At 42.6% G+C, this 60,948-nt stretch overlaps 2 protein-coding genes and 1 long non-coding RNA gene across 6 annotated transcripts in view; 1 reads left to right on the top strand and 2 right to left on the bottom strand.

Annotated features, from left to right (window-relative positions):
- Positions 1-6,588: 6,588 nt before the first annotated feature.
- On the bottom strand, positions 6,589-33,380 carry LOC118525836 (uncharacterized). Its single transcript, XR_004912337.2, has 3 exons — positions 33,056-33,380; positions 32,313-32,410; positions 6,589-6,776 (listed from the first exon to the last, which is right to left on the bottom strand). It is a non-coding gene; the product is annotated as an uncharacterized LOC118525836 (long non-coding RNA).
- A 78-nt stretch (positions 33,381-33,458) lies between these two features.
- Positions 33,459-50,393, top strand: TADA1 (transcriptional adaptor 1). 3 transcript variants are annotated; one of them, XM_036076725.2, is made up of 8 exons: positions 33,459-33,644; positions 38,392-38,483; positions 38,751-38,816; positions 43,177-43,274; positions 44,939-45,148; positions 46,416-46,567; positions 48,548-48,710; positions 49,160-50,393. In XM_036076725.2, exons 1-8 carry the CDS (start codon positions 33,571-33,573, stop codon positions 49,310-49,312), a joined length of 1,008 nt encoding a protein of 335 aa, XP_035932618.1. In that variant the 5' UTR covers positions 33,459-33,570; the 3' UTR covers positions 49,313-50,393. The 3 variants fall into 3 exon arrangements, with proteins under 3 accessions (XP_035932618.1, XP_035932619.1, XP_035932620.1); XM_036076726.2 differs by having other exon boundaries at positions 33,597-33,644; positions 44,944-45,148; XM_036076727.2 differs by lacking the exon at positions 33,459-33,644 and adding an exon at positions 33,873-34,272 and having other exon boundaries at positions 44,944-45,148.
- Positions 50,394-52,601: 2,208 nt separating this feature from the next.
- POGK (pogo transposable element derived with KRAB domain) overlaps positions 52,602-60,948 on the bottom strand; it is a 15,226-nt gene continuing 6,879 nt past the window's right edge. For both annotated transcript variants that reach the window (XM_036076721.2, XM_078077912.1), the window contains exons 3-6: positions 60,157-60,283; positions 59,060-59,158; positions 56,240-57,731; positions 52,602-54,432 (exon numbers count right to left, since the gene is read on the bottom strand). In XM_036076721.2, coding sequence (XP_035932614.1) covers positions 56,260-57,731; positions 59,060-59,158; positions 60,157-60,283 — 1,698 coding nt within the window. In that variant the 3' untranslated portion in view covers positions 52,602-54,432; positions 56,240-56,259. The remainder of the gene's footprint in view (positions 54,433-56,239; positions 57,732-59,059; positions 59,159-60,156; positions 60,284-60,948) is intronic.

The raw sequence follows: 60,948 nt of genomic DNA, 5'->3' as shown, positions 1-60,948 counted from the left end.
CCCAGTGCTCATTACATCAAGTGTCCTCCTTAATGCCCATCACCAAATATCCCTTCCCCCAAACCACCTCCCCTCCAGCAACCCTCAGTTTGTTTTCTAGAGTTCAGTGTCTCTTATGGTTTGCCTCCTTATTTTCATCTTATTTTATTTTTCAGAGTAATTACTGAAAGATATGAATTTAGTGCCATGTATTACTTGTAAAGTCGCTGCTCCTATAGATTCTCTATGTTCCTTTCTAGTCTTTGTTTTTAGTTTCTCTTTTGGCTCAAAGGGTCCCCTTAATATTTCTTGCAGGGCTGGTTTAGTGTTCACAAATTCTTTTAGTTTTTGATTGTCTTGGAAACTCTTTATTCCCCCTTCTATTCTGAATGACAGCCTTACTGGATAAAGTATTCTTGGCTGCATATTTTTCCCATTTAGCACATTGAATATATCATGCCAGTCCTTTCTGACCTGCCAGGTCTCTGTGGACAGTTCTGTACCAGCCTATGTGTCTACCCTTGTAGGTTAAGGACCTCTTGTCCTGAGCTGCTTTCAGGTTTTTCTCTTTCTCTTTGTAATTTGTAAGTTTCACTATATAATATGTTGTGCTGTTGACCTATTTTTGTTGATTTTGAGGGGGAGTTCTCTGTGCCTCTTGGACTTGAATGCCTGTTTCTTTCCCCAGATTAGGGAAGTTCTCAGTTATAATCTGTTCAAATAAACCTTCTGCCCTTCTCTCCCTGCTCTTCTTCTTCTTCTGGGACTCCTATAATATAGATATTATTTTGCATTATGGAACCACTGAGTTCCCTAAGTCTACCTTCATCATCTAATAGTTTTTTTCCCCTTATTTTCAGCTTCATTATTTTCCATAATTTTATCTTCTATATCACTGATTCACTCTCCTGCTTTGTTCATCCTCATTTCTATAGCCTCCACTTCGGACTACATCTTGGTCCTAGCATTTTTAATTTTGGCCTCACTAGACTTTAGTTCTTTTATCTCTACAGTGAGGGATTCTCTAGTGTTCTCTATGCTTTTTTCAAGCCCAGCTAGTAACCTTATAATCATTGTTTTAAATTCTAGTTCAGACATCTTATATCCATACTGATTAAATCCCTGGCTGTGAGTACTACCTCCTGTTCTTTCTTTTGGGGTGAATTCTGCATCTCTTCCTTTTGTCCAGGAAAGAAAGGAAGAAAGGAAAAGAAAAAGCAACAACAACAACAATTAGATCCTGGGTGTGTTTTGGTCTGCTTATTAAAAGAAACTAGTTCCCAAAATAAGAAAGAATGAAAAAGATATATACATATAAAAATAAAATAAAATACAATGAAAGGAAACCAAAAATAATATGTATATGTATATGTGTGTGTGTGTATATATATATATATATAAATTTAAAAAGCATTGAAAAAATTATAAAATAACTGAAAAAATAGTAATAATAAACTAAAGAATAAAAGTTCCTGTTCCTCCCAGGGTCTCGCCAGGCTTCTGCCTTCTGCTGGACTGGTCCCAGGACAGCAGTCGCACAACCGCACAGCGGTTCACAGTTTACGGCAGAAAGCCAGCGTCTACACTCACTGTCCTCAGCTGGCTTCCATGCCCCTATGCCTGGGAAGAGTGCAACATTTATGCACCACCGGTTTTTCTTGTGACCCAGGGGATCCTCAGATCATGGTGTCACATCTGGGGTCCCGCCCTGCTTTGCCCCCTGAACACTTTATGCCAGGCACGTCCCCCACTGCAGCAGACTTCTAGAAGTTCCGATTTTGCACTCCTTTACTTACAATACTTTGTGGTAGCCTCCTTAAACAGGCTCCCTCCCCACCACCTATACTCCGCTATATCACACTGGATTCAAGTCTCTGCACCTCCTACCTTCCAAAAGGTGGTCACTTTTCTACTTAGAGACTTGCAGTATTTGTTTTCTCAGAACCTCCAATTGATTTCTCGGGTGTTCAGAATGATTTCATAAGTATCTAGTTGTATTCGAGGGACGAGACAAACTTAGGGTCCCCCTACTCCTCCACCATCTTAACTCCTCCCCCCAAAAAGATCCTTCACCTATACTTATAGAGGCCTAAACAACCCTCAGAGATACTATCTCTATCCAGGGCATCAGGGAGGCGATTTTCATTACAATTCATAAAAAATCCCACCAGTGCCTTCCACATACTAGTGTATCTATCTTCTTGGTTATACTCAGCTCATTCCAAATTCAGAAGTCCTTCTCTGTGTCACCATGTTATTTAGGATTTTTCATCTCTTTTCAGGGTTATCCTCCTTTCTTCTGTTGTACCTCCAGTGTTCTCCCCTAATAATTCATGCTTTCTTTGTTGCCAGAGATTCTAGATCGTTTCAAGAAAAACACTTGATGTTGGGCAAGGGCTTTGCTCTTCCTCTGTAAGTTCCATAGAACTGGGGGCTTTTGCTTCCCTATCTACCTTTTTATTCTTCTTCTGTACAAGCAGAAAAGGGGAACTAACTAGATTCCAGAGAATCTGCAGTTCACCATGCCACATTTCACATTGTAAAGCGCTTTCTCTTTGCTGGTCCCACATCCATTTCATTTCCTGTTCTCAGGGATGGCCAGCACCTCTTGTTCTCAGGGATGGCACACTTGGGTAGAGTCATCTCTAGGCACCTTGGCTTCAGACCAAGGCAGCATTCTTTAACATGGATACTGGAAACCCTGCATCTGCGGACTTATTTGTCCCTGGGAACCCTCATTTGACTGTAATCTTTATGTATGTGGATGTGGCATTGGTCATGAAAAAATAGAACTGTGCACCTTAAACCCCTAAGCCTTGACAGGACACTTTTTGACCAGAAAATATTGGTATATGCTATGGAAAGTTTATTGATGTGTGTGTGTGTGTGTGTGTGTATGTATATTTGTGTGTGTATATATGTATTTACATATATATATTTATATGTGTAATTTTTATGTTAAATTATGTGGTTTTTAAAATATATATTAAAAAAAATACATTAAGTATTTCTAAGCAACCAATATCTCACACTCCTCTGACTATAGATTATCCATGACACTACACTTTCTTTCCATTCCAGCATTCAACCCAGGAATTCAGACAAAACATTGAACACATTTTAGCAAATTTACAGTAACAGATTTTTCTTGATGTTACAATATTATTTTTTTATTCAAGTATAATTAACATGCAGTGTTATATTAGTTTCAGGTGTATAATATAATGATTTAACGATTCTATACATTTCTCAGTGCTCATCACGATACGTGTACTCTTAATCCCCATCACCTATTTCACCCATCCTCCCTCCCACCTCCCCTCTGGTAACCACCAATTTGTTCTCTGTATTTAAGAGTCTGTCTTTTTGTCTGTCTCTTTTTTTCTTTGCTTGTTTTGTTTCTTAAATCCCACATATGGGTGAAATCATATGGTATTTGTCTTTCTCTGATTGACTTATTTAGCTTAGCATAATACCCTCTAGTTCCATCCACGTCGTTGCAAATGGCGAGATTTCATTCTTTCTGATGGCTTAGTAATATTCCACTGTATATATATATGCCACATCTTCTTTATCCATTCATCTGTCGATGGACATCTGGGCTCTTTCCATAGTTTGGCTATTGTGGACATTGCTGCTATAAACATTGGGGTGCAGGTGCCTCTTCAAAGCACTACGTTTATATCCTTTGTATAAATGCCTAGTAGTGCAATTGCTGGGTCATAGGGTAGTTCTATTTTTAACGTTTTGAGGACCCTCCATACTGTTTTCCAGAGTGGCTGCACCAGTTTGCATTCCCACCAGCGGTGCACGAGTGTTCCTTTTTCTCTACATCCTCGCCAGGCCTTGTTATTTTTTGTGTTTTTGATACTAGCCATTCTGACTGGTGTAAAGTGGTATCTCACTGTAGTTTTCATTTGAATTTACCTGATAATTAGTGATGTTGAGCATCTTTTCGTGTGTCTCTGGACAGATGTGTCTCAGCAGATTCTGGAGGGGAAAAATCTATTTACTGAGAGTTCTTCCCTCAAGAGAAGTGAGCACCATGTACAAGGTGCTCCTCATGAGAACTTGGGGAGTGCTCGTTTTCCCAAGGAGACTCTTCAGATTTGAATAATTCTTTTAAGTGAAGGCGGATTTTCATAAGGATCCAAACTCTGGTCACTCAGAACAGGTCATGGGGAATTTTGAAAAGGAAACCTCTTCTGCGGGCTTTGGAGGCTTTTGTGTCCACTTTCAGTACTTCAGAGGGAAAAGTCTTCAAGAATTGGCAAACAACTCTTTATCACAGCAAACGGATCTCTCATTCCAAGAAACTTAGCAGCACATTTTTTTAATCTCTCAAGGAAATTCAGGACTAAATAAAATGCTTTAAATTCTTGACTTTAGGAGACCAGCATTTTTTTATAAAGCTGTCAAATGCTCCTCATAGTTTGAGAAAGGAAAAAAAAAATCTACCTAAAGACTCCCAGTGTAAGAACTGTATGGTATGAAAGGGAGCTACTTAATTCTGCCTTGCAGTAGAAGGTGCGTGGCACACAAAGGATGGGGCGCTGGGCTATGTGCCATGAACTGATGGGTTCCTGGGCCCCTGGATCCAGGCAAAACAAAACAAAGCAAAGCAAAAACAAAACTAGTAGCATGTAGTTCATTCAGGAGGGCAAGCACACAAGCCACATCCCATCTTGGTAACGACCCTCAGTTATGAAATTCTATATGTGCGAATGTTTCCTAAGCAGAAAACTCAAATAACAAATAGTTCATTCAAAATTAAGATATACGGCAAGACTAAAGTCTGACTTTGTCACCCCCTGCTTAAAACTTTTCTGGCTCCCCACAGTCTTTTGGACACAAAACCAAGCGCCTTAGAACATATACAATGTTCTCTGTGATCCACCCCCCACCCCCCGCCATTGCAGCTTGATTGCCAGTTTCTACTTCTACCTCTTTTCTGTTTCTTTGCTATGCTCTCCGATGCAGAACCATTTGTAGCATTTGAATACACTGGGTGGTTTTGCACCTCTGTGCCTTCATTGTAGAATGCCTTCTTCTGTCTTTGTGCATTTTCTTATGCACACTGTAGGATTCAGTTTGGGTGTCACGTCCTCTAGGAAGCCCTGCTCTCACCAGGCTGAGCTAAGAACCCCAGTTTCATTCTGCCCAGCACTCTTCATCCCGTCACTGCATTCAACACATTATTTCAATATGATCTCTCTTTATGTCTGTCCACCCACTGCAGTGCAAGTTCTTTGAAAGTATTCTTTTTGTAACCTTCAAATCACTACGGCATACGGCACACCGTAGGTTCTCTAGTGGTAGCTTCACTAAACCAAAGCGAGATCATTCTGACGTTCTGAAAGCTCTGACCTCAGGAGGGCTAGGGGCCAGTCACTGCCATGTGGCTGAATGTGCCCACTTTCTACAGCCAGGACACATCTCAGCCAGCACCACTGATCTCAGTCACTTCAGGGCTTTTGTCGTTGCTGTATGCTACAGCAGAGCTCGGAAAACTTTTGAAAGGGACTTGCCAAGAAACTGCTCCCTTTCACAATGACATACAAGCGTGGAGGGGTTTGGAGGGCAGGAGATGGGGACTGTTTTTGCTTATAAGCCACGGATGGGTAAGAGGCGAAAGGTTGTGGAGGTAGAAACCCTTGAGGGGCACTGCACTGGCTGCTACCCTCAGGCTCTCACTTCAACCGAGGACTCACATCCATAGAGGTTGTTGAAGAGGCCGTGGGTGAGACATGAAGGCGGCAACCAGTCCACAGGCCAGCTACTTGCGGGCATTTTCACCAACGCCTGGGCGAGGAGTTACTATCCCCAAGCTCAAGAGAACCACACACGAGTAAAAGCTACATATACCAAATAGAGACATTAGGATTAGGAGTGGACATTAGACATTAGGATTAGACAGCTGGGGGGCTTGGAGGACCCAGGTCATGGGGAGGATGGAGCATGAGCAGCTAAAAATGTGCTCAGACTCTGTCTGCTGTGTCTGCTCCCTTCTTCCCCACTGTGTCTGAGCCTCAATTTCTTCTAGTCTAAAAGGCAACAAATCAATATAGTAGGTAGAAAATACCACTGCTACGAGCCCTCTGCAACCTCCATCCCTCTCGGTGTACACCAATTTCTCAACAGCCAGCTCAGGGTCTGCAATTCCTAGTATCAAGCAAGGTAATGAGTGAGGGCAGAATGCAGAGGATCCAGGCCTGGCTTCATCGATTCACATGGAAGGACCAGAGTGTAGGAGAGAAGAGCACAAAGGATAATGGTCAAGATGAGCTCGAGGATTTGGAGAGTTAAGCACACACAGATTTGGGGTTAGCCATCATTTATTTGAGCTCTTGAGGAACATATGAAAAGAAGGTTCTAAGGATTTGTTGTTGTTGTTATTGTGAGTGCAATCCTCTTCGGCAGTTCTGGAGAAACTTCCACACGTGCAGGGACAAGGCCACGGGTTACACTGGCTGGGGCGGCATTTTATAATCAAGGCCATCCTTTCGTCATCTTGCACAAGGGCATTTTTTTTAATGTCTTCTCTGAGGAGGTGTCTCCATGCTTGACATGAAAACTGGAGGGAAAAGGCCAAGACACCCTACTGAGTACAGCAAATGGGGTGGGGGTGCTGATGATTTTGGAGCCAGGCTCCCCAACAGTCTCCCATGTTGCACAGACTCTCCCTGAGTCCTGTCATCTGCCGTGGCTGTGCTGGAGTACCACCTTCCTTTTCAATAGAACTTTGGATCATTCCACGGCATGTTTATGTACCTTGTTATCTGATCCTTGGAACAGCTCTGTGAGGAAAGCAGAAAAGGCATTTTTCCCCCCTCTATTTTACATATGGGAAAATCAAGACCACAAAGAAGGGGAATGACTTTCATGAATTGATTTTTAAAAAAAAGACAACAGTGACACTGGAGCTGGCACCCAAATGTCCTGAATCCTGCTTCATTGCTCCTCAAGACACACAATTCCTGCTTGTATACAAGTGTAGAGATTGTGGGAACGCATATTCAAAAGGGAGATGAAATGAAAAGGAAACATAAACTGAAGACCCTGGGAATGGTGAGTGCCCATTAACACAGCTCGAGAGGGCGACTGCCAACTTGCTTGGGATGCTGGGAGGATCTGCAGGTCCTGATCCTAGGCTAGGTAGTGGGCAGGTCCAGAATCAAATCCCAAGAGAGATCTATGGATTGAGGCAATGGGCCAAATCTAACAAAATAAAATTAGAAGGGAAAAATGCAAAGTCTTAAATGTTGATCTGAAAGGTAATTGCACAGACATGAGATGGGGAGATATTGCTTAGAATCGTTTTATTCAATTTACTTTTTTAAAAAAGATCTTATTCATTTGAGAGAGTGAGAAAGAGAGTGCGCTTGAGAGAGCACCAGTGGGGGGTAGGGGGGTGGGGAGAGGGGCTAAGGGAGAGGGAGCAGCAGTCTCTCTGCTGATAAGGGATCCCAATATGGGGCTCTATGTGGGCTCGATCCCAGGACCCTGGGACCACGGCCTGGACCAAAGGCAGAACTTAACCGATTGAGCCACCCAGGCGCCCCTCCATTTACTTTTAAAAGGATTGTTTGGGCACCTACCATGTCTATACAATATTCTTGGCCCTGAGGTTGTAACCTCGGTAAACAAGAGCAAGACAAATAGAGCCCCTGACTTCATGGAACTCAGATTCCAGTGAGGGAAACAACCAATAAAAAACAAATAAATGATCTCATGCATTATGAAGAAAATGAAGCAGAGTTATAGCCACTGATGGCTAAGAGGTGGGACAGTTTTAGAAGGGAGGTTGGAGAAGGTCTCTCAAATGAAGAGACTGTTCACACTGCTACCTGGGAATTAAGAAGGAACCCAGATGTGAGGATCATCGGGCAGTGTTCCAGGCAGAGGGAGAGTGAGCACAAAGGGTTTAAGGTAGGAATGACTTCAGGATGTTTGAGGAGTAGAAAAGAAGCCACCACAGCTCATAATTAGTGAACTAGGAAAGATGTAGGAGATGATGTTGCAGGAGCTGCAGGGGGGTCAAATAAGCCTTGAAGGCCACATTAAGTACAGCACACTGCTAGTCATCCTCCCAAAATCTATTTTCCTTTTCTTCCTTGGTAAAAGATTTTTACCTGGGCACTTAGCCAGACACTAAGCATCCCAGTCTTCTTGGTTGTGAGGTGTGGCCATACCACCAAAGTTATTGCCAATGGAATACGAGCAAAGGAGATGTGTACAACACCCACCTCATTTGGTTGAAGGGAAAATGCTTGTCTTTAACTTCCTCTCTTTTCCCTTCCCTTGGGTGACCAACCTTGCAAATGAAAACAATACACTAGCCTATGGGAGGGTGGGGTGAGAAGATGGAAGGAAACTGGATCTCGGAATACGCTCATGGGGCAGAATTGTCTGTTATGTGAAGGAGAAATAAACTTCTATTTGAGATCTTTATTACAGTGATGTCATCTTTCCTATAATTATGAGATACTTGGATTTTTTCTAGGTGAGAAAGCACTAGAAAGTTTTAAACAGATGAATAACATGACCTCTCTTTTAAGAAGATCATTCTGAGTTCTGCATGGATAACAGATTATAGGAAGGCCAGCAAGTGAGAAGGGAAACCAGTTAGAAGGCTATTGCGGATTTTATGTGAGAGGCAATGGAATAAGATGATGGCATTGGAGACGGAGGTAGAGAATGGATGATGGAGATATTTTGGAGGTTAGAGTGAACAGGCTTTCTAATTGATTAAGTTCTGGAGATGATGCAGAAGTAAAAACATATCTGATTCCCAGGTCTCTGACTTGAATAACTGATGTGACAGTGATAGATTTCCTGAGGTGGGCAAGACTGAAGTACAGGGCGGAGTGGGACATTTTGACAAGAAAAAAAAAAAAAAACCAAAACCAAAACAACAGAACAACAACAACAAAACCAGAAATCTTGACACACACTGGTAAAAAACGATGGACAAATTTATTAGTCAACAAAATGTAGAACAGGTCACAATAATTGGTTGTTTCCATGGCTTAAATTTATGTTATCAATGATCTCTTTCTAACTCTGCTCTTTGCCAACCAAGTTGAAGCTTCATACTAAAGCTGATTCCTTTTGTGGTCAGCAACCAGGACAATGGAATTTTCTGCTCACACCCCACCGGAAAGGAAGAGAAGCCATTCCTTTTAGGATTTATTACAAGCCCTTTCTGCTAGCCTGAATTTGTCGTCTTAGGTCTGCCATTGGCTTAAATGAATAAGTGCTAGAGTTGAAGTCACTGTCCTCTGAGTCATGACTGCTGCAGGGCGGGTAGTGGATGGCCTGGTGAGGGGGTGGGCAGGGGTCAAGTTCCCTTGGGAAGGATAGGAGGAAGGACCGATTAAGAGTTTATGTTCATGCGCTTCAGCTCTTGTTCCTTTCTCCAATCTGTGAAATGGGGGAAAGATATATGGCAGCCTTAGCATAGAGGAGAAGAGATTTTTGCATCTACCAGAAGAAAGAAAACTAGAGCTACAGTCTCTCTGGCACCAATAGGAAAAGCCCATTCTAATATCAAAAGGACCCACAGAACAAAACTGGTGTATGAATGATGTCATGTGAGTATCAGTGACTTTATTATGGTGACACAAATGCGCTGTCTGAGACTGATGGGTCCAGTCGCCCTGTAGGGGAGCCAGGCAGGAGGCAGCAAAATAAAACCCCTTTTGGCCCTGGTTTCTGGGTCATAGAAAGCCAGTCTTTTGGTCTGGCGAATGATCACAAAGGATTCTAAAACTGTCTTTCTTTTGTAAGCCAGGCCTGTACCATTTTCAGGCCTTGAATATAAAAAACAAACTGGGATTGTGCCATAGAGGTCAAAAGGAGCCTCAGTCCAGAACGAGGGCGGTGTGAGGCGAGAACTGGCAAGAAGAATGCAAGAAGAATGCAGTATTATAAGCTACACCTGCTCTCCAGGGAGGCCCAACCTGGGTGGGCTGCTTTCATGGTTATCATTCTATGAAGAAGAATCTTGTCCAAAAGCTGTTCACAGTTGACTATGAAGAGGAACTGTTAGGAGGTCTTAGTTAACCTTTGTGATAACCAATGACTGTCATATTGATGTGGGTTGGGGCCATCTGTTTTTCCCCGAGAGGAAGAGAGCAGGGTTTATCCCCTATCATAGGTATCGCTGCCGAGAACCTAACAGACTCAGGGCATGTGAAGCAGCTGGGCACCACCCAGTTAGTTTGCATCGGGGACACAGAGTCTGAACCCTCTTTAGCCCCGGAGTGTACCCCAAGCCATCAACCCCAACTGCTAAGGACGGAAGCAGCTGAAGAAACCAGGCAAAACTGTGAAGCTGTCAGTGCTTCGTTTTTGAATTTGAATCTTCTTTGGGCATGCTCCACCTATCATTTTATATTTCTTCAGGAAGATTTTGGCATATCGAATTCTAAAAATGAGAGTTAACAGTTGAACAAAGAAGGTAGGAAAATGGAAAACAAGCAACTTTTATATTTAGCCTTAAGAATAAACTGGGAGTTTTAACATGGAGGAACAGTAACTTAGCATTACCCATAGCACTCCCCGAACCAAAGGCCTGTTCTTTCACCTATTTTTCCTGGCTGTGTCGATGACCTCACCAATCCCAGTTAGCTCACCTGAGCCCACAGTCACACTTCTTCCGCTCAAATCCCAACTTTGCCACTTTATAGCCCTGTGAATTTAGACAGCATAGAGGGCCTCTCTGAGCCTTGGTTTCCCCACTTTTGAGGGAGAATAAGAGCACTATCTGCTTCACAGAGTGGCACAGGCCGTGACACACGGTAAGAATGAAATAAATGTCAGAGAATGTTATGACTGATTCCTGTTGATTTCACCTTTTAAATATCTCCTGCAGTTACCCTCCATGGCCATCTTAAAGGACGTGCAGTGAGACAAAAGGCTTTGTTTGTACTGAGCAGGCTGCTCGTTGTGGCAGGAGAGATCAGAGGGAAATCGGCTCACCAGTGGGCAGGGGGGAAGGGGCAGACATGGCCAGCTCAGGCTTTTTGAAGGGGGGCTTTGTGAGGCAGCACTGGGGTGGAGGCCATGAAAGGACAACAACAGAAAGAAGAGAAGCTGAGGGTGGTAGGTATGTGGAACTTTGCTGCAAGAGATGAGACATTTTTAAGAATTTTTCTTTCTGTTAATTTTTCGTATAAACATCTGTATTGTGACTTCCAGAAAACCTAGAGTGAAGATCAACATTTTTTTCCTCTGGTAATTTTTAAATTAAATTAAATTAAGTTTACATTCAATTAATTGACATGTAGTGTATTATTAGCTTCAGAGGTAGAGTTCAGTGATTTATCAGTTGTATATAACACCCAGTGCTCATGATTTTTAAAGTCATTTGGAGCAATATTTGGATTTCTTTTACATATGGCATAGTTCAAGATGGTCCTTAATGGACCTACTTTACTTGGACCACACGCAGTGCCCAGAATGGAACACAGCACCCTGGGGATGTTCTCAGCAGCACAGGACAGTGGAAGACCGTCATCTTCCCTGAGCCAGAGACCAGACTTCTGCCAGCAGAGTCTAGGACCACGTGGACTTCTGTGGCAGTCACATCACACTCCTGACATACTGTCAACTAAAATCCTCCAAGCTTTTTCGCATATGCTGCTACTGTTGTCCTCCATCATTCATTTCTCACATGGGAGCTTCAAAAAATCTATTCCAGCCACACTGGCCTCCTTTCAGTTTCTTGAACTACCCTATTCTTGGCTCCTCCTCATTTTTACTGCCTCAACTTTAAATGTCCCTTCCTTGGAGAAGCCTTCCCTGTCAGCCTATATGGTACCTCTCTCCATTACCCTATTTCCTTTATGGTGTGTGGTGCTATCTCATTAGCTTGAGTATTTATTTGTTACTTCTTTATTGCCTCTCTTCTCCAGTGGCATGTAATACGAGCTTACATGGAATACAAGCTCCATGAGGGCAGGAATCTTATTATTTTGTTCATCACTGTATTCCAACACCTTGCTGAGAATTGTGTCCTGGTCAGATATTTGCTTAATTAATCAATGTAAAAACAGAAAACCATAAGGATTAAAAGATTTTAAAAGATTACTTTAAAAAAAATAAGTACTCGAGAGTGTTTTCTTCATTTGTCTTATTCTGCATAGTGATAGAGCTCGCAAGTAAAAAACTCTTGGAGTCACAAAATATTAGTGCTATAGTTAAAGAGATCTCATAGATGAGAAACCTGAGGCTCAGGGGTCCTGTCCAGGGCCACACAGCTTGCTGGGTCCATAGTGTATTGACTGATGGCTCCCCCCAGAATTTGTGTCCTAACCACAAGAATCTGTGAATGTAACTTTATTTGAGAAAAAAAAAATCTTGGAAGGTATAATGAAGTTAAAGATCTCAAGATGAGATCATCCTGGACTATCTGGGTGCACCCTAAATCCAATGACAAATGTCCTTACAAGAGATAGAAGAGAAGACACAGAGAGATGGAGAAGGCCACCTGAAGACAAGAGACAGAGACTGGAGTTATGTAGCCTAAAGCCAAGGAACACGGAGAGCCACCAGAAATGGAAGAGTCAAGGAAGGTTCTTCCCTAGAACTTTCAGAGTGAGCACATCCTGCAGAATGAAACTCAGACTGAGTTTCAACTTCTGTCCTCTGGAACTGTGAGAGAATAAATTTCTGGTGTTTTAAGTCTTCAAACTGTGGTGGTGAATTAGTGCAGCCACAGGAAATTAATACAGGGGCACAGCAGGAACTATAACCCATGTTTCTTTATCAGTGCACTTTCCGTGAGCTCCTGGTTCCCCAGAGTGACTAAATAATTACAACATAATCAAGTCCCAAGTAGCAAACCAAACCATTAGCACCCAAGTCTGAAGGCACTTAATTCAAAAGAAGGTACGCATCTAAATCCCAGGCAAAACCATTAAGAGCTGAAACCCAAAGAAAGAAAATCTGAATTCTGAACCCAGGGAAAGTTGCTTTCTTAAGCCACTAAAGGAGGGGATACGTTGGGCTCTAAAACAGTCCTGACATTCAGGTAGTGATGGGTGGATCTTGTTGCTCATCGGACCACGTTTCTTCCCCAAACTCCATTCTAAGAAACTGAAGCATCAAGAAACTGAGTTCACTTTGCTCAGGGCCACCGTGAATGCACAGCCCATCTTTGTACAGTTGAGCTGAGCAAAGATCCCTCTTTCAAGATTCTTCTCTATTTCTAAGGTGGGAGAAGCTTGAGCCAGAGGTAGATTCTTCTCTCCAGCGGCTCATTAAAAATGCTCACCACAACACGAAGAGTCTTTACCAAGCAGTCAGTGTTTACAATGGAATTGAATTTTAATTTCCCTGGCATAATAATGACATTTCACAAAACTCCACATGAAATTCTCTGAGCAGGGCTTCTCAAACTTTATTGTGCATTTGAATCACCTAGTGATCTTGTTAAAAATTCAGATTCTGGGTGTGCCTGGCTGGCTCAGTCTGTGGAGCCTGTGATTCTTGATTTCAGGGTTATGAGTTCAAGCCCCATGTTGGGTGTAGAGATTACTTAAAAATAAAATCTTAAAAAAAAAAAGTTCAGATTCTGACTCAGTAGGTCTTCGTAGGGCCTGAGACTCTGCATTTCTAACAAAGCTCCCAGGTAATATTAATCCTGCTGAGTTTTGAACAGTCCAAAGCAGCAAGGGACTAGAGCTGATTCTTGCATCATCCTTTGACCTAAGTGGTGATCTCTGGAACTCCTACAGATCTGTTTGCATTATGCTTCTAAGGAGCTTGTCCCAGAATAACTTTTTCTTTCCCTAGACCACTTGTCCGTATTCACAGTAATGCCAGAGCAAGGGGAAAGGGGGTTGGGTATGGAAAAGCTAGTGTAGATAGATGATAGATAGATAGATAGATAGATAGATAGATAGATAGACAGATAGATAGATAGGACATAAAAATGCTAAACAAACAAACAAAAGAAATAAATGTTTGGTGTCAATTGAAAAACCAAAAACGAAGAAATATTTAATTTTCTGAAATCCAGCTTATTCTATGGACAAATGCTTGAGAAGACAGCAAAAAAGTCCATGACTCATCTTGAATATACTAACACTTGTCAGCTTATAAAATGGATTTATATTAGATAACTTCCTCAAATATAATTTATACATAATCACATAGTCAAAAGAATTTGGTTAGCATGTGTTTGAATTCCCTCAGACTACATGTAAACTCCTTGAACATAGCAACCATGCCTTTTCATCTTTATATCTTTAACACTAAGCACATACTCAGTGCTCAAATACTTGTTTGGAAAAAAATATGAATGCCTTTGGCATTTAAAATAATGAACTATCTCATCATGTTATATACTGTACAAGTGAGAAGCCAAACTTAACCATGCAAAGGTTCAAAATTGTGCCCTCCCCATCCAGAGGAACAGGTGAAAAAGGCAAGAGTCAGGGAGGCAGATTATCAGATGGAAATCGGAGACAGCAGGCGTGAGCTGCATGCAGGGTGTGGAGGGTGTGCTTAGAGCCACCTGGTTATCTACCCTCTCCAGATCATTGGCTCAATACTTGGGCAGGAAGACAGTTTTAAGGGTCACCTCAGGCCAGAGTGGGAAGAGTGTGAAAAGGAAGGAATAACTTGGGTGGAGTTTTGATAGAAAAGGCAAAGGTACAGGAAAATCTGTTTAGCCGGGGGGCAGTGGATGGAAGGAGCAAGGGCTTGAGAGGACACAAAGGCAGAAAAATTCCTATTTCAACATCCTGAATATGGGGCACTCCTAAATCTTCTACTGTGGCCCAGATTCTTTCCTGAACTCCAACTGTGTAGCTTCCTAGACATCTCAACCCTGAAGACAATAGACTCCTCAAAGTTGACAGGAATAGCACTCAATCCATCCTCCCCTGCTCTGACTCAGACCTGCATCTCCTATTGAGTTCCCTTTATGTTTAATTTAGAAATTGTGGAGTCATCCTCAACCTGTTCTCTTTCACCCTGCAATGCAACCCTGACACTAGCTTAACAGAATTACGTTAAATTTCACAGGTTAAGGGCACATCTCCCCCAAGACTGCTCTCAGTTCAGATGCCAACCACACTGGCTAAAAATCGAGGGGTTTTCCATAACCCCTTCAGGTTTGATAATTCATTAGAATGACTCACAGAACTTGGGAAAGTGTTATACCTCTGATTACATTTATTATATAGGATACAAATCAGGAAAAGTCCCCAAAAGAGACCATAGTACAAGGTCTGGGAGGGTCCCAAATGTGAAGTTTCTGTGTCCTCAGGACGCAACACCCTTCCAGCCCATCAGTGTGCAGGAAGATCCCTCAAGCCTCAGTGTCCAGAGTTTTTATTAGGGCTTTATTATACGGGCATGATTGCTTGAATCACTGGCCATGTGACTGACCTCTCTCTCTAACCCCTCCATCCCTCCCCAAGGTTAGGAGGTCTGGCTGCTATCTCTTAGCTCAAAGCCCCAACCCCCCAATCATGTGGTTGGTCTTTCTGGCATGGCCAGCCCCCATCCTGAAACTATCTAGGGGCCCACTGTGAGTCACCTCATTGGCATAACTCAGGTGTGGTCCAAGGGGTCCACCATGAATACCAAAGATACTCCTATCACTTGGGAGATTCCCAGGGTTTTGAGGTTACCTCCCAGGAATGGAGGAACAAAAGTTTAATTCTTTATTGTACAACACACCCCCAGGGCCATTACTAAGCCATTCCAACTTCCCTTCCTAAATGTATTTTCAATATAGCCCCCCTCCCCATTCCAGCCCTACTACCTCATTTAGGTCCTTATTGGCTCTTAAGTGAACTATAGCAATAGCCTTCTCATTGGTTAGTCACCTTACTCCTGGGTGCACTCTCCCACCAAGCCATCCTTTACTCCCCTTGTAATTATAAAACCCCAACTCGATCACATTCTTTTCTCTGCACAAAAACTCTCAATGGCTCCCATCTGTCTATAGCAGCACTGTCCAAAATAAATTTTACATGAGCTGAATATGTAATTTTAAAGGTTCTAGTAGCCTCATTTAAAAAAAAAAAAAAGATTTATTTATTTATTTATTTATTTATTTGAGACCGGGGGTGTGGGGGGCAGAGGGAGAGGGAGAGGGAGAGAAAGTCCTAAGCAGACACTGCGCTGAGGAAGGAGCCTGACTCAGGGCTTGGCCTCATGATAACTGAGATCGTGATCTGAGCCGAAATCATGAGTTAGAGGCTCAACCGATGGAGCTACCGGGCACGCCCAGCCTCATTTTTTTTTTTTTTTAAAGATTTTATTTATTTATTTGAGAGAGAGAGAATGAGAGACAGAGAGCATGAGAGGGAGGAGGGTCAGAGGGAGAAGCAGACTCCCTGCCGAGCAGGGAGCCCGATGCGGGACTCGATCCCGGGACTCCAGGATCATGACCTGAGCCGAAGGCAGTTGCTTAACCAACTGAGCCACCCAGGCGCCCCCAGCCTCATTTTTAAAAGTAAAAAGAAATAGGTGAAACTAATTTCAATAATGTATTTTATTTAAACCACCATATCTAAAATATGATCAATGTGTAATCTACCTCTATTTATTTTAGACTATTTTCATATTTAAATTTAAAAAATTCTGCCCCTCAGTTGCTCTAGCCACATTTCATATACTCAAGAGCCATGTATGGTCAGTGCCTATCCTACTGGACAGCACAGGCCTACTGTACAAGGTCAATTTCCTGCCCATGATGTGAAAGTCCTTCACATGCTGCCCCCTTAATCCTTTCTCTGACCACCACCCCCCCACCAACACAGACGCCTTTTCCTCTGGCCACCCTGAACCACTTTTTCTTCCTCCGAACAGACCATACTCTTTCCCCCTTCCACACCTTTGCACATACTGACCTGTCTGCTTTAAAAGCTGTGCTAGGAAAAGTCACATATATGGTTGAATTATTTTGCCTCCTGTGTGAAGACTTCTCAGACCCTCCAGGCTGAGTCAGTCATGCTCACCCCTGAACTTTTTTTTTTTTTAATGTTATGTTAGTCACCATACATCATTATTTTTTTATGTAGTGTTCCATGATTCATTGTTTGCATATAACACCCAGTGCTCCATTCAATACGTGCCCTCCTTAATACCCATCACCAGGCTAACCCATCCCCCCACCCCCTCCCCTCTAAAACCCTCAGTTTGTTTCTCAGAGTCTAGAGTCTCTCATGGTTTGTCTCCCCCTCCGATTTCCCCCCCTTCATTTTTCCCTTCCTACTATCTTGTTTCAGAGGTACAGGCCTGTGATTCATCAGTCTTACACAATTCACAGCGCTCACCATAGCACATACCCTCCCCAATGTCTCTCATCCAGCCACCCCATCCCTCCCACCCCCCCTCCACTCCAGCAACCCTCAGTTTGTTTCCTGAGATTAAGAATTCCTCATATCAGTGAGATCATATGATACTTGTCTTTCTCTGATTGACTTATTTCGCTTAGCGTAATACCCTCTAGTTCCATTCACGTCGTTGCAAATGGCAAGATTTCATTTTTTTCTGATGGCTGCATAATATTCCATTGTGTGTGTGTATATATATATATATATATACCACTTCTTCTTTATCCATTCATCTGTCGATGGACATCTTGGCTCTTTCCATAGTTTGGCTATTGTGGACATTGCTGCTATAAACATTGGGGTGCACGTACCCCTTCGGATCCCTACATTTGTATCTTTGGGTAAATACCCAGTAGTGCAATTGCTAGGTCGTATGGTAGCTCTATTTTCAACTTTTTGAGGAACCTCCATACTGTTTTCCAGAGTGGCTGCACCAGCTTGCATTCCCACCAACAGTGTAGGAGGGTTCCCCTTTCTCCACATCCCCGCCAACATCTGTCATTTTCTGACTTGTTAATTTTAGCCATTCTGGTTTCACCACTGAACTTTTGTGGTGTTTTTATTCCTCTGTTAGTGCAAACCATGTTTTCTGCATCAAAGAGGGCAACACATGATTTGACACATCAATTGACAACTAAGCAGACTATTTGAAAATCAACGACAAATGGTTTTTGCAATTATAGTATTTATCATGTTGTATTGAAATTGCTTGTACATGCCTGGGTGGTGAGCTGCACAAGGACACAGACCGCCCCGTTCACTGCTGTATCCTCCATTCTAGTCCAGTGCCTGGTGACTGTTAGCTCCTTCCCCACTTACTAAATAGGACAGATATCTCTCCCTGGATGCGGCAAACATTCCTAGGAGAGGAAGAATACGGACCAGTTATAGATACTGTTCTTCCCCTTAACCTCCACTCCATTTTGCTTTATCAAAACACTTTCAGAATGTTTATTCCTATTCAAGGTATATCTAATTGATGACAATGAAAATTGTCACCGATCATATAGGGTTTTGCATTTTGACAGAGTTCAAAGTCTCAAACTAAGAAGATGAAACATAAGGGCAGAGGGAGAGACATCTTCATTTAAAGGTAAAACATTCATCAAGCAGGAAAGTTTTCTGGAGTCTCTGAAAGCATACCTCATATGGGTACTACTCAGGGTGAGACTAAGTTATTTCAAAAAGACACTGTACTATACCACTTTTGAAGTTTGGTGGTTTCTTACGAAACTAAACATAATCTTACCATATAATCCAGCAATTGTACTCTTTGGTATTTACCCAAAGGAGTTGAAAACTTATGCTCACACAAAAATCTACACACACATATTTCCAGCAGCTTTATTCATGACTCCAGCAGCAACTTTCCTGCTTGATGAATGTTTTACCTTTAAATGAAGATGTCTCTCCCTCTGCCCTTATGTTTCATCTTCTTAGTTTGAGACTTTGAACTCTGTCAAAACTTGGAAACAGCCAAGATGTACTTCAGTAAGGGAATGGATAAATAAACCATGGCACACCCAGACAATGGAATATTATTCAGAGCTAAAAAAGAAATGAGCTATCAAGCCATGAAAAGACATTCAGAGAACTTAAATGTATATTTCTAAATGAAAGAAGCCAATCTAAAAAGGCTACATACTGTATATCCCAATTATATAACATTCTGGAAAAGGCAAAATTATGAAGACAGTAAAAAGATCAGTGGTTACCGGGTATTAGGAGGTAGGGAGGGGATGAACTGGCAGTGCACAGAGGATTTTTAAGGCAATGAAACTATTCTGTATAGTACCATAATGATGGATACGTGTCATTATGCATTTCTCAAAACCCACAGAATGTACAACACTAAGAGTGAACCCTAATGTAAACTATGGACCTTGGCTGATAAGGGCAAGTACAATGATTGTTACAAATGTACCTCTCTAATGCAGGATGTTGATGGGGGGGGTGGGACATTATGTACATATGGGGGCAAGGGGTATTTGGAAACAGTATATTCTGCTTAGTTTTGCTGTGAAGTAAGACTGCTGTAATAAATAAAGTCTACTTAAACAAACATACACACACTAGAATGAAGACAATTCTGTCCATGCACTTCTGAGGTGCTTGAGGGAAACACAGACCTCTACACTCTCCCAGGCTCAGAAGTCCCCTGAATACCAAGGTGGGTGAGGTATTGCACTCATTGCACTGATCACCCTGACCACAGGCATTTACTCATTCATCTCCTCTGGGACTGTGTTTGGTTCAATGTTGCCTCCTCATTTGCCTGGCACAAGGCCTGGCATCTGTCTGGTGTTTAGTGCACATGTGCTCAATCAATGAATCAGAGAGTGTGGGCAGCTACTTAGCTATGAAATTTTATGCAGTATGTCTTTACATGGAAGGATGTGAATGACATATAAATTAAGAAAAGCAAATTGCAGAACTATATAAATCCCATTTTTGTAAGAACAAAACACTGTAATTGTGCATATGCAAAAATGCATATTTGTATCTTTCTTGTCTGCATATAGAAAAAAAACTGAATGTAAAAAGTATCCCTGGGCATTGCAGTTGGAGAAGTAGAGAAAAGGAAACTCCTGCTGTCAGTTTTTTAAATGTCATATATGAAACATGTATAAGATGGAAAATTTATCAAGTAAAATATATAAAATGAAAGTGAAAGTTTCTTTCCTTTTCTTCACACCAGCTCACATCCCACTGATAACTGTTTCCTGTAATTTATTGCCAAAAATATTTTAATGCACATATTCATGTCATATATACATCTGTGTATTCTTGTAAAAATGTTACACACTGTCCTGCAACTTGCTGTTTTGACCCTTGAGGATATAGAACTATTTTATTCTTTTCTCAGGGCCATCCTTATTCATCATATGGGTTTACTGTAATTTAGTTAACTTGATGCCTATTTTTGAATACTGAATGTTTCCAATCATCTGCTGCTTCAAAACAATGTACCAATAAACATTCTAGTACATACATTTTCCTAAACATTTGCAATGATATATATTGGGTAAATTTAAAGCAGAGGGATTAATGATAAAAGAAGATAGGCATTTTTAGTTCTGACAGATATTGTCAAATTATCCTCCAGAAAGAATGCACCAATGTACACTTTCACCAACAATTTATGAGAGTGCTCATTTTCTCCTCAGTCTTGCAGAAGTAGTCATCAGTAAACATCGATACTTGCCAATCAGATCAGTGAAACAACAATCTCATCTCTTTACTCACTGTAGCTTATTTGCATTTATTTAATTATGAGTGAGGTTGTACATCTTGTCATTTGCCTTCTGGACTATTGTTCCTTTTTTTCTGCAAACATTAGTTTCTTTTGACCATTTTCCTCCTGGCTTGGTCATCTTTTTCATACTGATTCATATAAACTCCTTGATAATTAAGGAAGTTCAACTTTTTACCATTTTCTTTGTAAATACATTCCCCAGTTTTTCATTAGTCTTTTGGCTTTATTTATGACATTTTCCCCCATGCAGCTTTAGAAATGTTTACATGGTCCAATATATTTATTTTGTTTCTTGATGGCTTCTGGAATTTGCTCTTGAAATGATCTTGCTTATCACAGATTATAAATTCTTCTAGAACTTTTATAGTTTTTTTATGTTTAAATCATTGACCCAGCCAGAATTTATTTTGTAAGGAGAGGAATGTTTACTTTAACTTTGTAGGCATCTATATTGTTTGAGTGGTCTAAAATGAGGATGTGTTTGCTTTGGCAATTTAAACCTTCCAGTAAAGGAAAAAAAAAAGAAGATAAAGCATAAAACCCCACAGGACAGAGCCTGGAGATGGAAATATCAGGTAAGAGCTATTTTAATACATTGACCACCTATTATTTGTCAGGCCCAGTGCTAGGTACTGAAGACATAGTAAGGGCCTGGATTGCAGAATTGACAACAGTAATAGGAAGGAAGGGAAGGATTGATGGAAGTGTTTAGCTCATAGAATGATCACCATGGCAACAGGAGCCTGAATCATCACTATGGAGACAAAGTGCTTGAAATTATGACTAGAGGGATAGTGTGACTCTGTTGGCGAGGATTTTGAAAAACGTAAATAGGTGGTATGTTACAGATGTTTCAAAATGACACCGTTTCTCTCAGTAGAGGTTATTGACTTCTTTTCCCCCAGTGTTTTATTTCAGGGAGGCTAGAGACAAAATATTCAAAGATAACATGGATTATGACAAGCACAAGCTTTATTTGGTCATTACTAGTCATGAATGCACCAGCCAGGGAACAGCCTTTTATTCAAGGAAGTTACTATCTAATATATGATGTTTTACATATAAAGTGTCCTGATGTCTTAGAGCTCTGGTCCCCAGGATACCTTGTTGGGAGAGAATGCTCATGCACTTTCTTCCCTGCAGCAACCAGAAAGATGTCTAGCCAACACTTAAGGCCAAAGAGCAACTTATGTATGGTTGGGAGCGGGGCTTTGTTTTAATGGGAAATTGGAGTAGGGCTTGAGGTATACTCCTGAATTATTGGATGATACCAGTATGTGGCAGGCTTCACCTGCTCCTCAGTACAGGCTATTGTCAATGCCCAAATAATAATGCCTCTTTGCCCATCTCTCCGCCCCCGGCCCTTCATATAGAACTTCCAGCCTCACTTTCAGTGGTGATGGGGACTTGGGAAGTCTCCAGGGCAGAGGAATTCATGCAGGTGCTAGTCAGTCTCTGACTCCACTAGATTTCTGCCACTTCTGGCTCTGGACCCTGCTGCTTGCCCTGCCTGTGATCTCTGTTCATGCTAGTGCGGACTCTCCTGCAGTATCCAGCCACCTTATCATCCTGAACAAGGCTCTTGCTCGTCTTCTACCAGTCCAGCCTTAGACTCTTCCCTGATCCCCATAGCACAGCCCAAACCAGATGTTCGCTTTGGGTGTGCATTTACTTTTCTTTTCATTGTGTTGAGTTAGTCACCATACATCATTAGTTTTTGATGTAGTGTTCCATGATTCATTGTTTGCATATAACACCCAGTGTGTATTTTCTTAAAGTTCAAGGACAACCAAAAGGCAGCTTATAGCTGGTTATCAGATGAGACTACTTTTGGGGCCAAGGCCCAGGCTCAACCTCCATCATGTGACAGAGGACAATTTACCTCCATCCTGGAATGCCCTCAACACGTCTATATTCCTCTGTATAAAGTGATCCTACAAAATTGATATCTGATTTGATCTGTAGCAAACATATTGGAACTTGCCTCTTTTAATTCAGTCAGATCAGCACACTCTCTCCAGAACATCTGAGGTTCCCAGCCCACAGGCCTCTGCCCTAAGAGGTGCTGTAGGTGCCCTGTACTGTAAGTCACTTTTAAGAGGAAAACTATGAAGAATGGATGCACACTGACATTACCTGGTTGGGGGGGTGAGGGGCTTTCAAAAATACTGATACCTGGGTTACATTTCCCAGACCTTCTAACGTAATCAGTCTGGAGTGTGGCTTGGGTGTGGAGTTATTGAAAATGTCCCCAGGTGGTTCTAACACCAAAGTTGAGAAACTACTTTTATCAAAGCTATATTGGGACAAATTAAATAGAAATAATTCTCTGTTAGAGAAAGCAAATTCCAGTAATCTTTGGCCATATCAGGTCCCAGAAATGGAGGGTAGATACCCTTCATGTCTTCCGTGGGCGCCCATTGGGCTCCCCAGAGTAATCAACTGGAATTAATTCCATTACCCTGGCCTGGTTGGTTCCTAGGAATCCCCTACATGACATGGAAGCCACTGGACTAGATTGGATATTAGAGTAATTTGTGTGGACATATTAAGTGCTTGGTAAATGTTTATAAACATTATTATCTGATCAGAAGCTGGCTGTGCTGGCCATGGAACACACAGATAGTGCCCTCCCGTCCTCCCGGCCGCCCAGCAATACAATAGGTACTTTGGGGTGTGAAGCTGCTCAGCCGTCCCTCATAGCTAGTAAAGAAGTGACCTCCAGTTACTGTCCATTTGGTATTAGACAGACATCCCTCAAAGTCACTGGCAGCCAAATTTTATGAATCTGGTTTACACTGGCTATAACCTTCTCCACACACAAATTTAAAGTCATAGGGTCCCTACAGATCATAATGATGGAGAAGTAGCAAAAGGCACACTTCTGGCATTTTTTGTTTGTTTTAGTTTTTGGTTTTTGGTTTTGAAGTCCCAAGCCTCAAGAACCCTACTGGGGAACAGTAAGAGTAAAGCCGGCTGGGTCAGGCTGTACCATACAGATTCAATACCACGATGTTTATTTCAAACAACACAGAGAAATGGTGGCAGTCCTACTTCCACGTGGGAGAAGCCTGGGTGGGACCTGCCTCATGTTCCCAGACTGCAGTCAGCCATTCAGATATTATTTTCTAGGTTCGGACTCTTCAGTACACTTGGTAACAGGGGTGGGAGGTGTAGGCAATAAACTCAGGCATCAGACATTTGTGCAAAACAGAGAGAATGAAAAGACTATTCTGCCTAAATCTCTTAACCTAGCTGTGTGTGCATATGATGAGGCCAGTGCAGTGTGTAGAGGGGTCTCTTGTAACATGGATACAGGATATGCATGACGTCTGTCCCCACAGTGCACAGGAATCATGGGGTTACAGGGAATTGTAGTATAATGTATAATGCAGATGGTTGAAAGGATGGCATCAGCTATAGTGGTTGGAGGGCATGAGGGCATCAGGAATTTTCACTCTTCCTTAGCTTATCTCACATGAAATCCTTGGGAAGAGTTGGCCTGAGGCATCTGTAACAGGGTGAGCACTAGAACATGGTAGCTAGTTTACGTATGCACTTTGGTGTGGGACTGCCTGGGCTCAACTCCAACTATACCAGTGATTAGCCATGTAACTCTAAGCAAGTTTCTTAGCCCTTTATGACAATTTATCTCCCTGTAAAATAACAGTGATGATAATAGTACCTACCTCACTAGTATCCAAAATCTATAAAGAACTTCTTAAACTCAACACCCAAAAAACAAAAAATTCAGGCAAGAAATGGGCAGAAGACATGAACAGACACTTCTCCAAAGAAGATATCCAAATGACTAACAGACACATGAAAAAATGCTCAACATCACTCAGCATCAGGGAAATACAAATCAAAATCACAATGAGATACCACCTCACACCAGTCAGAATGGCTACAATCAACAAGTCAAGAAACAACAGATGTTGGCGAGGTTGTGGAGAAAGGGGAACCCTCCTACACTGTTGGTGGGAATGCAAGCTGGTGCAGCCACTCTGGAAAAATAGTATGGAGGTTTCTCAAAAAGTTAAAAATAGAGCTACCCTATAACCCAGCAATTGTATTACTAGGCATTTATCCAAAGGATACAAACATAGTGATCACAAGGGCTACCTGCATCCCAATGTTTATGGCAGTATTGCCCACGATAGCCAAACTATGGAAAGAGCCCAGATGTCCATTGACAGTGGAATGGATAAAGAAGATGTGGTATGTATATATATATATATACACACACACACACACACTCACACACACACACACACACAATAGGATATTACTCAGCCATCAGAAAGAATGAAATCTTGCCATTTGCAATGACGTGGGTGGAACTAGAGGGTATTATGCTAAGTGAAATAAGTCAGACAGAGAAAGACAAATACCACATGATTTTACTCATATGTGGAATTTCAGAAACAAAACAGATGAACATAGGGAAAGGGAAGGGAAAATAAGATAAAAACAGAGAAGAAGGCAAACCATAAGAGATGCTGAACTCTAGGAAACAAACCGAGGAGAGGTCGGTGGGAGGACATGGGGTAACTGGGTGATAGGCAGTAAGGAGGACACTTGACGTAATGAGCACTGGGTGTTCTATGCAACTGATGAATCATTGAGTTCTACCCCTGAAACTAATAATACAGTGTGTGTTAAATTGAATTTAAATAAAAGATTAAAAAAATAATAGCACCTACCTTATAGGGTTGTTGTGAGGATTAAATAAAGCACTACAAGGGGTGCCTGGGTGGCTCAGTGGATTAAGCGTCTGACTCTTGATTTCCGCTCTGGTCATGATCTCAGGGCGGAGAGATCGAGCTCATGCTGGCTCTGGGCTCAGTGGGGAATCTGCTTGAGATTCTCTCTCCCTCTACCTCTGTGCCCCCCCCAACTCTCTCCCTCTCACTAAATTAATCTTTAAACAAAAAAGCATTACAAACACATTCCACTCAGTGCTTGGCAGACATTAAATGCTCAGTGGAATTAACTTTTATTATGATTATCACAGCAAGGGGATAAGCACATGGACTAGTATCAGTCAGACTTTGGTTCCAATCTTAACTCTACTGCTTATTTTATATCCTAGGGCAACTTAACTTTCCTGGCCCTCAGTTTCCTCACCTATGACATGAAGAGACAGTAGCAGTTTGTACCTCACTGGGTTATGGTCCGGACTAAAGGGGGTAATGTCAGTAGCTTTGCCTGGCTCCTAGTAGGAGCTAGCTATCATTACTGATTAGGGTCTGATGAGAAAGGCATCTCAAATGGACTTTCTGCTCTCTCTCTCCTTCGGGGCCCAAGCTCTCAGGGTTGGGTAAGCTCTGCAGGCCTTCACCACCCCAACTGCTCTAAGGCCCCTTTGGTCTTCAGCTCCCAGATTGCTCTTAAATGTGGCGATTCGATTTCTTCCTGTAGGTGGCCACCTTGTGTGGAATTTGGCAATGATTTTGAGCCCATCGCTGGCAGGGGCTTCCTAGGGGCCTGCTGCACACTGCCGACCATTAAACCTGAACACTCCCGCGGGCAGTGTCCTCCAACATTCTTGGAGCCCACCTTTGGACTGCCAAGATGTGTGAGTCGAAAGGCTTCTAAGCCGTAGGAGGAAAGCGGCCACCTTTCAAGTGGCCACCTGAGCCCCGCTAGTGGCCAATCGCAGCTTCCGGAGGGGCGGGGAGAGGGGTGCGGCGCTCTGGGCTGGGATGCCCTAAGACCCAAAGTCCTCGCTGGCCGCCGCGGCATCGGGGAAGAAGGATTAGGGCACACCACCCCCTCGTGGCCGGCCAGCAGACACCAGCCGGGCGAGGCTCCGGTGGGAAAGACAGGCTGAGCTGCTGCGGGACCCTCGGCCACGGCGGGGACCAGCTCTGAATCTTCGCTTTGCTTCTCGGGGCCAGGTGCTCTGATGCTGTGCCCAGCACTGCCCCTCTCGGGCAGAAAGAGTACCCCGCCCAAAGCCACCTACAGGCTCCACCCACACTTGCCGGAGGCGGGAATTGAAATCCGAGGGGCGTGTGCCCGGCGCAGGGACCCTGAGTTCGCCAACGGTCGCCCCCGGGAGTTGGGCGACTGCACAGTTGGGTTCCCGCGGGACTAGGGCCGCCCGCGCCGCCCCAGCAGGTGGATTCTTGAACTGGACAGAGCCCAGCACCCACCTGCGTGGCTGCCCGCGACATTCAACCTAGGTCAAGGGGACCGGGACCGAGGCCAGCAGGCGGGCCGGCCCGGGCGGAAGGCTGTTCACTGCTCTAGGCTACCCAAACCTGCGCGATGTCACTTCGCGTCCACGCGCCGTCTGGTCACCACTGGACCACCACCTCCTCGGGGAGAGGCAGGACCGGCCCGGACCTGGGAGGGCTTTCCGTTCCCTCCGCGCAGAAATTCTTTGAGGCTGCTCTAGGGCGGCCTCGGTGGGGTACCCTTGGGTGGGGCTGAACGAAGACTTCCCAGGCCAGCGATAGCTCCAGTTGCCCGAAGGCAATTAATATTACTCAGAAGTATTATCCATAGATACAAAGATCCTAAACAAAATATTATGAAGTCAGATACCACAGTGTACTTTAAAAATGTATCACAGTCGAGGATTTATCTCAGAAATACAAGAGTGGTTTTACATCAGAAAAAAATCAATCAGTATAAATCACCACACCAAAAAAGTAAAGGAGAAAAATAATACAATCCTTTGAATAGATGCAGAGACACACTTATGTGTTCAATGATAATGCATGGTAAAACTTTCAGCAAACTAGGAATAAAGGGTATTTTTTCCAAGCGTAGAGCAAATATCACAGCTACGGGTGAAATGTGAAGAGTGCCATGAAAGCCAGGTGCAAAGCAAAGACACCCACTATTAAAGCACGGGTTCCACACCGTAAGGGAGGGTCTGGCCTTGAGCTGTTCAATGACTACCACTAACCACAGGTGGTTTTTCAAATTTAAATGTAACAGATGAAAAAGATGTCTCTACAAAAGCAACAAAAATTTTTAAAGAAATTAGGCATGAAGCTAAGAAAAGGTATGCAAGCCTAAGCTCCTGACTTTGGAGGAAGCACTGACTCCCAGCAGGCTTACGGTTTCCCACAGAGAGTGGACTCAGGACTCCAGCAGGTGGATGGGATTGCCGCTAGAACTCGGGGCAGCAAATCACCTCCTGGATTTCAAACAATAAGCACTGGCCAAATCTTCCAAAAATTTACTTATCAAGTTCCTTTCCTAGGGTCAGGCTTTTCAGGGCAACTGCAGACGACAATTCATCTTTCTGGGTCAGCCCTTGAGGCTGTCCCTCTTTCCAGAGGGTGAGGTGTATAGTCTGGTCTCCGTCCAGCATAGGCTGGATGTCATGAGCAAATCCATGCCAATGTGTCAGTTTGGAATCTCCCCAAGTGGCCCCAGTGCCAAAGATCTCTCTAATGTTTGACCTCCATCACTACACAAAAATATTTTTTACCACCCGGAGAAGCTCTTATCCGCATTCTGAGGGGTGGCCAAAGGCTTCAGCCACGTTTTCCAAATTTCAGTTTGGCTAGCCGCTGACAAGGTTTGAAGGGGTGGTTTTCCAACATATGCAGTTTAATAATTTGTGTTTTAGAAAGTTTAAAGGATGGTCCCACAAACACCACTGATATGCCCAAATTAACTTCATCCCTAATAGGAGCTCTTTGAGCCATCTGCTGTCTCATTACAGTCTGTCTGTAGTGTTCTTACTATCATCACAGAAACAAAACCAAGGGGTCTTGCTGTCAGGCTGTCAGAGTGAGAAAGGGCAAAAGAATGAAGAGCTGCTTCTGAGATTCCCTTCAAGGCACAGAAATGTCCTGGGGAGACCTAAGGGGCTGTGCCCAAGGTTGGCTGCCTCTCTGTCCTCAGAAGCTAATCTGTGGTCCAGGTCTGCCCCCTATTCTGCCCTTTTAGCTGAATAATAAACTCTATTGGGCCTCTCTTCTCAGTTGATTGTCCTACCTCGAGCCATCACCACCTACAGTCCTCTGCTCTACCAACTGAGCTACAGAACGGCTCTCTGATTGTCCTAGTTCTAAATCTTCTTTCAGTCTTTTACAATACTTATATTTTTACTCACACTCCCCTAACTGGGGGAAGGAAAACTGTTACAGGATAATATTAAAAATAGATTTTAAAAACTAGAGTAGGTAATGTTTGTAGAGTTATTTACATTTTATAATGTATAAGTATTGTACAGTTAGTTGACTGGCTCTTAATTATTGTCCATCTATGTCACAGATCATGCTTCTTCCTTCTATCCCTTCACTTCTGAGACTATTCTGAGACTAACTCCAGCAAAAATGCTTTGATCAAGTCAACCATGATAGTATCAAAATATATGTAAAAACAGTGTTTACTTTTCAGTATTCTTAGGGTTGCTTAGGTGTCTTTCATTTACTAGAATCCCTAGATGTTTTCTGTTTCTCAGAGTCCTAGAACTTTAATCTCCAAGAACTTCCAAGAAAGAGAATGGAAAACTATTGTTCACTTCCTGTAGTACTGTTTTGGCATGGATATTTGCATCCCCCCTCAGATTCGTATTTTGAAGCCCTAACTCCCAGGGTGACTGTGTTTGGAGATGGAGCCTCTAAGGAGGTAATTAAGGTGAAGGGCGGTCATAAGGGTGGGGCCCTGACCCAATAGGATTAGTGTCCTTACAAGCAGAGACACCAGAAAGCTCCCATGCTTGTGCTCTCTCCCTCTCTCTCTCCCTACACACACACACACACACACACACACACACACACACACACTCACTGAAGAAGGCCTTATGAGGATACAGAAAGATGGTGGCCATCTACAAGCCAGGAACAGAGCCCTCACAAGAAACCAAATTTGCTGGCACCTTAATCATGACTTCTAGCTTCCAGAACTGTGAGAAAATAAATTTCTGTTGTTTAAACCACCTAGTCTGTGATATTTTGTCATAGCAGCCTGAGCAAATTAAGTATCTGTAAAGCTTCAGAGGGTTTTAATCTGGGACTCAAGGATAGAACAGTTCCAATAAAACTGTTTAAAATGTAACCCTGTGTAGTTTATGCATTTAGAAAGATTATTCTGAGAAGGGCTGCAAAGGCTTTTCCAGACTGCCAGTGAAGTCCATGGCATAAAAAAAAAAAAAAAAAAGATTAAGAGCCTCTTCACCTCCTTCTGGCAGACATAAAATAAATATATGTGGTGTCAGGGTGACATGTCTAATTGTTTTCAGCCATAAATTTAACTGGGACCTAATATATTCTAGTCTATGACCTTTAACTATATTAAAATCTGTACCTCAATATAGATATAGATTAGGAAGACCATTATATAGAATTTTCTAGAATATTTTATTCTGACAGACATATATGGTGAGTGTGCACCACTGGGTATCATTGTGTATAATATACATATTATACACCACATGTAGCATAGTGTACCACATAATAAGTATTACAAATTACAGTGAATGTTATAATGGCTAATTCAACAGAGTGACTAAAAATACTATCAATAATACTTTAAGGCTGAACCATACGAGTCCTTTCAGTAAAGCAGAGCTGCTGATGTCTGTATTGGAACAACAGCTCACACATTTGGTGGCAGTGCTCGGGGAAGAAGGTTAATGAGCCAATGTTAATGACTGGAGTAAGAAAGCCAATCAACAAGTATTTGTAAAGGGGGAGTCCGTGGTTTATAAATAGATCTAAAAATCCTAAATATGGTATCTGTGAACAATAATAGCAACAATACCATGATTTCCAGAGCTGAGACATCTCACAACTCCATCAACATCAAATCCTACTGCCAAAAATTTGATGCTTTATAAAATACAGAATGGGGAAGAATTAAGCAAGCAGAGGGCAAGCTTTCATAGATACCTAAAGAAAATTGGTATGAAAATAAGCTTTTTGTGGGGCTCTCCTTTGTACTGTATTTGTACACAGTTATATTTATATTTATATCAGATATTTATGATTATGTCATTACATATTGAAAGAAGTTGCATAAAAACAGGCAATGTATAAATACTATCAACCTTTAACTTCATTTTAATTAAGTGGAAAAAAGATATGGATAATGTAACTAATAGAAACTCTTATTTTATATTGTTTGTTCCCAATATCCTATTGAGTTGACTTTACTAGTTACCCTAAAACTAGCCTGCAACTGGGGAAGAGAAAAGTGCTATGGGAGAGTCCAAAAAATAGATTTTTAAAAACTAAAGTAATATTTGTAGAATTCTTTACACTTTATGAACTACTTTAACTTACATTCTCTGAAGCTATTTAATAGTTGTCTGTATGTGTAATGCATTGTGTAACTATTGCTATCACTAAAAGAAGATTTAGAATTAGTTTCTTTAAAGTAAATTACCAGGGGCGACTGGGTGGCTCAGTCATTAAGCGTCTGCCTTCAGCTTGGGTCATATTATATATATACATATAAATGTATATATATAACATGCCATATATATACGTATATATGTATATATATAATATGCCATATCTTCTTTATCCATTCATCTGTCAATGGACATCTGTGAAATTACAAATGTTTTTGATATTTATTTCTATTAAGTACATTGTTTGGTCAGACTTCTGTGTATGTTATATTGTCTAATGCTACAGTTTAAATGGACATTGAACAATTATACTGAAATTGGTGCTAATAGGTGTACAAAGTGATGAGAGAAAAAGAAATATTTAATTGAACTAGATGTAAAGCATTTCAGGTGTTATCATGCACAGATGTGATGTGATAAGAGTCATATTCTTCTTAGTGGATAGGTAGTGATAGAGATGAGAAACAAGGACTGTTCCTGGAAGATATACCTAAACATTTCCTTGTGCCCTTTCCTAGTGCTGTTGAATTGGCCCTTTAACAGGTTCTTATACTTGTTTGAACCTGCCTGTGAAGAATGTAGGTAGCCACCCATAGGTCTCAAAACCAGCAGAGGGGGAGATATGTGTAAAGGGTATGTACACATCAAGATATGTGTAAATCATGTGGTTTGTTATAGAAAGTCAAATAACTGGAATGCAAATTACATTCTAAGGGGTGATGGGGACAGGCCAGGATGTGTGTGAGTTGGACAGATAGGCAGAGTCCAGGTCATAAGAAAATTTGAAGGCCAGATTGAAGAGTCTAAAATTTGTTCAATACTCAATGGCATTTACTAAAACTGCAGTAGGTGACTGATGTCAACCTTCTGTGACCATCTCAAGTGACCTCAAGGAGAAATCAAGAACAAGAAGAACTGGAAAACCAGTTAAATAGAGGCATTCAAACAATATTTTTGAACAATCAGACATGATAGAAACATAATGTATTAAGATGACTTAAGGGTCTTTCTCACATCTGTGTGGAAATCAGTAAACCTTCATTTTTAGAACTCTAAAAAATTATACCTTGTGACGCACAAGTATTTGGAGATCTGCTTGCAAGCACATGTACCCCTTTCCCCTTATGTACATATAATAATTTTATATACATAATTTGTATACATAATATATAACAAGCTTCAGAGCAGTTCTTTAGAGCAATTTGAAAGACTGTTGAGGGGCTATAGTCCTCAGTAAGACAATGAATAAAGCATTTACTAGCCTACTTGGTGGTTGACTTTCTTTCTTTCTGTCTACAGTGGGGAGCCATGAAAAAGCAGAAGTGGAAAACTACTTTTTAAAAAGTCAAGATTTCTCTGGAGTTTTATGACACAGATAGGAAGACTTTACCTGCCTTGTTCATCTTTGTAAATCCAGCACACAAGAGTTCCCTGCACATAATAGTAGCTGTCTATTCGCTGAACAAATGAAGCAGCTTGAAGAGGCCTCTGTAGAGAAATTACACAAGATTTCAGAGCAATTAGGATTATTTTCAACCTTTGGGAAACAATTTGACAATATACACCAAGATTCTTATAAATATTCTTATAATTTAAACCAATAATTCTATTTGTGGGACTCCATCCTAAAGTAATAATCCAAAATGAAGAAAAGCTTTATGCATAAAGTTTATTACAGTATTGCTTTTAATAGAGAAAAAAAAATGGAACCAATCAAGCTAACAGTTAGGAAACAAGTTATTGTGTACATTTTATCTGTGGGGTATTTAAAAAGCTGTCATTAAAATGACTATAAAGACACTGTAATACCAGAGGAAAATATTTATATTATTATATCAAGCTTTAAAAAACCCACCAAGATGCACAACTGAAGATAAAGCATGATTACAAATTATGGGGAGTGTGGCAGGCGGGGGAGAAATCTCAGTTAAAAATTTGTCCGGAGGTGGTGGTAAAACACTTTTTCTTTCTTTCTTTCTTTTTTTAATCCTTCTGTGTATTTTCCTTATTTTTCACGATTACTTCATTCACTCAGCAAATATTTACTGAGAGCCCAGTATGGGCCAAGCATTGCTCTAGGAACTTGGGGGGAAACAGTGACTAAAACACACAACCCGTTTCCATAGAACTTACATTTTAGCTGGAGGAGGCAGAAAATTAACGAGACGAATCTATTAAGTGGCATAGCACATGATTAGTGCTTGGCGAAAATTAAGGCAACGAAAGAGAACCAAACTGATAACAGTATTTACTTCTTGGTCTGCGGGGGAAATCTAGGTGAAAGGCCGGATTTGGAATTTGCCCAGCAGGTAACAGACTGAAAGAGCTTGGAAGCACCCGCCCTGCAGGCGTCGCTGCAGGCCAGTTTGGCCTCGGGTTTAAGTTGGGCGCGGGAGGGCCCTACGAAACGAATCACGTGACTCGAAGGGGCGGGAGGAGTACGACTGAGAAAACAGCGAATTTGCCTCCTCACTTTCTCTTCAGGAAGGCGGGCGGAGCCGAAAACCAAATAAACGTCTTCTGAGCGACTGGGGGCGGGACAGACCGGAGCCGACCGAGCCTCCAGCGCCGACTCTCGCCGAATTGGTTTTTCGGTTGTTGGTCACTGTGGCAGAGCCGTCTGCGGTCGGGCTGAGACGTGGGGAGCAATGGCGACCTTTGTGAGCGAGCTGGAGGCGGCCAAGAAGAACCTGAGCGAGGCCCTGGGGGACAACGTGAAACAGTAAGAGCTGTTCTGGCGCAGCCTCCAGGTCTCCGCGCCGGTGCTCCCCTGGCTTCGGGCTGCCGACCCGCCCTGGAGACACCCCTCGCCGCCCCGAGGCCTGTGGTGCCTCGCGTCGCGGGCGGCGGGGCCTCCGGGTTTCTCGGGCCAGAGCCGGGCGTGCAACCCGTACTCGCCCAGCTGGAGGGGCCGGGCCTCCCTGGCTCCCTCGGGGCTCGGGCGGGCGCCTTCGCCCGGGACTCTCTGCCCGGGGTGGGGCGGGAGAGGCGCATTCCACGCCCAAGGGCCTACTGAACGGTTGCGGGCCCCTGCGCTGAGTTCGGGACGCGTGAGGCCTGCCCCGGGCCGAGTGACCGGGAGCCCGACGCGCCCCGGCTGGAGCGGGCACCGCGCGGGGCGGCCCGCCCCTGGAGGGCTTCCTGGAGGCGGAAGCTTATTGAGGTCGGGGGAAGTGTAGACCCTGCGCTGTAGAGCACTGACAGCAATTTCGGAAGGCGGACAGACCCTCCGGTAACGTGCCGAGCACCACTGCGGTTACAGTGATGATCTCAGTAGCGGACGTTATTTGAACACCTTTTAAGCGCTCTAAATGTACTGTCTCATCTAAGCCTCACAACAGAGATGTGAGGTAGGTACAGTTGTTGCTCCCGTTTGATGGATGTGAAGACTGAGATCCAGAGAGGTTATGAACTCTTCCAAGAGTCGCTAGGCCTCTCGTGCCTGATTCCTGGCACTGAAACCTTACAAGGGGTTCCAAAGGAACCTGCACCCGGCCAGACGTGGGCTAGAGCGGGGGACCGAGTACGCAGGCAGGGCACATGCTGAATGGCGGGATGTACGAACAATATTCAGCCAAGGCCGAAGCCGAATAATGTATTTCTGAAGTACAAGGACGAGTTTGGAAGTTTTCAGAACATGAATCGTTATTACAATTTTATTTTTTAAAAATATAGGAAGCAAATTTTAAATGTTTAAAATTGTAATGCCTGCGTTGTTGCTGCTAGGTGGCTTCTGTGATATTCCACACATTTGCATTACACAGTAGATGGTCACTCAAAAATGTTGCTGGAGGAGCAAGGCATTTGGGGGACACTTTCTTCTTCTCTTTTTTCTTTATATTCTTTGTTATAACTAGATTGAAGTTACTTGGATGTCATACATCATTTTGGAATTTTTCCTTTCTGTGAAGTTTTGAGGTGGTGGAGTTGACATTCTGCTTTTTATCCTGGCAAGATATGCAGAATTCCCATGTAAGACTTTTTGAAACACTCATGGCCTAAACAGAATAACCAGAAACAAAATATAATTTTTTTAAAGATGTATTTGTTTATTTGAGAGAGAGAGAGAGAGAGCAAGAGCTGGAGGGGGAGAGAGAATGCTAAGCGGACTCCGTGCCTGAACACTGATCCCGATCCTGTCCTGGGGCTCAGTGTCACCCTGAGATCATGACCTGAGCCGAAATCAAGAGTCTAACACTTAACCAACTATGCCACCCTGGCGCCCCAAACAAAATATAATTCTTAAAGATTATTTTAATGTTATGAACGTTAAACTTCTACAGACACTAGCATTAAAATCTAATCTATTATTTTGGCATCATTATTTAATTTTTCTGAACATTTATTGACTCCCAAAGATAAAGTATTCTACCTAAAATTACATTTTAATATTCATGTTTACTGTCAATTTCTTTGCTTAATTAATTGAAAATTAATTATTTTAATAGGTAAAATTAACAGTTTTCACAATTCATTAAATACTATACTTTGTTACTTTTGTAACACTGACTGCTAAAATTTACATTTTTAAGCACAATTGACTTTTTACTGTTATGTCTAGGATGCTTAAAGTATTTGAAAGTATTTCCATACTCTAATAAATTTGCAAGACCTGGCTGTGTGTGATTTACTGATTAGATGTGATGGTGACTTCTGTGATCCCACACATATCACACAGGGTTGCCAGAAATTTGAAGTTAGTATTTCCTATTTGGTCTTTAAAGGCCAATGCTGGTTATCAGATGTTGGTCAAATATAGGTGCTAAAGCTGAATTTGGTGCATCTGTAGCGTGAATCTCCACTAACAATGCAATCAAAATATGCTTCGGTGCCAGGAATAGTTAATGGCACAGTGTTCTGTATTTTTCCATTCTCTCACTGTCTTTTCCCCCTGCTCCTTAAAAAGTGTCTCTTGGTTGAACACTCTATAATATTGCTATACAGTATTTTCTCATATTTCTTCCATGAGTAGTTTGCTTTGGTTTATATAACTTGGCTATTCAAACATGGTCCTTGGTGGTAGGTAGAACAGAGAGAGTGTATAAGGAACCCAGAGAAGAGTTGTTTTCTATTTATCTAGTGGTCCAAGTGCCTTTACGTCAGGTTGCATGCCCACATCAGCTTCTAGAAGGACATGGCCTTTGCTAGTGTACTCACTTTGTGTGGTACCCAGGAGAGTGTCCTGTTCAGAGAGGTGTTGGATTTTTTGGTGACTTGATCACGTTATTTAGTTTTCTCTAAGTATCTTCAGTGCTTCCTAGTCTGACCCACTTACATTTCTCTTCCATCATCCTCACCTTCGTAGAGGTTGACTAATTTTTTCCCCAGCTGTTGAGGAAAACAGTTATTTGTTCATAGCTATACAGCAAGGTAACACAGAGACCAGGATTGGGGAGCAGGTCTTCCAAATCTTGGAAGGGATGCTCGCTATTTGGGCTAGAAAGTTTGCTATTGGAGAAGATAGGTAGTATCATGTTGGTAGAGCTTCCTGATGGAGCCTTGTTTTACTTACAAGTTCACACTCAAAATACAAATACATTTGCATCTTTCTTGTAAAATAGTGACACGGGGCTTTTAAGTAACGAAATTTGTCTCCTGTTACTATCTTTTGTTGGATAGAATGGGCTTGGAAAAGACTTGTTTTTTCTGTGGAGCTTTATTTCATTTCATAATTGTTCCTGTCTTTAAAAAAAAAAAGCATTTAAGTGTCCATTGTTGGGAAGTTATTGACTAACGAGTGTAGGAGTATCAGGTGAAAAGTGGTGCCAAACTCTAAAACTAAACATACTTTGCTGTTGAGTGAAATGGGTCTTGGGCAACTTTGACTCCCTTAAAGCTTATAGTTTTCTCCTGGAAAAAAAGAATGCATGTAAACCCAAAGCTTTGCATGCGGTTACATGCATACATGGCCGGTTAGATACAGAGACACATACTAAGATGACTTGAAGCTAATCTGTGTTCAGGAGAAGCCCTGCCATGGGTATAATAAGGCAGTGAGAGCATTAAACCATCTTTTTTTTTTCTTTTCTGTCAGGAACTCAAGTGAGCATCAGAAAGTAGCTAAGTGTGAATTGAAAGTGATTGTAAGACATGGACTGAGTAATTTTTAATTCTGTTTCATGAGCAGGGAGCAGCTTCCTTAAACACAGAATCAAAGGCTGTGGATGTGAAAAGTCATATTTTGCTCCTATTTCTAATATTAAGGTATAAAGGGTCAATCTTTTTTTTTTTTTTTTCCTGCTAGTTAACTGGTACCTTTTATGATTAGTGGTTGGTTTTCACTTTAAAAACCACTAAGTTTCTCATATCCACAGGTATTTTCTTTGTGGTGAGGTGTTTATGTACTCAATACTTCAGCCAGTTAGATTAAAACTTGAGTTCATTTGAAAGGAAGGAGGTTACCAGGATCAGTATTAATGACCACTTCCAAACCCATAAAACACATACACCTTTTAAAATATAATTTTTTCTTATTGGGGAATGATTGACATATAACATTATATTAGTTTCAGGTATATAACAAGTATTCTAAATATATTGCAAAATGATCATCACAGTAAGGAGTTAAAACTGTCATGATACTACGAAGTTTTTTTCTTACGAACTTTTAAGATCTCTCAGCAACTTCCAAATATACAATACAGTATTATTAACTATAGTTAATAATTAGAAAATTAGTGTATTTGAAATTAATATTTAAAAGTTAATACTTTTAATAATAATACTTTTAAAATATAAATCTTAAATGTAGGATTCTGGAGGGTAGGTCTTTTAGAAAGTTAACAGAGAGGAAGGAAAGGTACAGCTGTGGCTTTTGACTGATTGATTCATGAGCCCAATTATGGGCCTACCTGTCAGTCCCTTTTGGGAAAAACTTTTCTTCCTTCTCCTTCTGTTGGTATTCTGATTCCTAGGGGTATTGGTTTTCAAGGCTGCCATAACAAAATACCACAGTTGGGGTGGCTTAAATAACAGAAATTTGTTTTCTCATCGTTCTGGAGGCTGAAGTCTGACATCAAGGTGTCATCAGGGTTGTTTTTTTCTGAGACCTCTCCCTTTAGCAGGTAGATGGCCACTGTCGTGTGTGTGTGTGTGTGTGTGTGTGTGTGTGTGTGTGTGTGTGTCTCCTAATCTCTGGCCACTCTGTGGTGTGTGTGTGTGTGTGTGTGTGTGTGTGTGTCCGTCCTAATCTCTTCTTACAAGGATACCCATCACATGGGCCTAGGGCCCATCCTGAAGACGCCATTTTAATTTAATTACCTCTTTAAAGGCTTTGTCTCCAAATACAGTCACTTCCTGGGTGCTGGGGGGGCTAGGGCTTCAACATATGAATTTGGGGGGAGGAGCACAACTCAGCTCATTATTCAGTAGGGAATGCAAAATTTCCTTCCCTGGGTTTTGGAGCAGGTAAGGTGAATTTGGGAAAGAAGCAGACCCCTTGGTTCTTAATACTGCCTCTGCCTTTGCAGATACTGGGCTAACTTAAAGTTGTGGTTCAAGCAGAAGATCAGCAAAGAAGAGTTTGACCTTGAAGCTCATAGACTTCTCACACAGGATAATGGTAAAATAATTATCTGGGGAGTTATTTTACTGTTCTGAAGTTTTCCCAGATTTGAATAAGTGGCAAATAAGTAATTGCAATACATTTTGTAGTCTTCTCACTTAAAAAAATAAAATTGGGTTTTTAGTGGTGTGTAAGATTACTTTAATAATATGGATATTTAAAGTGTAAAGAATGGCAGGATAGGGGATAATCCAAAGTCAAATAATGGTTTCCTTATGTTTTAAATATTTTGTATTTGATTTGTGACAATCTTCCCTTTTTCAGTCCATTCTCACAACGATTTCCTCCTGGCTATTCTTACGCGTTGTCAGATTTTGGTGTCTACACCAGGTAAGGGAGTGGAAATATTTCCAGGGATGTCAGTTAGCAAAGCCATGGAGCACTGGGCTTTAGCTTCCTTTAACAGACACATCTGTTGTTTGCAAATGAAATGGTCTTTGAACTGCTCAGAAGAAAACATGTATTATGTAGGTACAGATTGTTTTATAGAACCTTTGTGCAGGTGATTTCCCTGCGCTTATATTGACTTTTGGTCTTCACTGTTCACTCAGCTTGATTTTCAGTTACTTAAATGAAAGACGAGTGAGGAAGAGGGTGGGCGGTCAGGATGGAGAAGCTGAGGCAGCCGGTGTTAGGAGAGAGTTTCCACAATAGAGGGAAGGTGAGGTAGGATTCGGTGGAGGGGCAACCACATGGTGAAAACCTGGACTTTCACCTGTATTCTCAAGTAAGATAGTAGCACCTGGAAGGTTAGAGCTGCAGCTTGTGGGGGAGGTAGGTAGAAGCTAATTCTGCCACTTCACCCTGGATAGGTATAGAGAGAAACAGTGACTGCTTTGCCCCTAATTTTTTGGAGCTTAAGTGGTGCAAGTCACTTCTTTCAACCATCTTATTTTAATCAAGTAGTCAAAAATAAAGAAATACATTAAAAATTTGCCTTACAATTAAACTTGTCCTGAGCTCTTGTTAAAAACTTGGATTTATAGGTACCTCCTGCTGTAGATTAAGTTGAATATTTTTGTTTTTAAAGGACCCATGGTGATTGTGACGGTCATCTTTATGTAGAAGTGACTACTAGTATTTTCTGTTGTTTCTCTCTGCTAAGCTCTACTGTGTGATAAAGAATTCAGACACAATCTCCTCAAGTCCAAGTCCTGCACACTCCAAGAAGTTGTCGTTGGTGTAGAGTGGTGAACAGTGAGCATTTGTTTATGGAGAGTGGGGTTCGTAGGGGCTGCTTCCCTTACCCCACACTGCCCCTTGCTGTACATTGTTACATGTGTCAGATTTCTGATGTTGTGTTTTCTTTAGATAGAGGTGGACTTCAGCTAGTGAGATCGGAAAGATGGTCCACTCCTTTGTGTAAAATGTAATTTGATCAGGAAAGCCAACATTGTGAGAACTAGACCTTGCTTTTTACGTAGGTATATTCTAAAGGGGCATATGTGCAAAAGGTGAGTGGTATGATTGGGAGTAAAAACCCTGGTTGATAGGAGTCAAGAGACTTAGGTTCAAGTTTAGGTTTTGCCGCTAGCTTAGGTGGTATAGTTAATTATTGGGTGTTCTTAGCTTTCACATTTATAAAATACAGTAACATTTGCCCTATAGATAGATATAAAAAAGCGGACGAAAGAACATGTGAAAAAGTGCCCTTGAAATTAAAAAGTGCCGAACAAATACGAAGTGGTGTTAGTAAATGTTAAGTGGCTGATTCTAACTAAATAAAGCCTTTGATATTCAGGAATGTTTGTTAGTGGTGATTTTAAAATAAATGATGAAACATTTGGAATTTGAGAGGTTATTTCTCTGTCCGACACCCAGAATATATTTCCTCAGAATGAAATTAATAGTTGCTGGCAACAAAGAGATGATTTCTATTAAAAGTGAAATAGAGAAATAGTTTTTTGTATGTATAATACTTAGGGATGGGTTTTCTGTTGTTCTAAGCTAGGCAGGAAGGATGATTTTAATAATATTGATCGAGTGACCTCAGTGCAACAGACACTGTGCGCTCTTTTTAAACTTCGCAACAATTCTTTAGGGTAGGGGTTAGCCTCTTTTTGTATGGACTAGGAAACAAACTTCAGAGAAGACAAAAAGAAATGAAAGCAAAACTTAACTGACACCTTATCCAGCCAGTAAGTGGAAGTGTTGGATTCCCACTGAAATCTGCCTGCCGCTGGAAAACTGTCCTTGTTGTCAGTCAGTCCTTCCTCACTGTGCTCTGCCTCCTCGCTTGGAATGTGAACACCCAACAGCCAGGCCATCCAGCACGAGTCGGTTTCTCTGGGAACCTTCTGCGATTGGCTGACCTCATCAGTGAGACATTTGACGAGGTGGGGAGGAGGAACTTGACTTCCCAAGCACTTCTCCCCCCGCCCCTTCTAACTCCTGTCTAGTTTACATGCAGTGTTACATTAGTGTCCGGTGTACAATATAGTGATTCCACACTTCTGTACAGTACTCAGTGCTCATCATGATAAGTGTCCAAACAGCCCTTTTTTTAACTGACAAACTTGGAGTATTTTTTTTTTTTTTTTTTTTTTAAAGATTTTATTTATTTATTTGAGACAGAGAGAATGAGAGAGAGAGAGCACATGAGAGGGGAGAGGGTCAGAGGGAGAAGCAGGCTCCTTGCTGAGCAGGGAGCCCGATGTGGGACTCGACCCAGGGACTCCAGGATCATGACCTGAGCCGAAGGCAGTCGCCCAACCAACTGAGCCACCCAGGCGCCCCTGGAGTATTTTTTTTTAAAGCTTTAAAAACTCATTCTTCAAAAAACATCAAGATGGAAATAATGTCATTGCTTAGATGATGAGTGGTGTTTTTTTTTTTTTCTGTCTTATAAAAGTTTTGGGGGTAATTTTTTCAAGTGTACTGTAATGAGCTTGGATTACTTTGATTTTTTTTTTTCTTTAAACTATATATACATACACTCAGGGTTAGAAAGAAATGATACAGAAGGTCTGATAATGAAAAGTTTCTTCCCACTCCTAGACTTGTTCTCAAAGACAACTACTTTGTTTCTTGCTCTTCTGGTGGGACTTTGATAGCTCCTCACTGGAGCTTAAATCTCTTTCTGGATTTACTGATTTTAGACATCTGTCTTAATGCTTTGTGTTTGTGAGATTTCCTCAACTCTTTCAATCTTTCTGTCCAATGCATTCTTTTTTAATTAATATTTTATTTATTTATTTGAAGGAGAGAGAGAGTACAAGCAGGGGGAGCAGCAGAAGGAGAGGGAAAGGGAGAAGCAGACTCCCTGCTGAGCAGGGAGCCTGATGTGGGACTCAGTCCCAGGACCCTGGGATCATGACCTGAGCTGAAGGCAGACGCTTAACCGACTGAGCCACCCAGCCCCCCCCACCCCCTGCCAATGCATTCTTTAATTCAGCAATTTTTATAATATCTTCTTTTTGTTTTATGGATATACATCTTTTCAAACTTCTCTGAAGATACCAGTTAGAAATTATTTGAGGTCCTTTTTGTTGCCTGAATTCTTTAATCTGGGACCTCTATTTTCTGTTTGTTTAGCTTGGTCTTTCTGATCATGTTACAGATTATCGTCAAATGTCTGCTGATTCATGTTTAAGGATGAAGCATACAATGCCTGGGGATTTTGTTTTAGAGTGAGCTGACGGGAGGCCAGCTAAACTGGTGTCTCTCAAATGCCAGCACGCAGAGAGTTGTGCTCTAGGGTGCCAACATCCCTACCAACTACCTTAGTAAATCCCAGAAATTTTGTTCAGTTTAACTAGAGGAGAGTCTTCATTCTCTTGCCCCCTCTCCCCCTTCCCCCTGCTGTTATAAATACTGCACTATGTATGGACGTGAGCAGGGCTGGCTTCGCGGCCTATGAACTGCCCATGAACTCCGAAGGACCCCATACTTGGCTTAGGGCTCTACTGTGGTTGTTTTAAAATTGTAAATATTTGAACAAAGGACCCTGCATTTTTATTTTGTACTGAGCCCACTGCTAGTGGTGAGGGAAGGGGTTTGTGTAGATGATTTTTGATATAGCCCTTCCATTAATCTTGTTTTTAGCTTTACTGATCCCTCCCTGGTTTCCACTGTACTTACCTTCTCCAAATCCAGATTTTTTGTGGATTTCTGCTACACAGGTTGACTGGTTTCTGCATTTCCCAACCTTACCTAGCCTAGGTTCTGCTGGGTTACGGCTTCCATGTGTCTGCTTGTAATTCAGCACCTTTTTAGCTCATTGTTGAAATTTGTTGAGATCTCATCTTGTTTCACTCATCTTCCTTTTTGTCACCATTGTGGATATGTGCTGTTTACTTTCCACTGTTATCATTTTTAGTGGGGTCTTGGAAGAGAGAGGAGATAAATTCATGTGCTCTGTTTGCCATTTTGAACTAGAAAATTCTGTCCTACTTTTTTGATACTACTGCTACTCATAAGCAAACAAAGCACCCAATCAACATTAATTAAAATATGGAAAACAAATTTGTCTTTATAAAGGAATAATTTTGTTAACAGCTGAAAAAAATGTGATTTGAGAGGATTCATAATTTTGTTTAGAAAGTAGAAAGAGAAGATCTGAATTTAAGCATTTATTATTTATTTTCATTACTTGAGCATTCCGTACTTTTTTAGCCCAAAATGAAAACAAACTTGGCAGTTGACAACTGTCATTATTTTCTCTTATGGTTATGATTTTTCTCTCTCACAGAGGGTGCTGGATCTTTGCCCTGGACGGGGGGTTCTGCAGCTAAACCTGGAAAACCAAAGGGGAAGAAAAAGCTTTCTTCTGTTCGTCAGAAATTTGATGTAGGTTGTTACTCAATAGATCTTGATAACAACTGATTTAAATGCTGGTGTGATGAAACTGGCTTTAGTTTTTAAATAAATCTTAAAATACTGGTAGTAGAGTTGAAAAAAAGGGCATGATTCAAGGAGGAAAAATGTTACTGTATTTGAAGTTGATGAGAGTTTCAAAGACTGTGAGTCCCAAGTGTCTGAATTTTTATAATTCTAGTTTGTTATTACATAAATATTAATGTTTTCGTTAGTACCTAATGATTTTTTAGTGATTCAAAAAGTATGCCTGTATTCTTTCTCCTCTTAAATATTTTTCTGGAATGAATGTTTCTTACATTGAAGACTTCTGTTCCATGGCTCCGGCATGCCTGGAGGCCTCTGGTAGGATCCTGGTGATGCCCAGCTAGGCCCTGAGCCTTTGGGGATCAGCAGAGAAGTCATGAAGGCGTTTGGCTATAAAATTTGTAAACATTTTAGAATAACTTGCTTTTTTGTTTGTATTTGGGGAAGGAAGTTTCTCAAAAGTATTCCTTTTATAGATTTGACTGGTTGTTGATAGGTTTATTGATTAACATCAACAAACATTTGTTTCTACCTTTGCTCTGTGTTTTCTATCAATCATATTCAATCTGGAGGGCATCAGTATCTCCAGAGAGGCATACCTTGGTTTAAAAAGGGATGTTTGCTATACAATACAGTTTTATACTTGGAAAATGGAAAAACAGCCAGTGTTTCTTTTGTAATACAAACTTCCAACAGGGACAGGTCATGTTCGCTACCAACAGCACATCTCCCACTGATGAAGGAGAATACAGATGGGCTATCTGAGTCCACCCGAGGAAGGCAGAGGCTTTATGGGTGGGGAAAGATTGAGAAACACTGGTTTATTTTATTTTTTTTAAGATTGATTTATTTATTTTAGAGAGAGAGAGTGTGCACACGCGCGCTCCTGCAAGCAGGGGGAGGGGCAGAGGGAGAGAGAATCTCAAGCGAACTGCCTGCTGAGCGCAGAGCCCTACTTGGGGCTCAATCTCATGACTCTGAGATCATGACCTGAACCGAAATCAGGAGTCAGACAGGCACTTAACCAACTGAGCCACCCGGGCGCCCTGAGAAAAACTATTTTAAATAATGAGAATGACTGTGTCTTAGTGAGATTGTGTGTTGAGGATTTTAAGTAGAAGATGATATAAAGTAGTTACAGAGTCTGGTGTTCTCTTGGAATACCTGTTATTAGATCTGTCATGTTGGTTGGCTAGGCTTTTTAGAGCATAATTGGAGTATTACTATATATTTCTACTTTCAGAACTTGCTTATTTACGAGTATACTTAAAATGCTCTGACTTGTTTGAAAATAGTTTTATATCTTCTCCTTTCCCCTAATTGTAATTTTTAGCACAGAGCCATATATTCTGTGATTACCAAGGTATTAATTGAATAGAATAAACTGTGCATACTACCATTATTCCCCTTAATTCATGTCTTCATTATTACTATGTAATGGGTGTGAATCTGCGATTATTTGTGCATGAGTTACCTTTTTTTTTAACCCCTGTGGTATGGCTTTGGTGGCATTAATTTGTGGGATCTCAAGTCCAATAAATTGGTTACTTTTGTTTGTCTTATTACTTGCCACTGTGATGAATAATTTTGAAAAGTTTTCTTACCCATAGCATAGATTCCAGCCTCAAAATCCCCTCTCGGGAGCCCAGCAGTTTGTGGCAAAGGATCCCCAAGATGATGATGACTTGAAACTTTGTTCCCACACAATGATGCTTCCCACTCGGGGTCAGCTTGAAGGGAGGATGATAGTGACTGCTTACGAGCACGGGTTGGACAACGTCACCGAGGAGGCGGTCTCAGCGGTTGTCTATGCGGTGGAGGTTGGTTTGCTGGTGGCAGAAACAGTCTTACAGGTTGGATGTAACGAGCTTGTGTGTGTTGTTGAAAGTTGGGACTGCAAGAAAAGAACCAAAATGTCGCCATCTCAGAATTGTCATCCTGAAATTATTTTCTTTTGAGGAGAGAAACACCTCATGGTCCAGGCAGTTGCCTTCAGTGAACAGACTAAGCTCTTCAGAGAGGTTAATTATGGCATAACGCTTCTGCTTGACTTGGTGTTTAATTTAACAGGGGAACAGTTTTTAAGGGGGAAAAAAAAAAAGATTGAGAATCCTAAAGATTAAAATCACTGATGTTTGCTGTGGCACGGCATTTAAAAGCATTAGATTTCGTGCCTAAACAGTGGGATTCTTGCCTCAGCACACTGTTTGATCCATTCACTTTATTCATTTAGTTATTTGACAGAATATATTGGGTTCTATAGTGCACAGGTATGCCAGGTGATACTGGGTAATTCCCAATACTTGGGGCCTCCAATTCCTCACATGTACCTCGAAGATCATAATAGCTATAGATCATGAAGTTGTAAACATTGGATGAATTCTGTGTGTGGAAATGACAGAGTATATCATTAAGTCCTCATCATATGAGATGATCTTACTGGTATAGTTGAAAACTACCCTGTTACTAATAGTGGACTGGGACCAGCTCTGTCTCTTTATTTTCACAGACATTTTCCATTCCTCTCTTATGTACTTGGCTCTTATGAAGAGATATTAAATACCTAATTTTTTGCTTATTTCCTATATATCTGCTGTATATGTGGCTTTTGAGAGAGCCAGCGTTCTTTTCATGCAAGGATTTTAGTAGATTGGGCATTATAACCAATAAATCTTAGATCTTGAAACTTTTTTCCTATTTTAAACCAGATTTCAAGGTAGTTTGCCTCCTTTTAAAAATTTCATGTATTTATTTTTGTACTTCTATTTAAAGCTATCTGAAAATTCTTTTTTGAGAGAGGAGCCAATTTAGAGATATAAATAACTTTTTAAATAAATTTCATGTAGAGCAAGCCCATATTAACTAGAACTAAAGAAAAATAGCACACCTCCCTCTTTCCTATACCCTCCTACTCTGGTGTGGCTCTGTGGCTCTTTGGTAAACCTTCAGTTGGCTCCATCATATGCTAGCCTGTCTCATATCTCCATCCACTAAATGCTAGTAAACATTTTTTGGTCAATGGAAGTTTTATGATTTGCTTTTAAACAGGAGTTCATGCTATTTTTCTTTTCTTTCTTGTTTTTACAGAATCACCTTAAAGATATATTGACATCAGTTGTGTCAAGAAGGAAAGCTTATCGGTTACGTGATGGTCATTTTAAATATGCCTTTGGTAGTAATGTAACCCCACAGCCATACCTGAAGAATAGTGTAGTAGCTTACAACAACTTAATAGAAAGGTATATGAAGTTTCTTGTGATTTCACAACCATTCTTTCTAGTTGCTACACTATTACATGTTAGACCCCTGTTAAATAATTGGTTATTATGTTTCTGTAAAGTCTAAAGTACCTTTGAGAGCAGTGCAGTTTTATTTTCTTAAGTTGCATCCTTGCATGATAACTAGTGAATTATTTGGTGCTGTTTATCCGGAAGTGACGTTGCAGAGGCTGCCACATGTGGTTTAATGTGAGTGCCCCCCATTTTCTGAGGTGGAATGGAATGGTTCTCTGAGGCGGTGCGTTTTGATGGCTCCTAAGGGGCAGCACCTGCCTGGTGGTAGAAGTGGGCCAGCCCTCAGTCAGAAGCATGGCCTGTGATTGTTGGGTCAACGTTGGGTATCTTGATGGCGGGAGGAGGGATGGGAGGTGTTTCTCTACGTCCTTACGTGGCTTCTGTAGCTGTAGCTCAAGAGAGTGGCCTGTGCTGAGTGTCATCAGATTGCTCTTGGCAGACCCGGTCTCGGCCCCAGGCTCTGGGATTCCTCTGTCCACCTTCCACGGAGGGCTCCCAGGACTTGTAATGTCCTGAGTCATCACTTTATGAGATGACCTGGATTACCTTTCTTCTCTTCCATGTGTTGTCTCTTTTCACCCCTCCACCTTCCTTTCTTCCTTCCCTGCAAATAATTTAGTCCAAATTTTAAGGCTTTGGGAAAGAAAAAGCAATGATGTAATTTTTCTTGTGGTAACTGCAGTGACTGAATTTCTTTGAGTGCCAGTTATCTGGTTGGTTAGGGAGATGACAGGGAGGTACAAGTTCAGAGAGAAAAGTGTAACTGGGAAGGCTGGTGGGAGTGATGAGGGTGCAGAACTAACAGGAAGGGCAGGTAGGAGATGTGGTAGGAAAGCGTGAAGGCTGGGAAAGCCGAGAAGAGAGTTGGACATAGCAGAGGCGTTGCCGGCACGCGGAGGGGTTGTACCAGGGCCTCCTTCATGGCCAGAGACCTTTCCGTGGCTCACAAGGCCCAGTTTGAAGAGCACTGTCTTAAATGAGGTTCACTACTTATATTTAGGTTGCCAGATGTGAAGATTTCCATTCTCAGTCTCATTCAGGCCTATCTGTGTAGGGGTATTTGTTCTCTTTTGTCATTCTTTTTTAGAAAAAATAAAACCAAAAAAAGCTGGGGGGGGGCGCTCCTTTTAGTGGCTGAATGCTGGGAGCAATGTCTCTGACCCTGCCTGGCCTCCAGAGCTGCCCTCTCTCCCCCACTGGCCAGTCGGGAGGGCTTCTGCCTCGCTGGCGGCAGCTTGTTTCCCCAACAGGGCTGCCTTTGTCTGATGCCCATACCCACGCTCATACCCCGCCTGGGCTTTTGTCTGAGGTATCTCCTCACTGTTGTTTTACCTCCTGGAAGTTCTTCAGAATTGTATAGGTCGTCTCCTACAGTGTTAGGACATAAAAATTATGCCTGACTTCCCTGCTGATACTATATCTGGGTTCTGTTTTGGGAAATTGGCAAGATTTGGATTTTCTCCATCCTCCATTTTTGCCTGTTGCTTATTCTGTGCTCTGTCTTCTTTTCTTGCATGTTATTTTTCAATCCTGTTGTCTCCAGTTACATTTTATCTTCCTCTCCCAAGTCAGTTTTTCAATTTCGTTTTCCTTTAATTCAGGTCTATTTTTTTTTCCCCTGGACTAGAAGCACTTTAAGGGCAGGAGACCATTTTGGCTCAGTATCCTGAGCTTAGTAAATATTTTTAACATTGTAGAGAGAGGAGTGTAAGTGTAGTTGCTGTACATTTTGTTTCCGGCCTGACAGATGGGCTGCCTTTGAAAATTAAAATTACAGGCTACTCAGGTATATGCTAGCTAAAAAATAATTGGGTTTGTAGTTGGGTTTCTCTTTCATTTTAAGATATTTTTAATAAGATGTATTAAAGCCCATTTCTATTCTAGTTGCTCAGTTGTCTCCTTCCTAGTTCCTGGCTTTGTTTTCAGTCCTCCAGCCTTCTCTGCTCCGTGTGCTGGTCCGAACCCAGCTTCTCACCCGCCCCCGGACGACGCGGAGCAGCAAGCCGCGCTCCTGCTGGCCTGCTCTGGGGACACTCTCCCCGCATCGGTGCCTCCAGTCAACATGTACGACCTGTTCGAAGCTTTGCAGGTAACTCTTGGCCCCTTAAGGCTGACCTAGATTTATGGGTAGGTGCAGAGTTTCTTCGAGTTTACAAAGATATTCAGTAGCTTTTCCTCTTCCTGGTTTTGGTTTTCAGTTTTTAGTTTGTCATTAAAACGATTAATACTACCCTCATTTTTCAAATCCAGGGCCCAGGCCTCCTTCCTAACTTACCTCTCCCAGCCCCCATGTCCCCCGTGAAAGAAAGAAAAGGAAAAACATCCTTTTGTTCCCTTACTCCTATTTCAGAAGCTTGTTCTTTCTTTGTTTTCTTGTTATCTAGTTGGAGCTTCATTAGGCTCTGGCTCATAGTTGATAGGTTTGTGCATCTTTTTTGTGAGTGTTTTGTTGATATAACCCTTACTTCTTAATTTTGTATGTTGGAAAAATAAATATACTGACATGTAATTGGACACATGCGAATATTCTAATCACAGGTACACAGGGAAGTCATTCCTACACATACGGTATATGCTCTCAACATTGAAAGGATCATCATGAAACTGTGGCATCCCAATCATGAAGAACTGCAGCAAGACAAAGTCCACCGCCAGCGCCTGGCGGCCAAGGAAGGCCTGTTGCTCTGCTGAATTAGGGTGATTTGAGGGTATGGGACCCTCAGCAAATTCATTGGTTATTGAGAATTGAATGTTTTTTGGGCCCGCATTTCAAGACTGAAGTGTATAGTGTAAATATAAATTTTCCTATGGAAATGTGACACTGAGTACATTTTGTGTTGCTACTGTGAAGCCATTAATAGAAATCTGACTTTGATAATGACCCATATCTCTGTATGTATATATGTGTTCCCAGTTACGGGAGTAAGCACTGATAAAATTCTGTGCCCGGAATGGAGATGTTTTTAGGCATCTGAGGCTTAGTATCCTGTGGTCTGCATGTGAGGTAGATGACCTCCTAGAACAAAGAAGCTGTTATAACTTAGTCTCCATGATCAGCAGGACATCTGTGTGTTCAGTGACAGCATATATTCTGTATCCAGCAAGCCTAAAATTTCTGCCTTTCTTCTAAATAACTGTGCTCTTGCATTTTGGTTAAAATAATCCACACAGTGTTAAAAATCATATACCTCCTTTAGTGACCAGTTTAATTTTTAACAGATAGAGGTATCTCCCCCAAAGTTCATTACAACTCCATAGAAAATAGGACCTAGAAATGCTGTGCTGTTAGACAAAATAAAGTCCTTTCTTTGCATTAAAAACCAAAATAAAAACCCTGGAATGTAGTTAATTAACCTTACAAAGTTTTTTTCTCATAACTTAAGTTTCTTTTATAGTTAATATGCCCAAAGACTTTGATTGGCAAGTTCATCTGTTGATTATTCCTATAGAACATGTTTTAAAAAGCCCATGTAGACATACTGGATTTATACTTAGAAATTCCCCAATTCCTATGCAATATCTGTTTCTCTCCTTTATCAAATGATAAAGTGAAAATAATTTACATTTGGCAGTGTTACTAATAACAAAGTTTGTTTTTTTAGAGGTGATGCTTTTTACTCAAAAGATAGTATTGGTGGTTATATTAGAATGTACAGATGGGTTGTGTAGGTCTAAGTGGTTTATGTATATATGTGTATACATGGCTCAATATTTGGATCTGTGTATTTGATTTTGTACTTTAAATGTGACAAATAAACCTTTTGGGAGAAAACTTTCCTTTTGTGTATTTATTAAAGTAAACATACAAGGAATACTGCCTCCTACAGAAGTTTGAAAAGCCCTGCTCTATGAGATCTTAGCAGACTTTTCAGAGGAATGTGCTAGATGAGAAAGATTAAAGAACGGGTTCCAACTTAGGTATGTCATTTCTTCCTTTTGTGATGTGTAGACTAAAGAGAAAAATTGAACACCTTAGTTTCAGTTCTTGGCACAAGTCTGAAAAGCCCTTCAGAGTTTTAGATCATTTTTCAGATTTAGAAGAATTTGGACTGATACCTAGCTGAATGTAGTGGTTTTGTTTTGGGCTATTTGTACATCTGGGGACTTAATGCTAAGTGTGTGTGAGATTTCATGGGTTCTTCCATGGAGAGCAGCCGGGAGCCTCAGCCATGTCCTGCTGCCTCTTGCAGTGATAGCTTCCGGGGAAGTCCAGACCCTTGCTGCTCTCTAGCACGTGGCCTACATCTGTAGTCACCTACTCTGGTGGGACCGCAGGATACCAGAGGACTCCCTTTGCCTCATATGTTTTGGGCCTTCATGGAAATCTGCTTTCCATGCCGGTTTTCCTCAAGAATCATTTTGTAAAGTGGAAAGATGGGGTTGAAGGTAGAGGGATACTTAGGATTTTTCAAGAGAGCCCCTGAAAGATTTGAACACCTCTGTTCCACCAAAGGTTGGCTCCAACTCTGTTGCCAACTGTGAGATCCTGAGTGAAGTCGTGACTGCTTATTACCAAGCATTTAGAAAAATAACTCTCCTCATGAGGAAAAAGCTGTTAGAAACCAGGTAATTTCAGACTCAGAAGAAAGCGGATTTTTCCTGCAGGAGTGTCAGTAATTGTCTTTTAGCTCCAGGTGTTATCACTATGTAAAACCAGGTTTGATAAGGCCCACCTTACTTTATACCAGGCACCCAGAGTGCTGGCTCAGCACACATTCTCATCGCTTTGACCGCCCCCTGCTGTGATCAACCAAGCAGCCGGTTCTCAGACACCACCACCCCAACCATCGCCTGAAGCCATCAGGACTCCACGATTAACTTTTTTTTTTTTTTAAGATTTTTTATTTATTTGACAGAGAGAGAGGGAACACAAGCATGGCGGAGCTGGAGAGGGAAAAGCAGGCTCCCCGCTGAGCAGGGAGCCCGATGCGGGGCTCGATCCCAGGACCCCAAGATCATGACCTGAGCCGGAGGCAGACGTTTAACCGACTGAGCCACCCAGGTGCCCCGCCACAATTAACTTCTGAAGGATTACTCTGACCATTAGATAAATGCCTGTGTTCTATCATATTTTTGGCTCTTGCTAAAAGGCCTCCAGGATGTAGAATAAGGGTAAGGAAGCTTGGTTTTAGGGGTCAGACTTATGTGCTGTGGCCAACAAATTGGTTCAGCACTTGATTCTGATGGCTTAAAAAAAGGAAAATGTCTGGATTATTCTTGGATAGTAGACTACTACTTACTTAATTGAATCTATGGGCACAGTAAATTGTCAGGACTAATTTGACTAAAAGCACACCATGAAAGGGCATGTAGGTTCTTCATGCTTTCATTTTTAAAGAAATTTATGAAAACAGGATACTAAGTTTTCTTCTCTGTTCATCAACTTGCTAGCATGCCTTCACTCATTTAAGAGATTAATATCCCTTTATGGATTTCCTTCATGTGATTTGTTAATGTACCATCCCTGAGAGCATCTGAAACATGACTGAGTGAGGAAAAAAGCTATTCATGGGGCACCTCGGTGGCTCAGTTGGTTAAGTGTCTGCCTTTGGCTCGGGTCTTGATCTCAGTCCTGGGATTGAGCCCTGTGTCAGGCTCCCTGCTCAGCGGGGAGTCTGTTTCTCCCTCTCCTTCTCCCCTTGCTTGTGCTCTCTCTCTCTGAAATAAATAAAATCGTTAAAAGAAAGAAAAAAGCCATGCATGCCAGGCCTCCCCCCAGCCCCCCACCCCGGACTTTTAATTCAGTTTAAAACCACGTATATAATTTTTCTTTCCTTTGTCTTCAGACACCAACATTTATATTGCCATCCCATGAACACTTTTTTGATTCAAGGATATTACATACAGACACACACACACACACACACACACACACACACACACCCCCAACGTGAATGGAGAATAAAGCGTAAATGATAGTTTGAGGTGTGACCTTTCACAATGCTAGCAGGTAAATAATAAATAAAACCACCATAGCCTATTGTCTTTATTATCAAAGTTTATTGTTGGGGTCAATTTCTATCTACTAGGGAGTACAACTATGTCTCAGTATGTGCTATAGTAACTCTAGGGTAATAGCCGTTCTGCAAAATAGTTGTACTGGGACTCTGTTAAGCATAGCTCATCATTAAGTCAGTGGAAGAATGAGCCCAGAAAAACCCTGACAGTACAGCCATTACTCTAGGAAAGTTCCAGTGCTATTGCAACCTGTAAGGCATCATCTATCAGCTGATGATGAGACTCAAGAAGGTGTTGCTGGAATGAAATAGGAGTTGAACCCATTTTCTACTCTTCTCTGTAAGAAAACTATGGCTCCAATGCAGGAACCCAAAATTAGGTCTTATAAAATCATTTAAGCTCCCAAAACAAGTAAAACAGGACATGAAGAGGAAGGGCCAGGAACCAGGACAGTGGAGGACAAATTAAATCCAAGTGGAGGGGATAGAAACTTCTGGAATGAAAGGTAGCTGGATTTGGATGCCATTTGAGATAACAATTAGTACAGGTGAAAGCAAATGGGGAAACAATTCAAATACCGAAAAGTTATTCAGATACCAGAAACTAAGTGCAATATCCCCCCCCTGCTTGGAGGAAAACTGGTTTTAAGGTGAATCACTAATAGGAAAATGAGTACCTGAGTAGAAATAGGTGTTTCAAGAGGCTAAGAACAGTATAATATATAAATGAGCTGAGTCTACAGGGAGGAAAAGTGGTTACGGTAGCCTGTTACTCAGATCTGACATTGGAATGACATTTTTAGCAATGGCTTTGTCTATAAGGTCCTGGCATATTTTTTCGTAGTACAGATAGCTTGGAAGGAATGTTTTCATAACAACTTATGTGGGAATGCAAATTACTATAATGTAAAAATTCAAAGACCTTCCATCTATTCCTGCAGGGTAGAAGGAGATTAGAAGTCTTGAAACGGCTGTGGCTAAAGGCCCATGTCCTCTCATACCCTTGTGATAAAAATATTAAAGAAATCAACAAAACAAGTATCAGATGAGTCAATGAGCCTTGTACCATGTAGACAGCAGATAATTTATGGTGACTTGTGCAGGCAGCCTGAGAAAAAGCTCGTGTACTAAATGCTGCCCTGTCATTAAGTATAATGACAAATAGGGCCCTTAAAGAAGGCCCTAAAAAATTCTAGCTGCCAACCAGATTGGGAAGATAAATAAAACAGCACAGTTTATTTTAACCTGTATCTTACTGTAACCTAGTCTGTAGAAAAGCCATCTGCCGGCACCAGGCCAGTCTATCTGAATCTTGTTATCATTAGTATCTCATTTTTCCAAAAGAGGAAATACGTAAGTAGCAGGTACACATAAATGACTCATTTCCACACAGCCTTCTCTGCAGTCCTGACCTGTGTGGGCACAGGTTCTACTCTTGGAAGCATTTTTAAAGGCAAAAGAAAACATTTACTTGAGGTTTGCTCCACAGAAAGGACACCAGTGGAGTTGGGCCCATCTGAGTCTCTTGTTGGTGTTGAACAAACGGTCTCTTCTCCAGGAAATACCTTTGTTCATTCATATTTACATGGATTAACCTCCAAAACAAAAAATGGGGCAGAAGCAGTTTCTTCCCTAATCATGTCTCTGCTGAAATCAAGGGTCCCAGACACCTTTTCTGACACTTTGTGGATGTGGGGCGGGGTTGGGCTATGTCGCAGGATGGGGTACACAGGTGGCTGTCCAGACGTGGGCTTGTTCCGAGCCCTGTGGCCTTTTGCGGCTCCCTGTGCATCCACACTTTGAGCAATCTTCTTGAGGATTTTCCTCCCCACCTGTTTCAAATAGTTCCATTTGCTGGAAAACAGAGAGAACCTAAGTGTGAATTAACCCTTGGATTTTAGAAATCGTACACATTTTAACAAAATTATTCCATTAGTCAGATTTCCAAATAGATGAGGAGAGGCAGTTTTATGCTCATCTGTCCCCTCCCAAGTCTCCTGTTTACTGAGCATCCCTAACTACTTCTATCACTTCTTCCGTTCACAAAAGGGCGGCTATTGTATAGGGAACTGGTGGTCATGATGAGCAAAAGGTCACGGTTGATAGATGTAAATGCCCACCTTCACAGCTGCAGCCTAGCCCTTGTCTTTTTTTCCCCTTTCCTCTCCTGGTAGCAAAGAGCTTAGAAAATAAAAAATGTATAAGGAGGGGGGGAAAAAAAAAGGTAAAATGAGAAAAGAATGAAAAACTCACTATAATCCAAAGTTTGCTTTCCAATGGAGTCAGTATAATGGTTAGCAGAAAAGGGAGGCTGAGTTCGTGGAGGGACAGGGTAGGGGACATGAGGGGCGGGGAAGCAGTTTCGGTGATTTGAATGTAACAGTAAGAACTCCTCCTTGGCGCCACTGTTATCCAGGGGTCTCAGAATTACACTGGAGTCCAGCAGTATGAGTCCACTTTGACTTGGGGGCAGGGAAAGAGACAGAAGTCACTCCTGCACTTACACAGCGAGGAGAGGGATGAAAGACTTCAGTTAGCATTTCCTTTGGAGAAAAAAAGCAAGTAGGATGGAACCATGGAGTTATGCTACAAAAGGAAGAGATGTCAAGATAGTTTTAGGTCCTCTGTAAAGGAAGGAATGACCTTTCATATTAAACACTGTGTCTCTGGGAAACAAATTAACTGACAATTAGGGAAAGGAGAGCGAGAGGGTAAAATGAATTGTTTGCTCCCCCACTGTACCTGGTTGGCTGTTCTCCCATCTCAAGGTGTGTATGTGTGTGTGTGGGGGGGGGGGGAGTAAGGTGGGGGGGGAGTAGGCTCGCCTCCACTGGTGTTGCTGGTTAGTCCCCACTCCCCGCTTCCTCTTGAAGCTGCTCCCCTTCTATAGTCAACTCCAAAAATTCCAGGCCTATTGTCCTAGTCCTCACTGTAGTCCTAGATATGTGCCCTGTTTTCTTTTTTTGGTGCAAAGATTCAATTTAGAAATCCCTCCCTTCAGACCTCAGTGGACTACATGAAATTATTGCAATTGCTCACTCCACCCATGTGAAGGTCATTATGAGACGAAGAGGATGTTCTAAAGCACTTCTGAATTCCTAGGGAAAAGCCAGCCTAAGCTGCAGTTCTCATGTCCTAGCGGGCTTCTGCGACCGCTCAAGGACTGAGCTGAGGCACGGAGCACACGGTGCTCTCGAGACATCACTGTGTTCTCCCTACAGGCCAGTGAAAGGGAGCACCGTGCATCAGGTACACAGCCTGGCCCTAAATGTTCAACATGATTTATAAGGGAAAGAAGAAAGCTGGCTTTTGGGCAAAACTTTGTTTAACTGAGCAATGTCAGGCTAGGCAATTTCAGGCCCAAATAATTTGAGCATGACGGCTCTCAGATTAAATGTTCCGGTAGCTCACTCTTTGTTCGTTTTATGTACTATACAAGCACTCCCGGGGCCAGGCCTCAGAGCAAAACCCCCACAAGCAAGCCAAGCGACACCAGACTGACGTCCAGGAGAAGCCAAGGGCCTGTTACCTGTGGTACTGTACCATAGGCTTGAGAGTTCTTGGAACCGAAGGAAAGGATGGTAAGAGGGCGGGTGTTTGTGGAACACAAACAGGGCTGTCAGTGAAGGCGCCAAGCGTGCACCTGGGCCTGCCTGGTTACCTTAGCTCTCCCCTCGGGTGTCAGTTGCCCTCCCGCGCAGTCTCAGTATCGCAATCTTTGGGGGCCTCCCCTCCCCCTGGAAGCTCGCTCTCAATCTCCCACAGGACATCATCTTCGTCTTCCAGATTGCTGGAGATGTGGCACTTCTTGAAGCCCTGCACGATGGACTCACTGGAGATGCTATTCCAGGCGACCATGACCCACTCCAGGAAGAGGCCCAGGGGCGGCTTCTTGGCGTTGCCGGTGGGGCTGAGCGCCAGGTTGCCGGCCAGAAGCCAGTTGGAGTACTGGGCCCGCACGCTGTCATTGAGTGGCTTGTAGACCACCACATCCAACACCTGCAGCTGCGAGGTCAGGCCCCCCGGGATGATGACCATGTCGGTGTTCATGCTCTCCATGGAGCTCTTCACCGAGTCAGTGGCGTGGCCGCGGAAGCCGTTCAGGATCAGCATCCCGCGCTGCTTGGGCGCCGCGCCCGTCCGCCGCCGCCACACCACTTCCAACCAGTCCTGCATCAGGTCCTCCGTCATCCACCCGTACCGGTGGCAGCGGATTTCCATGCCGCTGGGGAACTTCCCGGGGGGGATGTACGTGCCCCTCAAAATGATGTACGGCGGCAGTTTCCTCCCGTCTGCCAGGACACCCAGCATCGCTGTAATTTTTAGCTTCTCCCTGCCCGGCGTCTTGACCAAGACCGGCTTCTCGCCCTGGTTGTCCACCGTCACCCGTGACGGCACCTCGAGGCAAATGGGCGTCTCGTCGGCGTTGCCCATCTGGGCCACCTGGTAGTCGTGCGCCCTGCGCAGGGCCAGCACGCTGCGCTGGTACGTGACGAGCTTCTCGGTCAGGTCCTCGGGCAGCTGCTGGGGCACGGGCACTTTGTGCCTCAGGGACAAGTCGTACCTTCGCATCATTCTTCGACACCAGCCCAAGCTAGCCTTGAACCCTTTCTCCGGAATGTTCATTTCCTGGGCGATCTCGAGAGCTTTCAGCTGCATCGCCTCCCGGGTGATGGGGTCCCCTTTGGCCTGCATGTACCTGACATACTCGGCCACACGCTGGTCCACCAGGGCAAAGCGCCCATTCTTGGGGCCGCGGAATGCCCGCCGCATGGCGTGGGCGTTCTGGAGCTGTGGCTTCACTTTGCGCCAGTCTCGAACGTTCTTTTCCAGCACTCCAAACTGCTTGGCAGCCTGGCAGTTGTTGGTGCTCTCGGCATATTCCACCACCATTAACTTGAACCCCGCGTCGTAACTGCGCCGCATGCCCCTGCTGAACGGAAACTTCCCTGCAATCTCGTCCGCCGAGAGGTCATACCCTGGGAAGCCCATGGCCATGTAGAAGGGGTACCCCTCACTCCACTCGGGCAGCTCTGTGAGGTCCCGGGGCAGGCGGAGGCCAAACCCGTCCAGGTGCTGGGGCTGAGCAAACTGCGGGGTGGCGTTCATCGGACCCACCCAATCTGGGGGCTTGACATCAGACTCTTCATTTTCTGGGAGACAAACAGGGAGGGGCAAAGAGGTCAGTACTTAAAATGACTTCTGGCCTATTGCCTGATTTGTTGGGTCGAAATGCTAAGAATATCTTAATCTGAGGGTCCACCCAAAGCAGTAACCTTAATAACAGGAAGCATTTCCTAAGAGTCCTTACTCCTGTGCCAATTCCTATGGATCACCGCATCTAATTCCCATAACACCTATGTATCATTACTCCCGCTTTGCAGATAAAGCTACAGAAGTGAAGTGAGGCATCAAGGTAGGTGAGCTAGAAAGTGCCAGAGCTGGGAACTGAACACAGGTACCTGACTCGGATCACACGATTGTTTTGTGGGCCACGTTTGGGTCAAAATATTTTTATGTGGGTGGAAAATCAAATATAACCCATACTACCATATAATAGTACAGAATTTAGATACACCATGGCCCGAATCACATCCCTTAAACCAAGAAAATCTACAGCAAAACCATACTTAGCACAGGTAAGCCTGTAAGGCAGAACACTAGCTCCTCCACACCAATGTCAGAACTGGGTTTCACTGTATGTATGTGTGTATTTAGAAGGCGGTCACAGAAACTGAATAGTACTTGGAGAAATTATCCTTTCTCACCAAAACTAAGATGCCACCAGTTGCAAGATACACCATTTAAAAAAGAAAAAAAAAATGCCATTAATTCTAAGAGGCGTTCTTAACTTCAGAGATGTTAACAAGGTGGGGGGAAAATGTCTTAGAATCAATAAAATATGGCATTTTAAACTCTTAGCTCTAGAGAGAAGGTGAGTAAAACCACTGGCTGCTTGAAACCTGTATTTAGGCAACTGTTATCCTCCTAACTATGATGCTTGATAAAGGACCATGTGCTTCTCAGACATATCTGCTCACATATGTACTACATCTGTTCTTGCTTTTTCTATCCAAGATGAAATGGACAAGAAACCAGGGTAAATAACCCCGGCCACATGCTTCGTCACATTATTTTCCTTGGTTTTCAGAGGTACATGGCGCACTACGGAGGTGGCCTCCTTCACCCACTGGACCAAATGCGATACAAGCTTCAAAGTGCTTCATGCACATCTCAAGGTTGCACCTTGAGATGTATTACCCACAGCTGACAGAGGAAGAAAAGGGGGCTCAGAGAGGTGAATGAAGTGGCCTAAGGTCACAGAGCACTGGAAAGAAGATTCTGAAATTCCAAAGCCCATCATCTTTCCGCCTCATAACCCTGCCTTACTCTTAAATACCCCACACAATGTATGTGGAAACTTAAAATCCAGCTTCCCCATGCTCCCCAGTGGATGGATGCTGGAGTGGTTTAATTGTACCTGCAAAGGTTCCTCCTTGGAGCTGCCATTCGTCAGAATTCTGGGACTCCTCGTCCCCTTCCAACCGAGTGATCATGTCTGGCTTAGGGAATGGGAATTCTGTTTGTAGGAAATAGAACAGGTTACAGCTGTGCGTTACTCGCTTAGAGCACTGCCAAAATGAGTATTTCATAATACTTCAGGAATACCCTCCCGCACACAAGCTACTCTCAATGTGGAGACATACAGAAGACGGGGGAAAGGGCTCAGGGATACTTAAAAGAAAAAATGTGATAGGAAATAAGTCTGTCCAACGGAATTTATGGACCTCTGCTAATGAGGGCTGGTACTAGCAACAACAACAAAAAAGAACTGCATGTAGTAGGGAAGTGGGTAGATGCGGTGACTACCTATTGAACATTCTGAACATTCGTATATGAGCAAACTAGGAAATGCCTCCAAATGGTTACATTCTAATTACGTGGCTTCCTCCCAATGCTGGGAGGGAAGAAAGGATTCTTTCGGGGTATGTTCCCAAGTGTCTGAGGCTTGACAGGGTAATAATGAGGCCTGCCTTCCCTCCTAAGGAACATATGAAACACAGGCCCAGACCTGTGTTGACATTTCTCAGGTTATGGCTTTTTTTTTTTTTTAAGATTTATTTATTTGAGAGAGATGGAGTGCATGCGCATGTGGTGCATAGGGGCAGAGGGACAGGGAGAGAGAGAGAGAGAGAACGTTCTAAGCAGATAACCACACTGAGCGCAGAGCATGACATGGGGCTCTGATCTCACGACACTGAGATCACGACCTGAGCTGAAATCAAGAGTCGGTTGCTTCACCGACTGAGCCCCCCAGGCACCCCAAGTTATGACTTTTTTTATGTGAATGCCTGGGTTGAATAGGGATAGTTCGGAGAACTGGCACAAGTTGCTGGGTAGAAGGACACAATATTTATATCCTGCCTACATCAAAAACAGGAAATTAAATGGGCACAGGCATGGAGGGGACAGAGTCCAAGTTCAGGAGAAAGGGATGTTGGACACACCAGAGAAGAGACATGGAAACAATTCTCTGGGCTCAGAGCTTCCAGGAGACAAAGGAAAACAAAGCTTTACCCAGGGACAGGACAGTTTCATAATTCATCCTCATGACTTCCCGGTACAGGGCCTTTTGTTGCTCCGTCAAAACTTCCCACTCCTCATCGGAAAAATATATGGCCACCTCATCGAATAGGGCGGGCACCTGAAACAGTGAACAGGCCTTTCTCAACGACTAATAGGCACATGCAGACACAGACTCACACATCTTCATTTCACAGGGGAGGGGCCTTGACCGGGGGGACATGCTCTGTCCACATCACTAGGCTACTAGAGGCGAAACGAGCACACAGCACAGGTCTCACGTGCCCTGCTGAGTGTCTATCACTGCACCTTGAGGAGGGAAACTCCCCAGCACTGATCACCAGATCACCAGGCTGGGACACACACTGCAGGGACAGCTGATCTCAGCTCAGCCCCCACTGTGGAGCCAGGAGCAACCACACCCAAGGAAACACCCTAAGACAATCCCCCTACCAATACAACCTGCCCAACCATCCCCTGCCTTCCCCAAGTCGGCAGATCTCTGGCCCAGGAGGAGGTGGGGGGGGGGGGTGTTCCTGGGCACCGTTCTCCATTTCCAGGGGCACCAGCCCTAGTGTTTGACTCAGAACCCAACGCCCAGGGAGGAGCCAGTGAGAGAGAGGGCCTCATTTGGCTTTTTCTAATCTACAAGAGCGTGAGTAGGAGGAGAGAAGAGCTAATTAGAGCTTAAATTTATGTAATGAGATACTGGAGCAAACTAGTTTGCTTTCATGCCTAGACCTTCAGCAGAAAGCCCTAAGGACAGAGAAGGCAGCTCTACTCCTC

This window comes from Halichoerus grypus, chromosome 7 (genome assembly GCF_964656455.1).
Source record: "Halichoerus grypus chromosome 7, mHalGry1.hap1.1, whole genome shotgun sequence".
Taxonomy (NCBI): domain Eukaryota; kingdom Metazoa; phylum Chordata; class Mammalia; order Carnivora; family Phocidae; genus Halichoerus; species Halichoerus grypus.
This window is presented reverse-complemented; position numbering and strand designations above follow the sequence as displayed.

Bases quoted from the DNA above. Each gene is read 5' to 3' on its own strand.
- TADA1 (XM_036076725.2), top strand. From the start codon at position 33,571: ATGGCGACCTTTGTGAGCGAGCTGGAGGCGGCCAAGAAGAACCTGAGC. The intron at 38,484-38,750 runs GTAAAATAATTA...TCCCTTTTTCAG, and splicing joins ACTTCTCACACAGGATAATG to TCCATTCTCACAACGATTTC. The intron at 45,149-46,415 runs GTTGGTTTGCTG...TTGTTTTTACAG, and splicing joins CGGTTGTCTATGCGGTGGAG to AATCACCTTAAAGATATATT.